Genomic DNA, 72089 nt, shown 5'->3' on the forward strand with positions numbered 1-72089 from the left:
AAGCAATCATCACAGGGTTCTGTCAGCAAACAGTATGCTGATTTTGAGAAATCAAATTTAAAGTGTTGAGCCAACTGGTCCTTATGCAGTTATTCCTTAAGTGCCCTTGCAGACTTGCAGACTTGCAGACTTGCAAGACGTTAACAATAGTACTCAGCTACTTGATACTGCCCCTACTCCTGACCCTGTTCAATCAAAGTCAAATGTGGCGTTTGAATTTGAAAGAATTTAAAATCTTACTCAATAACAGAAACGTCTTGCAACACTTATTAGTTTTAGTTACTGACTTTTGTGATAACAATGCTGGATGATATTCATTCATCCAGGATGCATATCTCTACTGGATCTAATGGCAATAGTTACATTTATACAGCATTTATACTTTTTAATTTTAAACTTTTTTTGCAGATTTTATCTTGTAAGTGATGGAATCCCTCTCTTAATTGTTGGAGTTACAGCAGCATTTGGTATGGACAACTATGGCAGCAGGGATGACGCTTTGTAGTAAGTACTCATTATTACTAACATAAGGTTTACTAACTCATTAGTACTCAACAATCATGTTTGGATTCATTCGTTAGTAAATAAAATAAATGTTTATGTCTCTGTCTCTTTTTCAGTTGCTGGATGGCATGGGAACCAAGCTTGGGAGGTTTCTATGCCCCCGTAAGTTTTCTGGTCTTAGTCATGTCCCTTTACTTCTTGTGCACGTACATCCAGCTTAAACGCCACCCAGAGAAGAAGTATGAGCTGCGAGTTCTGAGTGAGGAGCAGCAGCAGTTATCATCCAGTGAGTCAAACCATCACTGCCACACCGACACTGGGGGAGCTTCTGGGCCTGTTGGGGACTGTCCGCCATTTGCAACAGGCGTGTCGGTACTGGCCAATGAGCACTCATTTAAATCTCAGCTCCGGGCCACAGCCTTCACCCTCTTTCTGGTCCTGTCTACCTGGGTTTTAGGAGCGTTGGCGGTATCACTGGGACATTTTCTGGATATGATATTCAGCTGCCTGTATGGGGCTTTTTGTGTCACTCTGGGACTATTCCTTCTCATCCAGCACTGCGCTAAACGTGATGATGTATGGCACCGCTGGTGGGCATGTTGCTCGTCTAAGTCCAAATCAGAGGACGGGAATGGGGACGGACAGAGTCAGAGGCAGGAGCTCCATCAGCCACACTGCCACCTGAGCTCCCCATGCTTAGGCAAGCAGCCTCTACTCTCTCCTTACATTGTGCCAAATTCTTACCACAAAATGACACCACCTTCCCAGAGCCCCACAGCCAATCACACAGGTCCATGCTGCGTGGCCGTGATGAGTCCTGTTACCCCAACCCCCATCTCACCTCTCGCTGAGTCAGCGGCCTCACTTCATCCACAGTCGCTTTCTGACGAGCTCCCTCGCCCCGCTCTGCCTCTACAGAGCTGCCTTAATGACAGAACAAAGTCACGCTCCTTCAACCGCCCCCGTCCATGCCTTCAGGACTACCGTTCTTACTTGACTTCCACCAGTATGGATGGGAGTGTGCACAGCTCCCACCTGGATAGCCCTCACGCAGCGCACCACCTTGAAGGCTCACCACTGGTTTCTAACAGCCCACACCCAGACCTCCAGCTTCCCTGTCCCAGCCCTCACTTGGATAAGCAGCTGGCTTCCTGCCACAGCTTGCTACGCCAGAACTCCTGCCAAAGCGTACAAGACTCAATGACTTCCTGTCATAGCCACGCACACAACATGCATGACAGCATTACTTCCTGTCAAAGCCTCCTCCTGCCTTCTCACGGGGTGCACGCGTGCCAGTGGCACATGTACAGCTCAGCTGATCACTCTTCCACTACAAGTTGCTGTGAGAAACCCGATCCCTTCACCTTGCAATATCAGCAAGACCCTGACACATACAGCTGCATGTCAAAGACAAGAGATAAAGAAAATGATAATCTCTGTGTAGAGGTGGAGCAGAAAGGTTTCCCAAGAAACACTCTGCCTCGGCAGCACGGCACTGTGAGCCGACGAGGTACCATTGGCAGGAACAGGAGTTTACAAGAAGACAGCCTGTTTGGTTCAGACACCACAGGAAACATACGGACTGGCCCGTGGAAGAATGAAACCACTGTATAGTTTTCTTAAACTTGTACTTGTACTTGCCAGACCTTCTTCCAGCAGCCCTGTTACCAAATTACTCCGTAAGTGTTTGGTTCTCAATGCCTTCAGCTTTGCCCTTTTTTTCAGTTTTCAGTGAGGCCTCGTATCTTGATATTTCACAACGCTTTCTGTAAAAGTTATCTTTCATTTTATAAGGGATATTCAGACACATGAGCGGTTCAATTAATGTTAAGTTAATATTCTGCTCCATTTTAAAATTGCAATCAGTATTGTATGGCTCTTGGGTCATTGTTGCTCAGTAGTAAGCGAGTTCACAGCAAGAAGGCCCTTTTGAGCCCCATATATATTTGTGTGGAGTTTCAATGTTTACCCATTTTTGTGTCAGTTGCTCCACATTCCTCCTACCGTCCACAGACATGGAGCTTGGCTGCAAGTAATCCTCCAACATGTAGGTCTTCACAGACTTAGAGATGGACCTGACACTCCACTGGAAAATGCACCCAAACTCAAAGGGCATAACCGAATTGTCTGAAATAAGAGACCTGATCCAGAATGGTCCCGAGGACAGTCTGAGTAGACTCAAAGGTTGCGTCGACCCTTAAACTTAACGAGTAGGAAAGTTGATCGCGGTTCATAAAGACTATGTTGACCAGCAGTCATTATCAAGCAAGCTGTGACATCAACTATATTGAAATCTAAAATGAATGATGACAGAGAAAGTTAGGAGCAACAAGAGGTTGTCACATTCAAGTCCTGGCACAAAGCAGCCTCCATAAAAATGAGCTGCAAATGCGTATTTATGCTTTTAAAACAAGCAAAATGTTGGCAAAACATTAAAACGACTGAGAGAGAGACTGAACACCATTTGGCTTGAAGCTTGTTAGTTAACTTAACAACCACCAAGAATGGATTGCAGCTTCTGATAGTATAGTGAATTGCAAATCTTTTCTAACCGCTATCTGCCCTGTCTCCAAGTCTGATCACAAAGCACATGCATTAAGTTTTGCATCTGATTGCAATTATCCATGTGGCAAAGTATAAATGTTGCCTTTGTACCAAGAACACAGTAGACAGAACAATGGCAGAGAGAAAAAGAACATTTATATTTTCAGACTGCGAGCTGCAGGTCCTGACCGACGTGCAGAGGCATTCCTCAAAACTTTATGCCAGAGATTTAACCAAGACACCGATAAATCATATTTTGTATATCATTGCACAGAATGGGACCCATTTGATGTCAAATCTATGCATATTACTTCATTTAAATAGGTGCAAATAGCACAGGAGCACAGAGACGCTATTTGTTTGGCAGGGCAGTTCACCCTTTGCAAGTGCACTGTTTATTTTGTCTTATTTATGCAGGTTTTGTGAATTTGCCCCTCAGCCTTTACTTTAACATTATATTTGTCTTTGTTTATCGTTTATAAAAAAACAAAGACAAAATACATTAATATTCTTTACAGATCTCAAACACTCACAAGTTCATCAAGCAGAACCAGAAGAGAAGAGAGTTTTGGAGAAACTAGCCCACTCTGCTGAGTGCATTGTGCGTAGTTTCAGCAGACATTCAGGAGGATGACTAGCAATGAACATAAACATCTACGAACCCCCGGTAATATACAGTGTTATGCAAAAAGCATTGAATATCACTGATTGCACCTTTAAATACTTGGATTGGTCGTTTTAAAAATATCTTTTAAATGTGAGTGGTTACACATGTGAAAACACTTTTGAATCAGTGTGAGCATGTGTGTGTTTTTTATGTGTGCAACAGTGCATGAGTAGGTACTTACAAATGTGTTGTGATTTTGTGCTATATGTATTTATTATTATGGATTCACCCTTACATCATTTTAAATTAATGAATATCTTGATAAAGATTCATTTATGAAGCCTATAAAGATTTTCTATAGAGACACTTTACTTATGCTGCCAAATAGAGTCAAATAGACTTTTATCTGACAATATTGCACTAGTATTTACTATAGTAACTCACCTGGTGAGATAATAATTCCAAAAAATTGCAATTAGCTACAAAGCACAAACTTCGTATAGTGCCAAAATGATGTGCCAGCTTTCACTGTGATGAGAAACTACACACACCTCATTCACAATGAGTTTCGAGAGCTCGTATAGTTTGTAGCATTGTACAAACTTGAACTCAGGTTTTAAAAGATCATCAGCAGCCCTCTGAAGTCCTTAAAGAAACTTCCATGTTTTGTCCAGAGAGGTGTTTATGCATAAGCATTACCAGTTTAGCCAGGCTTAAGTAAAAATCTGCCTTTTTTTCTGTTTCATAAAACGGGTTTCAATAAGTCTGTCTGACCTAAGTTAGCATGGAAACCTAGCCCAGCAGACTAGCCTAGTTCAGGTAAGGCTAGTTTTCAAGCTCACCTCAGGTTGATCCAGTGTTACAGAAAAACACTTATTTGCTTTTTGTCATCTGAGTGATATGATGTCTGTGTATGGAGCTTGTGTTAGGGGGTGAGTAGCCTAGCCTAGCATAATGTTCTAGCATGTGACTTCCCCTATAACCACAAAAAAATTATATAAACAAGATATACTGTGTTAACTAGTGAGCTTTAAAAGTGTTGGGAGGTGGGTTTTTTGACTTTTTACAGAGCCAGGCTAGCTGTTTCCCCCTGCTTTCAGGCTTTATGCTAAGCTAAGCTAATCAACTCCCGGCTCCAGCTCCAAACTTAAGGTACAGACATGGGAGTGATATTAATCTTCTCATCTAACTCTCAAAAATAGAGTAAGCTTCATAAAAAAACACCTCAACCCTGACCCACAAAATAATCTTAATTGACAACCTTTCCATAGCTTTTAATCCCATTGTATGGCCTTCATTAATAAATTCAAGAAATATATTTTTAATGAGCACATAAATATATTTTGTAGAGGAATTATTAAATTGTATTGAAATATTTCATTTGAGCAAACAAAAATCTATTATCCACATATGCACAACATATTAACCTCTCTTGCTCACTTTTACTAATTTGTCAGGTTCCCTTCACTGTGCACTCTCACTGCTCACAGCATCAACATCTATTAAGCACAGTATGTATCTTTGTATGCTCAAATAGAATATTTTTTGCGTGATAATAATGTCTCTAATTTCACACATTTAGAAATGAGATACAAATGTAATGCCACAGTAAGAAAGAGTTCCAGAAATAGTTGCTGGGAGTGACGTTTATTTTGTTCAGCTTAATCATGGTTCAGTATACTAGGATCACTCAAACAAGGCTTTTCACAGAAAGCCCTGCTTCTCTGAGCCTTCTTTATAAAACACCTCTCTGGTTCATGGTATTTAGTGGCACATTAAGAGTGAAAGTGCAAGCCTCATAGTCAAGCTAGTGTTGATTTAAAGAGGGATGAGTTATTCCACCCTGTTATTTATTGTGGGTTAAACACAGATGTTCACTTATATGTCAGCATATCCCAGTTGGATGTAGGCGTAGGTGTGGTCACCAAACAACACTAACCCTCAGCCTGACGTTGATGACTGTGTACGTGTGATGTGCCGTTGAGTCCCAGTGTTGCGACAGCTTTAAGCATCTTCCCGAGGCAGGATCACTTGACACTGAAGGATGCTGTCCAAACATGAGAGCATCTTAATGTGGCATTTTTTATTTCACACTTCTATTGTGGATTTTCTCAACAGTGTAAAGAGACAAAGTCACACCTCGTAAGAAAAAGGGAGTAACACTCTGAGCACTGTGTGTTGTCTGCACTAGAAATAAACATTTACTGTGATACACAGCATGAGTCATTGTTCTCTTTGTGTACAGGGCCGTATCTCCCATCCCAACGTCATGTTCTTTGGCAGCTTTAGTAACTTTCAGAACTTCTTGGGTAATTGAACAGTTCATTGAATAAATAAAAGATTATGATTCCAAATCATTCAAAAATATTTAAGTACCTTTAATGTCAAAAAGCTATATCTCTGAGGGGGATGGAAGAGGGCCGATGAACCACCATGACCCCAGTACTTCTGAGATCCTGGCTTTGGCCCTGTTTCTGCAGGTGGATTAAAAGTTTGTATTATTATAGATACTTATATAATTCATCACATAATAAGTATACAATGAGTAACCACATCCACATTTAAATAGCAAACCTAATACAATATGTCAAAATTCAATCTGTCAATAATTGCATTCTAAAGGCCCTTTCACACATATCCGTATGGCAGAAACGTATGCTGGCGTATACTAAATATCGGCAATACGTTGATATAAATTAAGGATAAGTTGTGATCATTCGAAGGACGCAGACGATACGCCGAACACGCCAGACACACGGCCCTGTCACACAGTTCCGTATGGCAGAAACATCTGCCGGCGTATATGAAAAGTAGCTCAAAATTTGTCAGAGTCCAAATACGTCCAACCTTTCCACAGCGGTGGTGTAGCTGACATATGTATAATAACTTGTTATGTATTCGTTATGTATACGTCAAACCTATTGATAGCGTATCACTTACTTATACAAAACGTATCAGAGCATCTGGCCAACGGAGCTGGAAAAGTGCCATTTGGTTCACGTCATGCTGATGCTGAAGAACAAAATGTTCTCTTGTCTCAGCCTCTCAGCATCCTCCATGCTCTCTGATGATGGGTTGATGTGTTCATCAAGACGTGCTGTGAAGAAGTGAGGATGAGCAACTCACAGGGACCCTATATACTATATTCAAACCCCAATAAGCTCCCAAAACGCTAGCTGAACGCTAGCTGTACTGTAGAAACACGTTTAATAAATTATTCCGTCGTCAGGGATAATCTTAACATAGGGTAGGAATAGGGTATCCACTCGTTATCAATAAGTTGGCTGTAGGATTCACCGTCAGCCGACGTAGCCTATATCTAACGTACCTCTAACGTATTCACGTAGGTATTTACGTACTATATTTACGTTGGTAAGTATTTACGTACTATATTTACGTACGTATTCAGTATTCTCGTATGTCTAACGTAAAGTTACTTATTTGTAACGTCTGCATATTTTATGAAACACACGTTGGGTACATCCGGTAATTTTGAACATGCTCAAAACATCAGTGTTCAACAACGCACCCCAGCGTAACACCGCCTGCTCTTAACGAATACTACTCAGTGTTTCCCTGCGTGCGCGTGCGTAGCGGTTTCTATTTAGTTCTCCCCTCTCCTTTCTTCCGCTCTGTAGGTGTGTGCGCACGTGTGTGTGTCAGCTGCGAAGTCCCGCCCTTCGCAAAACTGAGCGAAGGAGAGAATGTGAATGCGAAATGTAGACAGCACACACTGAAACGTGCACATAAATTAGATCAATAGCATAAGCGTTTAGTTTATTTAATAAAAGAGCACCTGTCAATGTGAAAAGTGAGTTGTGAATAAAATAAAAAATAAAAAACCAGGGCTGGGCTCCGTTGGCAGCGCAGAGCCCTGCCAAGATAATGGTAGGGGAAACACTGTTACTTATACCTTACCTTATATCTACGTACACCAGCGTGTTGCCGATATTTTATATACGCCATATTTCTGTATACGTTATGCATTTGTTGGGTATTCGTCTGATACATTTTGTATAAGTAAGTGATGCGATATCAATAGGTTAGACATGCGTATCTGTATACGTTCACTTTTCAGATCCGATGAAAAGTTGGACGTATTTAGATAGCATGTCTAACCTATACGCCAGCATACGTTTCTGTCATACAGATATGTGTGACAGGGCCTTAAGATTCTGTCCTTAAAATATGAATATATTCCTGAATATATATATATATATATATATATATATTTGATTTATTTGTTAGTATTATTAGTTTATAAATGGTAATTCTTTGGAGAAAATAATATGTTCAGTTTGCTGGTATGACCTTTTATGCAAAAAAAACGAATTCATGTTTACATTGAATAAATATGAATTTGATATCTACAGTATATCTCAAAAGTGAGTACACCCTTTAGATTTTTGCAAATATTCTGTTATATCCTTTCAGGGGATAACATTATCCTACTGAAACTTTGATATAACTTAAAGTAGTCAGTGTGCTGCTTGAATAACAGTATAGATTTATTGTCCTTTGAAAATTACTCAGTACACAGCTGTTAATGTCTAAACAGCTGGCAACAAAAGTGAGTACACCCCATAGTGAACATGTCTAAATTGTGCCCAAAGTGTCAAGGGTGTACTCACTTTTGAGATATACTGTATAGATGGAGTTAATACTGAAAGGGTGTTCCAAATAATATTGTGGGTGTTAAAATGGAGCATAAAATCTCTTGGAAACCTCACATAGCTTATAAGACAAAGCTTGTAATTACCAAACAAAGCACCTCAGATGTTACACTTGTTTAAACTTATTTTAGTTAATATTATTTTAGAAAAAGTAGCAGAGGTTGTTCTAAAATCAGTGATTACAGAAGGACATTTAAAGCACTACATTAAAGCAGATGTGTATTTCAGTGTGAAGTCCAGCTGAAGAAGTATTTGGGGAATGATGATGTAATGTTCAAGATAATCAGATGAAGTAATTGTACATGAATGTAATGAGTAATTGTAATGATATGCTGTCAGTCACTGTGTATGTGTGTGCACGTATTCTCCATGTCTGCAAAAGGTTGATGAAAGTATTGGCACAACATCCATATTTATTAATTAATTAATTAATTAATTTTGAGAAGGGGACAGGTTATATAAAATAAAATGTTGATGAAAACTTTTAATAAAATAGTATTATTTTTCTAAATTAATGTATTTGTCTTAATATGCACTTCATTGGACAATCATATCTCCCTTAAATTATATTGATATTCTACTGCAACTGCAAGTAATCTGGGAGGAATAATATACAACCTTAATTATGTTTTTATTATTGTTTTAATCAACATTAAAGAGCGTTTTTAATGAACATGTCAGCATAATGTTCACTGACAACATGTTTTATTAGCTCTCCTACAATAACCACATAGAAAATAAAGCATGACTCATGTTTTATGGTTTTATGGCACAACAAATTAGTAGTATATTAACATAATGTGGCAGATGGGCAGATGAGGAAATTGAGTCATGCAGACCCTCAGCGCCTGCCACAAACGGCTTATACACGCAGACATGGCTGGGAAGAGCCACAGCTTTAAAGCATATTGTCACATGGTCATCACCGTCCTATGGATTGGTTGCCAAACGTCAAGAAGGCGGGTCTTATCTAATATGAGTCTGTCAAAGGATTATGATTATGTCTCTGATTAGACTTGAATAAATTGTTTTGGGAGGGCTTTGTTTAAACCCTTTGGCTTCTTCCTCCATTGCATATCCAGTGCTGCTTTGTGATTGTATGTTTTCCACCATGATGTTTTCATTGTGTGAACAAATGAAGCCTAAAAGCCTGAAGGCCTGAAGGCAGAAGGCGATTAAAGGAGCGGTAGTGAGAAAGTCCTTCTGTTGAGCCCCTGATGAGCAATGAATGATAACCTTCATCCCTGAAGTGTTCTGCTTTAGTTTCTGTTTGTGAACTTAAATGCACTGAAACCAGTGTGGAGCTGTGGCACCAGACAGTGCCGGCTGCTCCCGCCCAGCTCAAGTGATGTGACACTGCAGGAAACAAGTTAGACTCACGCAGGTTCGAGATAAGGCCAGCATCCTTCAAATGACTCTCACTGTATGTTCCTGCTACATATTCTCATACAACACTTTGTAAGATATCTTACTGAGAATCTTTCTCGTGCCTTCTCCTACCAGTGTCCAGCAACACGAGCTGTAGTGCTCAAGCCCTGCGCTCCAGAACCTGGTCGTGGTTTGGGTTAAAATAAGTATGTTTGTTGTGTAACTTACATATGTGGCATTAGTTAGGAACATAAGTTACAAAAGTAAGTTAAAATAAGTCGACGTTGACGTTATACTGTGTCACCTGACCTCCTTAGTGTATTACTGTAGGAGTCAGTATGAACAGTGAGAACAGTGTTGATTCATCCCCCTACACACAACAACAAATCTTTTCTCTGTTTCTCCACTACCTCTGCCACGGTAATAATGTCTACACGGCACATTTTAATTGTTCTTTTTGATAACATACAGGTGAATCCATTCACTCAGTGACACAACATCATGTGACTCACTTTTTATATTTAAAATGCACGGCCTGTTATCACTTTATTTCCATCAACGTGACTGCAATGAGCTGAGAGTCTTCAGTCAGCTCCTGTGTTTGTGTCTCAGCATCTCTGACGATGATAATGCTTCATGTCGAGGTCTTCTCCATCCATCCCATCCCCCACACAGTGCTCTTCTCCACAGCCACGGGCCACTGGCCTGAAACACTTCAGCAGCAGAGAAGTCAGAAAAATGATGCAGACGTCCCTGATGTGAACATGACCTATTTTAAAGCCCTACAGAAGCCTGCAGACCTGGCTGTCTCCCTGCTGCGCTGGCCTAGTGCCTGCACCTGCCTACATGACATGCTATACACACATAGTTAAACATTCAAGTTTTGCATCTAGTTTTACATAACAATATTCATATCTAATTATTGCAAATTTACTGCACAAATGTCCAATCTTTCTGCTGCACTGCCTTCCCTCTGGACACACGTCTCTACACATGAGACCTTATCTTTATACACATATTTATTTCCTTAGATATTTATAACACAGCTAAATATTTTAAATGTATGCATAGTTATATTTTATTATCTCGATTTATATTTATTCATTATATGTTTAGGGGAAGTTTATTTCAATCCACTTCTAGTCACCAGCATTTTCATTTATAAAGCACTATACATAATATAACTATATAAGATGATACATAAATCATATCATATCAAAGCCAGAGTATGATGCAGGATAATGTGAGGGTGAGTAATACTCACAATACATTGAGTATTCTGAGCTTGTGTTGCATATGTATACATTTTTTATGCATTACTGTCATTAAATGACAGTGAAATTATTAGTCAATTTAAATGTTAACTGATGAATAATTGTGTTATTATTTATTAATATTAAACACCAAGTCACATACCATTTTTGTGATATTTCGCCTTAATACATACAGTATTGCGTTAAAGTTACTTACTGATAATATGCAAATGTTCTTGCACTTTATTGCTGTAGGGACATAAGGATCAATAAAGATGTCTTAAACAACATGTGTGTTCCAGACAAGAAGCAGTTCAATTCTTCCTTCTGCATCACCTTAAAGACAAACAGAGCATACAGAAAAAAGTATACTACTAATTAGGACAGATACAATATAATAAACTCAATTATTATATTACAAACCTGTAAATCTATAGCAGCATCACAGTTTACCTTCTTCTACTGTTTAGTGTTTCTTTTGTATTCTATGGATCTAACAAACATTGTTTGTCTCAATTCAGATATTTTCACATTGTGACACATTTGATTGGTTATTGAAGCCTATTTATTATAAAGCTATTGTTCCTTCTGTTGCCTGATGGTCTGCCTGCATTGTCAATAAACTAACGCTGCATCCCAATCCCACACGACATACTAATTCAACGCAGGAATTTAGTAGTGTACTCACACTGGAAAAGTGACAACAAAAGTATACTGTCAGCATAAATACATGTAGTACATGTAAGTACGAGTGTGCTGTTGATGCTCTATGTAGTACATGTAAGTACGAGTGTGCTGTTGATGCATGCAGAGCTGGAAACAATAGAATACATTTTGGGTGAAACAGCTTTAAAAGAAAGTATTGAACCTCCCGGGAAACATGTAATGTGTCTTTGTGAAGTTTAACTACAGGTCGCTTTGCAAAGTCACAGGTGGATTGATGTGAAGGCTGCGAAATTCTGCCTTTGTTTTATTGAAGTGATGACATATAAAGTTAAGATTACCATTACCAATGGTTTTCTAATCAACAAGAGCCTGTATGAATGGCCTCTGTGTGCTCCCTGTGCACTCTCACCCCTCTATAAATAAGAATACTGCCAGCTTATCAGGTCCATCTAGCTCAAACTAATGTCCTGTGATAAACCCTCACCAACTTCATGAACATTAAAACATTCAACTTTTGTTGAAACACTTTCTGTTTGAGTTTGTGATTTAGGCCCACAGAAGATCATTCAGCTGAATCTAATTCAGGAGGAGATCCTGTAAGCGTTTGTCTTGTGCTGCCCTCATGTGGATATTTTCAGCATCATCTCCGTTAGACATCCAGCAGAGGGACAGTCGGCTTCATTACTTCCCCTCTGTGTCATATAAAACATATATACATATCAACAAATATATATACATACATAAACTAACCGGTGTCCCAATATTCCTGATAACAACAACAACCCACCACAATATTTCCATAAGGTATGTACATTTATTAGGAGAGTGAACCACTAAGTTGAACAAAAATATACAGTACACATTGTCAACCTGCTAAACAACATTTGAGGCACTTTGCATGAGGAAAGATTGGGTTAAGTTTGAACAGCCTGCTGGACAGGAACAGTTGTGTACATGAAGAGTTCAGCATGTAAGGGTTGAAACCTACAATGTGGTTTGTGTTAGAGTGGAGCATCATCATCCTGAAGGGGAGCAGTGGGAGGTCTTTATGTATGAACTCAATAGATTTCAATTATCGTTCACTTCTCATTTTAGGCTCATACAACTAATGCAAATAAGCTGATCTAGTAGTGTATCCCCATATGGTGGTTCGTCCTTATCACAGTGCAGAACTCATTTGTACAGTTAGAAATCTTAACAACACTTCTTTTTAAAACGTTATGATAGAACCAAATAGTTCTTTGGCCTGAGAGCAGTGAAGAAGACACAGAAGAGACAGAGGAAGCAACGAGGCTGCTTTCACACTGTACATTTCATCATTTATCTGAAACTAACGGAAGGAACCTGGAGTTCATTTGGTGTTAGCATCCATTTGGCTGTGATCATCTCAAACCGTCTGAACGAGGAGGGGAGCTACACAATCAAAGAGAAAGTTGGCTAAAAGAGTGGTAAAAACAATATGTTATTGTTCAAATATTGCATTAAATATTACTGAACACTCAACTGTGTCAAACTAAGCTTCAGCCTATTTTATTAACATGTCTAAAAAATAACTATTTAGTTACTTTATATCCTGTTTTACCTTTAAGTAGTGTATATGTCAGCAATATTTTAAATTGCAGTACAAACCAGTAACCAGGGAGAGAAATATCAAGCACATGAATATTGTAGGACAACCTCAATCCTTTAAACAAAGTTATAACACGATCCTTGTTACGTTAGACGGTTTGCAGGCTAAACCTCAAGTCATGTAGCTTCAGGGAGTCCTGTCTGACGGAGGTTGACAGGTTTGGTACCATCGTGCCTGAACACAGAGCAACACTAAAACCTGTGCTGAGTAAGCATAACTGACAACCCACGCTGTAGCCGAAGCACAGAAGTACTGGGTGGAGGGATAAACTGGTGTTCGTCAAGAAACAGTTCCAACTCCCTCTAAAACAGGCTCATGCTGGCGTTTACCCTGCTTCCAGTCTTTATGCTAAACTAAGCTAAGCTAGGCTAAACACAATCTGGGCTCCAGCTCTGTACTAAACACACAGACATGTCAATCTTCTCATTAAACTCCCTGGAAAAAAGGGATTAAGCGTATTTCCCAAAATGTCGAACAATTCATTTAAGAAGAGAACAGCCCATAATGCGAAGAAGAAAGTTAAATGTGTGTTTGGTTCCATTGGTAAGTCACAAAGATGAGTGGAAAGTAGCTACTACTCATGTTACATTTGTGGGAATTTTATAGGAAATGGTTTCAGGTAATTCACCTGATGTAGAATAAAATGCCCTGTTGTTGAATGGAGCGATTGTTTAAAATGAACATTTAGCAAATGCTGGTGAAAAGCAGGACCTGGTGAGGTCAGAACTTCAGTAATTGGAGGCTGGCTGTTAACAGCCAATTTGAAAATATAACACGTTAGCATGGCTTACATTGTTCAGTCACTTGCATATTGAACGGAATAAAACATTAATTCCACAGTTCCATTATCATCATGTAATACAATCATTAAAACCGTGATCAAAAACAAAGTCCATGTTGCCATGAAAAAAAGTGTAAAATGTTACATTAAAACAAATGTATGTACAAAACGCTGGACTGGATGATGCCAGTGAGCAGATTTATAATTACAACATTAATGCAATAACAGGTGAACGTTGTTGCAGAGTCCAAACACATAGGTTACGTTCAGGGCTTCAACTACAGGTAAAATGTCTACAGAGCATAAAAAACCAATGTGACATTAACTAGAAAATCAGTTCTGAAAGTATTTGATATCAACAAGAAACTCTTTTCAATGAGTGAAAATTTAAAAAGGTGTGAAAATGCATTTTTCTGTGTTCTTTCTGTTTTCTGGGTGCCCTGGGTGCTAGAGCAAATTGATGTCAAGACTTGCGGTTTCACGTTTTTATATACACCATCTATTCCTGTAAACCTTTATTCGCCAACCTCTCAGTCATAAAAAAAACACCTTAGTCCTTCTCATCAGCAGTAACACGCGGCACACTATCAAAGGGAATAATCCCTTTCTTTCCTAACAGGATGTTAATGTGAAACAGCTGCAAGAAGGATTGAGGTTGACTGATGGTATCTTAAATACAAACAAATGGGACTAAAGTTAAACAAAAAGCAAATGGATATTTGTTATATTATTGTTTGAGACTAGGACACTTGTTCAATGCCTGCTTGAGAATGTACGTAATATGTTTGACTTAGAGCTGAAGTGATTAGTTGATGGACAGAAAAATTATCTGAGACTATTTTGACACTCAGTTTTGTAATCCTAGATGCCAACATCGCATCATCCGCTTTGAGAGGAGTTGCTCGTTTCTTTGATTGGTGATAATAAACTTATTATCTCTGGACTGTTTGTCTGATGATGTCACCTTGGTCTTAATAGACATTTTTGACTCTATTCTTACATTAAATAGACCAAATGATTAATTGATTCATGAAGAAGATAATCAACAGATTAATCGATAGTGAAAATAGTTGTTAGTTGCAGTCAGAGTTAAACCATTGTTAATATGACATATGGGTATATATACTCAGAACCTTTACAATTCCAATTGTAATTCCATTTTGTCAACTTTTGCATCTTAAAGGTTTGAAAGTGAATGCCAAATCTTAATCTCCAGCCCTGTGACAACACTGGACTGTAACATTTCTGTTGTTAAGACTCTCTTGATGTTTCCATCCTGAACCACAATCATCTTAAATGAACAAACAATGCAAACCCGAAAAAGTAACAATCTGAAAGACAATTCATGAGACATTGAAGATTTATCGGTAAACTAAACAGGCGCACAAGTGAACAGTGTGAGCTGCTGACAACAAATATTGCTGCATGGAAACTGCATAGGGTGTACAAAGGGCTGACCTGTAAATACTGACAGAACCATGTTACAGACACAGGATTTATTTTCTGCAAAAGTATTTGATATAACCATTTGTCTGTTTGCAACACTGATTGCATTTTTAAGTGATACTGTGAAAAATCTTAGCTCTAGTTATTACAAGCACATGCTACAGATGGACAAAACCCTGACAAGGAAACTGTAAACTAATCCTGAAGAAAGAATAGAGACAAATGATATCCCCTTCAATACAACCTCATACCAAATCTAATCATTTGGACCAGAAACAAAAGGAATTTGTTGTTGAGTTAAGATATACAAATAGGTTTCCTGTCCTTATGTGCAGGATAATAAAAGAAGATACTAAAGTCCCTTAAACTAGGCCTCTGCTTATTTGACATTTATGAGCAAAAATGACAAACCAGATTAATATGAAATCACCTGAGTAATTTAATCCAGCTCTATACAACCTCTTGTGCTGTTGTCCCCTCTCCTTAAACTTGCGCTCTTACCACTCAACTCCTAATTACAGTGTACCATTTTCACAGTTCAATTTGACCATGATATAAATCATGCTTGCAGTACAGGATTCATCAGAAAATGCACCTATGAAAAGATAAACTATGATTTACTTCAGAATATGTATTTACAGGAACAGAAATTAAACAAACATATAGTGGAAGGTCATTCAAAAATATACAACTTCAACCATTTGTTTCACCTCAATACGCTAGAATATCATCCCATTTAGAGGCAACGGGAAACTTTCAGAACAGTTTATTCCAGTCTCTGGTGGCCTCCATGAGGTGCCGCTGGCCGTGGCCGATCCAATCTTCTTGGCTGTTGAAGAGCCGACCACAAAACCAACAGTCAAACACCACAGGCTCTTTTCCACAACCTGATAGAGTGTCAACTACCTCATACTTTTTTTTGCTTTTTTTCCTCAACTTCAGTTTCAGGAGGAATCGTTCTCTGACAGAACTCTGAACTGGCCGGGATCTAGGATCGTCGCTATGAGACGATGCACCTTTGGTCGATGAATTCTTCCATAGAGCACCAAGCTCAGAGAGCGCTTGGATTGTTTTCTGAGACAGAGAGACCTTAGTAACAGCACCTTTGTGCCTGTTTACTACCTTCATGATATTGGCCACTTCGGGAATGTCAGCATCTGGATGATTGAGCACCACGACAGGTTGGTATCTACGAGGGCATTTGATCTGCTGTAGAGAACTGAACGGGGCAAGCCTGAGTATCCTTTCAACTTCTTTGGCTACAGGCTTCCATAACACAGTAGTCTCTTTCTCAGTCAGTACTTTATTTGATAGTCTTCTAGCTTTATGCACCGTTGCTGGAAGCTCGTCAAATAATGGTTTCCTGCGCCTTTTCCTTTGGCTTGGAGGACGAATTGGCCTTGGGGCTAGGAAAGATTTCTCTGCTTCACACAGTTGTATCTTTACATTCAACTGAGAGGGTGAAATGCAAGAATCCGTGACATCTTTCTGTGCATTATTTTGTATGGGGATCAATTTCTTTACTCCATTGGAGGAATTTGCATTTGTTTTGTTTGATGACACCAGAAAACACTGAGTCTGAGGACTGGTGGCCAAAAACAAAGGTTGACTGCTTGAAGTTTGAGCGCCACTTGTGAGAAGGCTACCAGTAGGAGTGACAATCTTAAATATGACTTTGTTTCCAGTACTTTCACTGGTTTGGCTAGACTGAGTCCCAATCTTTGTCTCTTGGTTGTTCAATATTAAGCCTGATTTGGGTGGAGAAATGTATCGGAGCAAGAATGCCTGGTGACCGGTCTGCAAAGTGCTAGGTTTGTCTATAGAGGTCACGTTCAGTGGGAGTTGTGTACCTGCCAGTCTGGGGCCAGGAGAACTGGGGGTCTGAACAAATGGAACGGACCTCTGTACCAAGTAGCACGTTGGCTGTGTCTTTGCCGTTTTGTCTGTTGGTGTATTATGTGGTGTGCTTGAAAAGAGTACAGGACCCTTAAAACCTGGGCTGTTGATAAGGTAGTGATTTGAGGTGGTGCTAACACCTGGTTGAACAGCAGAGAGAATTGTTGTCCCTTTTTCAGCAGCTCCTGCCTTTGCTGCTGATACACCCATCCTCCTGCTGTTAGTAGTAAGGCTTACTCCAGTAGGATTACTTGATCGTTCTAACCCTGGCTTCATATAAGATACATTGATCTGAGGATTTGCAGAATTAGTTATCAGTTTGAAACCAGGAGTGGACTTAACCTGCACCGGCATGGCAAATCGATTCTCAGTAGTTCTCAGGAGTACTGACTGCTTACCCTCCGGCAATTGAAGAATTCGTAGAGTTGTTTTTGTTTGTTTTATAGAATCATTACTTGTACTTGTAGATCCAACTCTTTCCTTATTAAGTTGTTGGGTAATGATTGCATCTGAATGTTCCTCCACAAAACTGCCCAAGAAAGTTGAACTACTCCTTGTTTCTGACTGTTTGTTAGATATAGGAATGCTCTCTTCCTCAATTTTAATAATATTAAAGTCTTTGAGCACTGACTCAGGATTTTCATCCTCAGTGGCAGGATCGTCAACACAAGCTAAGCACTCATCAACCTCAATATCACCATCGGACACCTCTTCTTGAGTGGAGTCTTCTCCATCGACACTTTCTGTGAATGGTTCTGGAGACTCTGCCAAAGTCAAGCTAAAAATATTCTCTTTTTCTGCTGAATGTTCGGACATATTGTCAAAGTTTTGGGTAGTGTTAGGTGAAGTGCCAAATGTTTCCTTGGAATAATTGTGAAAAGTAAATACTTCTTGGTTTGGTGAATTGTGTGTGCAGTTTTCTGAGCCCATGGTACCTTCTCTGCGGCTACCTGAACTGGGTGGGTCTGACTCTGATGGAGGTGCTTGATACCTCAGATGCTTCTTAAAATGTTGCTTGCTGTTTACATGTATAATTTCAGTTCTAACCCAATCAGTTTTTTCTGGAGTACTGGTGGTACTGGATTGGTCATCATTTACTATAGCTTTAAAAGAAGAGTTTTCTTTGTCTGCTTCTGTGTCAGTCATTAATAACTCATCTGAAGCCCCACACTTTTCAATTGTTTCTTTGGAGACTTGCAATGTTTCCTGAGAAACCTTTGAAGATAAACTAGTGACCTTCCTAGCACACATTGCTGAATGATTACTGATTTGAAGACCACTATGGTAGGTTGCATCAGAGTTAAATGCGACAGAGACTGAGTTATTATCAAACTTACTTCTCTCTGAGCAGTTTGTTTGACTTGGGTGACTTTGGTTGCCCGCGTGATCCAACTCATTTGTCATGGGGTATAATGTATCTGCACAAGTCGAAGACCTACTTAGAAAAGGATTAGTTTGCTCCCCAACATCAGCTCTAGGTGGGGTTGAATCAAGGTTGCAAACAGAGGTTTCTTCCTCCTCAATCTTTACTTTAACTGCCATAATATCATCTGGATCCATCTGCATGCAAGATCCACTTCTTGGTGAAAGAGCAAAACAATGTGATGTTAAGTTCTTGCTATTAGAACATTGCCCATTCTCACTAAAAACTTTACTTTTATCCAACTCAGGGTTTGGTGCTGAGGAGCCCACGTCTTCAACCAGGGAATGGTTTTGATTGGATGAATCTTGCTTTGCTGTTGGTATTACTTTAAGAACTAAATGCTTTTTGCCATCAACCATCTTGAATCCCATCACTTTGGTTGTGCAGTTGGGGGGAAGAGAGATTTTGTTCTTAACCATCAGAACAGTCAATCCATTGGGACTGGTGTGACTTGCAGCATCAGAACTTGGAGAGTTGTCACATTCCTGTAACATTACTGGCATTAACTGCTCTGTATTATTTGAGCCTTTGCTCAAATTTCTGTTTTCCTTTTTTGCATCCACAAAGTGGTGGGTCTCCTCAAATGATATCTCTGGTTTCATTAGCCTGCCATTTTGGTTTTGTAAACTCCCAGAGAGACAGTTAAGTTTTGATATCCTCTGAGCCTCCTGTGATTCACCACTCTTTTTCAGCAAATGTTTTAAGCTTGCAGATGAATTTGCTGCAGTGGCACCGTCTTCTAAAGCCTTCCATACATTCTGTCTTTCAGCTTGCTCTTTGTGAACAGCTGTTGTGTGTTTTTTCAGGTACTCGCTTCTTGATGCACCATATCCACAGATCTGACAAGTGAAGGGGAATGTAACTGAGTGAGCTTTCATATGCTTCTGGTAACCCTCTTCGTTCAAGCTGATATGACTGCATTTTGAACACTTCCAAGGACTCTCGTTATGATGATGGATGTGCTGGACGAACGTACCTGCATCCACAGTTGTAAACTCACACCAGTCACAGTTAAACTGTCCATTTAGACTGTGACACATGATGTAGTGTCTGGTAAGCAACAGCAGAGAGTACTGGACATCATTGTTGCAGAGCTCACATGTAACCAGAGTATTCCTGTGCTCAATCCGATGGCGTTGAAGAGCAGGGAACTCGTGAGTGACAAAACCGCACAGGTCACAAGGGTATGTAGGAAGGATTCCTTTATGGGACGCACGGAAATGTTTAAGGAGATCATTGGGGCTATATGTGTAATCATCTTTACACACAGAGCATCCAAAACTCAGAATCTTTCCAGAGAAAACAGCCCCCTGCTGAATTTTACAATGGGACTTATTGAGAGTTTGTTTATCTTTCTTGGAACTCCCATGTTCCTTAATGGGAGATTCTTCGGCATTATTGAAGAGTGGCCCATCTGTCACTTCTCTGAAATGCTTGTATACAAAGTCTTTCACCTTTTCTTTTTCATCTCCTGTTACTGATATGTTGCAGTTTTTGGCAGAATCATTCAGTATTGTGAGGTCTTCTTCCATAGTTGTAAATCTACAGATGTCTGGAAAAGAAGTAAACAAATGGGTTTTTCATTAGTACAATCAGAAGGATCCCACTTACTCTAAATGCATTTAACAATGCTGCAGAGCACATAATTATAATATCTATAAGTATACAACCAAATGTATTGAAAGGAGGCAAAGTCTGTGTTCCAACAGGAGAGACACTTCTCAGGTGTTACCAGCGGCATAAATTAGAAACAACATTCATCAATTACACAACATAATCTGGCATTTAGTTACTAATTAATAAATGGCCAAAGAACAAGATGTTAAAATCAGTAGGCTCATTTGTTAAACTTTTACCATTACTGCTTACTGTTAACATTTTCACATGACACACCTATGTTAGTAGACAATGTACAGAATGTGACATTTCAATCCCTGACTGGCCAACCCAATTAACTAAACTAAATCTGAATTGTTCCAAAGAAACTGTGATTAGTGAAGTCTAACTTTTTCCCTGGCCATTATACAAAACATCATAGGACAATAACGCTCCAGAAGATGGACCCCCAGCACTGTGAGTGAAGGGAACCGCCACTTTCCACTGGATTAACAAATGTTCTGTTGCTGCCGTTACACAGGTCAGACCCAGACGCAGCCCCAGCTGGGAGTCACAGCGGCCTGAATTCAACTTGCTGCGGCCGATGACTGAGGGTCCATCTCACGGAGCTGCCAAATGCCGACCGCTCTCCTTCCAGCGGGGTGGTGTCTTGGCCACGGGGAGGATGGGACAAAGGTGCGGGTTGTTTTCTTGTTTCTTTGGACTTAGTCCAAAAAACAAACTATTAAATTGCACACGGACGGTATAGCCTCCGGTTTTCGGCACAAACACAATGATGGCTAACGTAAACTATAGGCCGAAGTTAATGTGAAACTATGGAACATTCTATCAAACACATTTGTTATTGCTATTGATAATGTTCATGGCGATACATATCGTTTCATTGCACAGATTTATTTTATTTTACAAAACTGAAAAAGAACCCACACTGCCAACTCTAATGACCCTCACACTTAGAGGAAACACTTATCTGCAGCTCACCAAAAAAGCCAAAATAAAGAAATTGAAAGGCTTGTAGTCAAAACAGAATCCCTCTAGTCTGCATACCAGTGTTGTCAGAGAAGGTGGAAGTTACCACATTGATTGGCAAGTATGCTGCCTGCTCACTGAAAGCTCCGTCAGAGAAACAAATCCTGCCAATCAGAAACTCTCTCCTTCCTGCTTGCATGCCAATTAACTTCTCACAGACTTGTTCCTTGCTGCCATGCTAAGATTTGCAATACAGTGTACAAATCTCAATGAAAGAAAAAAACATTTGGAGACTACATATACATTTGTCCTAATAAAGTCTCAAGCTTCCCATGATATTACATTGACATTCACACACCTGCTCTGATTGCTTTCCTCTCTTTTGAGCCAGTAGCTTCGCTGGAAACTTGCTTAGTTGCTGCCGAGAGTAAGAGATAATATTATTATATATTATTATTAATATATAACATATAAAAAGTAGAAATAAAAAAAACCTGACTGAAGAACCACCACTTTAAAAAAAACACGTGAAAGCTACTTCACCAGGTGAACCTCCTCTAAACAATGATCAAAAGATACACCAACAGAGCTGACAGCGTGCTACAGAGCCCAGTATGTGGTTCAGTTGGTCCATGACCTGACAACTGTTACAGTTTATATTGCACTGTAATAAACAACAGCACCATGCAGCCAAAGCTAACCAGCAAACAGTAAACAAATAAACAAGTGCTGAAACAATGTCCAACTCTATCAGATAAGAGCATCAAGGAGAAGAGCCCCATAGTTTGGATGTCTGCTCAGGACTGTGTGGACATGTACTGACTGGCCACTTTATTAGCAACAGCTACAATCGTATGCAATCCAGTAAAACAGCTCTGTAGAGCTAACTAACGGACGGCTACTTGACAGAGGAAGCCAGCTAGCTGCTCTATGACTGGTTATCCTATAAAACTGAGCCCCAAGAACAACAAGAAGGTGTTTAAAGACCTGGGCGGTGAACATGCCCACCATGCAGAAGTACGCTGAGAGGAAATTAACTTTCAAGTGTTAATGAACTTAAAACGGGGATCGCAACGTTCCTTTCAGAATCTAAGTCGGCACTTGCGGACCTATCTGGTGATGCAGTGCGGCTTACACAAGTGGTATATCTCGCTGATGTGTTTGAACAGTTGAACATTTTGAATCCGTCTCTGCAAGGGAGGAGACACAATATCTTCGAACAAACTACTTTCCGCTAAAAAGCATAGACGATGAGTAGATATGCAATCCCTTTGGAGTCGACATGGAAAGCGTCACATTGCCTAGCAACGAGGAAGCTCAGCTGGTCGAGCTTTCATGTGACAACGTGTTGAAAGGAAATTCAGCGAGGTGAGCGCCTCTCAGCCTTTGTGTATTGTGATGACAGAGTATCCCTCCCTTGCAATCAAATATATCCAACCATTCAGCACAACATATCTTTGTGAAAGTGGATTCTCAGCTCTGGTGCACCTAAAGACTAAGCATCGTAACAGAGTAACCATTGAACCACCCCTGACTTTGAGACTCTTATGAAGAGCAAAAGAACATCCCCAGCTTTCCTATCAACTTGCCTGCAGTTTGTTTTGAGGCCAGTACACATATGCTGTTTATTCATGTTTAGTATTCTTTAAAATAAACTAATTGAAAAGGCATATGGACTGGGGATATCACGATAACAGAAATGTAGCAGTTGATACTAATACCAGTGAAATTTCCTGATTCTCGATACCAATTCAATACCATGGTAATTTTTTTTAACAATAAATTCCATGTACTTCAACATATTCTCCTTTATATCCATTTGCATACTGGCTGTTGTTAGGAAGGTAAACAGGTCATAATTCCCTCTATAATATATATTGCTGTGAAAACATCTCCTTCAAACAACTGAATTTATTCAAGTTTCTCACTAAAAACTACAATTTACAAGACTTTGTTGAACACATCATAATCATGTTTTAATTTACCTTTGCCTAATTTTCATTTTTACTGAATATAGCATGAATGCACCACAATGCAACTCTATGGAACCTCCGTTCACCGGCAGCTAACTGCTAACAGCTAATGTTAACTAGCTTTCCTCCAGCTGATTTTAACACTGATTTGTTGTTCACAATGAAGCATCATCAGGGAAAGAATAGGGTGCGTCGATAGTGAGATAATAGGTAATACTGGGTCCCAAACTTGTTTTCTATTGTACCCTGGTCGATGTTAGTCAAGAGCCCTGACAGTACTACTGGGAAAGTTTTCCGAATTTTGGCATCGACTTGGTACTGATGTATCGCTTCTTGTGACATCCCTAATATAGACTTTGTTAATAAGTTCTTTATTTATCAAGCCAACCTGTGTGTTTTAAGACATGTTTAACATTTTGTGACATAAAACTGAATGTGAGGTATTTCATCTTGTGTGGACCGTTAACTAATTACTAAGGGGAAATCTGGACCCTGAGTAGGGAACCAGTGGGGACCAGTAGGGACCCACTCTCAAGCCACTTTTTCTATTACAGTTTAGCAATCAACTTTCATCTACCTTTGAATCTATTATGATATTTTATTATAATATTATTTTATTCTTTTTATTTTGATTATGAATTTCAATTGCTTATTTTACTTATTAATATTATTGTTTTGTTTATGTTTTATGAAAAGAAAAGTGCATCTTGAACAAAAATTGCCAAACCTCATCCTACAACCACAATGTCCATCTCTCCTTGTTATAGGGTCACTTCGCCCAAATTAGAGAAAAACACATTTTCACTTACATCTAGCGTTATCCAGCCAGGCTTTGAGATGTTCTACCGCAATATAATTTAGCTTGTGGTTATCACAGCTTTGAAAGAAATTCAACAGAAACATCCCTTTTCAGAGAAAACGTCCCTGTTACTCTGGATACGCTACAGAACACACTGTCAACAGTTTGACACAGAGATTCAATTGTATGTTTGTATTCAAGAAATCCAAATGTAAAGTATTGACACTAATGCTGTGAGCACCAGAAACATAATTCCGTTCACATCCACTGAGTTCAAGATGTTGGTAGAAATCTAAGAGAGATATGTCAAAACCATCAAATCTATCTACATGGCAAGATACCACCATTAGTGATAATTTGATAATTTAGTAGTAAGTGTCTAAAAAAGTAAATAAAGAAGTAAATAAACAAAACACTCCAAAAACAAAATTCAGATTCTAAGGTCCACACTGAAGATACAGCTTCATTGCTGAGGTAAGAATAAATGGTAAGAATGCATTTAATAAGCAGTTATTACCTGTACTCCTTTAGGACAAACTCAAACATGAATGTCGTGTCTGAAGAAGAGGAACTTGCAGTGTGGCCACGGTGCCTGTAAGACAGAAGCATAACATTACAACTTCCAGTTCTCAGATTGTACAATTTAACTTTCCATTTAAAAACTACTAACTGTGTTATTTAAATATGGAAACATTTGAACTTGACTTGGAAAATGTATTTGTGGAGATCATTTTGTCTAACAAATTAGATTCCAGTAGCGCTGTGTAGGATTGTTTCAGACTTGATCCAAACATTTCAATAACTTCAGAAGTCCAAAAGTCAAAATGTACTGGAAAAAAAAAAAAAAAAAATTCATCTAACCAAATATTACGCTTCAATCCATATTTGTCGGCGTTTAGCCTTTCAAAAACAACATGTTCAATGTGGTCAAAGAACTGTTTGTTTTCCCACTTTTTTTAGGGTTATGACCTCATAATTAATAATAAGACAACATTCGAAGCTGCTGAGTGTCCACATACATTACATAACTAACTGTATGAAATGATTAGGATTTTGGCAAATTGTTTCACCTTTATATATATATTGCCATCAAAGTAGTGTTTCAGATTTAACTGAAGATGACATGTGCACACAAAAAGCCCTTTTGAGTCTTAATTAACACACACAAAAAACCTAGCAATCGGGCTTTAAAGGTACCCTCATGAGTTTTTGACCTCTAGCTTTATAGAGCAGTTTTTTATGAGAGGGACAGGGACCCTTTTATATTTGTCTTGTGCACACATGTTGGTGACGCGATACACATTCCTTTCAATAGTGTTGCACTATTCCACTGATCTAAAGGTGGCGGTAACAGCCAAGAAACACAGCAATGTGCCAAAAAGTTAGGGAAGAGGAAGAACGCAAACTAGTAAAGTGCAACACATGTGTTATGGCTCCAAGAGACTTACAATGTGTTGTGCTGAGTAACACTGAACGTAAACACAACTTCTGTTGGTTCACAAAGAAACCCCACAGGGACCCTTCAAATGTGACCAAATTATCTGAGCACAAACTGCAGGTGGAAAAGTGATGACACTGCAAAAGTCTTAAACATATAATCATCCCAAAAAAACAACCTGCCATACTGTTAATAACAATGAATTCATTGATTATTTCACTTCCACTAAGAAATAACAAATAGCTGAATTCAGTATCAATGTGAGAATCAACTGTCTCTTTTTGTTTTGTTAATAAGTTTTGCTGTTATTTCTTATACTCTACAGGCTCATTTCTTTTTTTTAAGCATTTGATAAACGATAGTCAGCAACATTAATATGTGAGCCATCTTTACTTGCAGCCCTTGTTATTTTTAAGAGTTATGCATGTGTGTTGCGTACATAAAGATACATACAGAAGTTAATCTATAATGTAGAAGTTATTGACTTACAGGCTTTTACCTGATTGCAAGATCAGCTAAGCCTATTTTGCACCAATCATATTCAGAACCATAGTAGTATTAGAGCATAAACTCGAAAACACCCTGTACAAGATCACCTTTACAAGTGAGAGAAGCGCAACAGTTACAAAAACATAAATAATGACTATAATCCTTTTAATGACAGAACTAATGCTGTGTTAAATGTGGAGCTGAAATGATTAATCGATAAGTCAACTGATAATTAATCAGCAACAACTTTGATAAATCGATTACTGATTGAAGTCATTATTTTCCACAAAACATTCCATAGCTGAAGCTCCTCAATTGTGAGGATTGGCTTCTTTTTATGATCCAATGTGATAACGTAGTAAAGGAAAGTATTCAAAAGAGAACTCAGAGAACTGGACTTTTAAAAACACTGTCACACTCATAATGGAAGCAGAAGCAGAGAAAAGTCTTTTTTTATTCCAGACGTCACATTCTTGTCCAAATCTACATTACCCACAATGCAACGAACGGCCGACTATAAGAGATTCAGCATGTTATACAAGTAGCAGCTAATATGGCATGGAGCCTCAAGCCTGCAGCACAGATGAGGAGCTACGACGGCCTAATGAGCTCACATCTTTCTAACTCCAGATTTATTTTCATTTTCAAACTTGTAGTCTTCAACCACAACCAACGCAGACTCAAGTGACATCACTTGGACATCTCATCAGACTTGTCACACCTCCTTCTGGAGACATTTAAGGCTTTATACTACTTTACACATATACTAGTATATAAGGTACTCCCAACACCTGGAAATAGATTTAAGGTTGTGACACACCAAGCAGATTATCGGCCATCGGTTGATGTCACGGTGAGTGTCTGTCGGCCTAGTTTTTGCGGTGTGTCCCGCACCGTCTGTACTTTTCGGCCCTGCAGACAGTCTCAGTCAGACACAGGCAGCATGCTGAATTGCTCTGATTGGCTGCTCAGTTTAAGTGAATCAGTGCACGAGAAGAGAAACGGATGTGAGGAAAACAAACAAACAACTAAAGTGAAGAGGCACACAGGCTCTGTTCATTTTTCATCTTCATCTCGTCTGATCAACACTTACTTTAACAACGACATGGCTACCTGGAATGAAGTGTTCAGCGAGAGAGGTGTGAAAATGGTCAGCAAAAGCTGCTTTGTTTTAATGTGTCATAACAGCTTATATATTTACAAGTCAGGTCTTCCAGTTTACTTTTCTAATGATGAATACAGACTACCGCCGCCTGCTGAGTTATTTCCTCTCACGCAGGCGCAGAAAGTACGTGCTAGTTTGCTGTTGGCTGTAGTCTTTGTGGTGTGTCCAAATACGACTTTTGGGCCAAGACAGAGGCAACGAGAGGAGACACAACAGTCTTCTCTGTCGCCACTAGTTCTTTGACGTCTGTTTGGTGCGTCTGGGCTTTAAGATGTGGAAAACGTGTGGCACTCCCCTTCAATATGTATGGCTTGTAGACGAACATGCAAAGTAAAGACTCCAAGCGATTAATCAATTGATCAACAGATAAATTGAATGACCATTTAAAGAATATATTATTTGTCGAGCAGTCATTTAAGTTTGCAGTGTTGTTTTCATGTTTTGAACCCCACATAATAACTTTTATACCTTTCTTACGGAGTCAGCATTAATTCTATTGAACAGACAATTACACAGTAATAGAGGCAACATTAAGATGACTGAAAATCAACAGAGAAATGTACAACATGTAACAGGGTGTGCTCTTTAAAAACACAGATTACAGATACCACCACATTGCTTCGACAGTACACTTATAAAGTCATAATGTTAGTCAGCAGGATCTGCATTAGACCACAACTCAATATGTATCAGTCAGCTGTCAACACCGTGGATCTGAGGAAGCCATGTTGAAGGAAAAAATGGCTGTCATGATTGTATGACTTATCTGCCCCAGCCCCTTCAGCCAATTTAATTTTTGTTAACATTTTCTTCACCAACACTTAGGCTGGCTTAAATCCTTTATATCAATAACATAGCCTACTTGAAAACATGATGGAAATTATGATGTTCAAATCAAACTCAACTATAAAAGAGACAAGCCTATTAAGCTGTTATTATTTATGATATATGAAACTAATATAAGTGTCATAAAACTGAGCAGGACTTTAGTGAATACCTGGGGTGCAGACAGGTAGGCTTCTCCTGGCACACACCTTCTAGATGAATAGAAATAAATGAAGCTTGGAGATGAGAGGAAAAGTTGCATCGTCTCATAACTGCAATTCCACTCAGCCTCAGTCACATAACACAGGCACAAGTACAACGTGTTGCAAACGTGTGAATCTAAGCCTTGACCTTACAATTTGACATATTTCTTTACATTTAATTTAGGTTCACTTCTTCGAGTGACTTGCTCCATAGTCGCTTAAGTTTAGGAAACGCGAGGGAACGCTGCATCAGTGGGAGAATTAAAGGCTATAGACAGACAGCAACAAAGGACTCCACAATGTACACTGCGATATTGTATTACACTGTGGCAATGTATATCTCGATACATGGAAAATATGTGAGCCACTTTGCGATAATGTCCGTGTCTGTGGAGTTTAATAACGAGTTATTTTACACCAAAATAAAGCCCCCACCCACGCGAAGATATTTAAAGTTACATAAAATCTTTTATTTCTTACTATGAACTCGATGGAAGTTCAGGCGGCGTCCCGTCAACGTCCGACATTATGAAAAGGAGGTTAATGTGGAAAAAACACAGCAGAAACATTTGCCTTCCTTCTCTCCTCTCTATGGATCCACAGCGACGACGGCCATGACAGTTCATCCGGGTACTGATGTGCTCTTGACACTCATGTAGAAGCGGATGAATATGTATTGCTTGTCAAATACCAAACTAGTGCCGTGAAGGACATTTTTTCGTAGACAACACAGTTAAAACAACTTTCACTTAAGTGGATATATATTCTGTTTTACGAGAAGACCATAACAACCTGACGGTGTTTTCGCAGCATGAGCCCTACGTCATTCGTTGCCTGTGTGTGTGTGTGTGTGTGTGTGTCCTAGGAGGAAGAAGAAGCAATGAGCAGCAATGGCAGATATACGCCATTTCCTATTGACTGCGTTACATGTAGGCTGATATGGCTTTGTTCATTCCCGATAAGGAATTATTTATTTTTCAACTCTCATACTCTGAACTCAATACTTTTACTAAATCATGTTCCTCTCATACACACACGCACACACAAACGTACAATAATGGCGGATGTGAAGCTCACACTTCTCTTACCTCATCACCCTACATTGTAACATTGTAGCAGTGTGCACTGACAATGTTTCACACCAGCTATATGCGCAGTCTTCAGTGAGTAATTCGACTTAAAGATGTCAGTTTACTCTGTGTCTCTGTTTGCCCCCCTCTTTCTCTCTGCCCCTTTATGTGTTGGTTGAGCATTAGTCTGCCATTATAGCCATTTGGATTGTGACACTGCCATAGAGTTGACTATTGATTATGAATCTCTTTAACCATATGCATAGACAATGTTAGAAATACATAAAGAGACTATTATAACTATTTTCCAAGACAGTATAGACTATGAATTTGTTAGATAATATGTGTAATTTAGTTAATTGTTGTAACACCAACAATAACTTAACTCTATTGATTATGATTTTAAATATGGAAAGGACAGACTCTCAGCTTGTTTATTCAACCATTAATATTTGTAGAATCCCTATTTGATTTGGTATGATAATGATTTTTAAATTATTATTACAACATTTTCCAACATATTTGGACCATGTAAATCAGTGCCCTTTCTCCCTAGAAAGAGAAAGATGTTAATACTAAATTATTAAGTACTTTAGCATCAGATATTATACTATACTATATATTGTTCTATACACCATAGGTTTTTACATTTTCATATTTAGATTTTGTATGTGTGTAATTCCTATTTAATTTAATTTTGTGAAATTATGGATATGTTGCATGGATTTTGTTTCCCAAAAGGAAAGCTGCTAGGTCTAAAGATATTGGAATCAACCCGTAAATACACCCACACTATCTGCATAGCTCAATATTACTAGTTGTTAGCGTAAAAATATGCTTATTTTGGGATTTAGGTGAACTGACTAACTATGCATGAAATTATATGTTATATATAGTTATTATATATACATAATGTGATAGTTGTCACACACAAAAACCCAAGGAGACTTTTCACCCAACTTTAAAGTCCTTCTCAGCTTTTCAGAGCTGTTGAGCCTCCTTTAGCTCATTGTTTTGGTTCTATTGCCTGCACATTCTACTCCCTTTTTAGCAAAATGTGTTCTGAAAAGACACTGTACACTATCTGCTCAGCACAAAGAGCACACAGAAAACAACAGACAGACAAAGACACTCGCTGGTGAACATAATGGAGCGTTTAGCAGCTAAAGAAACAGATATTTTTTCTTAGAAGACAAATCTGCCAGTTTAGCAAATAGATGATGGCATTGTCCAGACCAAACCAAAGCTAATATTGGAGTTGTATCAACCAGGTGGCCATAAAAACAGCTTCAAATCAGTGGTACTGGTGCTGTGTCTGCTGGATAGCATATAGCATATCATAGATGTGTGTTCCTCTGCCCTGATGTGGCCGGAAAATAAATGAATGCAGCTTTAACATCTTACCTGCCTGGCTGAGGGGGAGGATGTCAAGGTGATTCACTTCTATACATACATTGAAGTGCACCTGGACAACAGGCTGGAGTGGGCTGGGAACAAAGACGCCCTGTACAAGAAGGGCCAGAGCCGGCTCTACTTTCTGCAGAGGCTTCAACGTCTGCAACAACATGCTACATATTCCCCTCCAATCTGTGGTGGCCAGCACAATCTTTTATGCTGCTGTGTGCTGGAGAGCTAAGGTGGTTACATTTAAACTATCAACCTGGCATATGAAATACACAATAATGTAAAACTTCCACTAACAAAAAGTTAAACTGTTTATACCCATAATAGTAAACCAGTATAATTTAAAACTAAAAGCATTCACTTGATACAGTGGGTAAGGGGAGGGAGGTATTTTTCACTGCAAGGTCCAGCAGATGGGGGCTACAAGACAACAACTACAACTTATTTTACAGTATTTTATTTTAAGATAGGATAAATTCTTATGGGGAAGTATACTGGCAGCTTTAATGTGGCTCCCACATCCATACTGTATACTTTGTTTGAAGAACGTTAAATCGGTATTAACAGATAAGAAGCAAAACAGGAAAGTAGAGCATCGGTCACACATTCATAATTGCTTTTCTAATACGTTTTTGTCTTCATGCAAAACCATTATATTATAAATCCAGCAATTCAACATGACATAAATCTTTATTGTGCATTCAAGTCTATTAAATGCTGTTGCTGTAGTCATCAACTACATTGAACTTTCTCTCAATGTGCACTGTTTGGCACAGGTCACAGTAAATATTCAGCATTGGATAAAGGCACACATGTGGTAAGATCCTTTATTTGTGTGGACCAAGAAGATACAACACATCTGTTGACAAGTTTTATCTGCATCTTGGACACCTTGCTTGACAAAGTTGTCCTTATCTGTTCCTTCAGCTTTTGTGTACTCTGAACATCATCTTATGCCAGTGGCAATGGATGTCTAGTTTTAAGGCCTTATGCAGTGTCTTTGCTGTTTTACTCAAATATTCAGATTCGGTAGAGCTTCAGACTGTACAAATTGGTAGGTTTTTCAGTAGCCTGAGAATCTGAAACTCAAGGACCTCTGTTACCATACCCAGACTCAGCTGTAGTGCTCAAGCCGATGTTTAGACCACAGCTGAAAGTAGTAGATGGTTGAACAGCTTCAGAAACCCCCCTCACACTGTCTGACATAACAATTCAACACTCTAACTCACTTCACACAGTGATTGGTCAGCTGTGTGGAGGTGAGATAGTAGACAGCAGTACACATGTGCAAGCTCAGGTGAGGTGGTACACAGTCCTGCCAATGATTTCTCACTATTCTATATTTTTGTCGGTGGTAACATTTACAATATTCAGCAAAGAAAGGGAAGAAGAACAGTGCTAGCTAGTTAACATGGATGTTAACCATGCTTGATTTAAAATACTCTTTTATGAACAAGGAAATGCACCTGACATGTTTGTGAAGTGCATCTCAAGGATACACACACAGGATATACATTGTGTGTGTGTGTGTGTGTGTGTGTGTGTGTGTGTGTGTGTGTGTGTGTGTGTGTGTGTGTGTGTGTGTGTGTGTGTGTGTGTGTGTGTGTGTACTGAATGTAAACATAACGCATCAAAACTCTACAGGGTCTATTTCAGTAAAAATACAGACAAAGAATAAGCTTCATGTAGTTTAAGTATCAGCAGTAAGTACTAGTCTATATAAACCTGTGCTCTTATCACATGTGGCCAATGTAACAGCATCTCACCTGCAAAGTTTATGCGTATGAAAAGTATAATAAATGTGTTTCCTATTGATGGCAAGAAACCGATACAATTTATCTTTAATCCACATAAATGTGCCTTGCTTAACATGACAGCTTGTTGATCTATCACTGTATGGATTCTTCTCCCCTTCGGTCTTTGATAGCATCCACACAATGGCCACCTTGTGTCCACAATAACATTAAAGAGCAGCGCCACCTTGTGGTAGCTGTTTCCTTATATTCTTCCGCCCGTTATCCAAGCAGACCTGAAAAAGACATACCTTATATTGAAGGATCAGTTCATCCCAATCACATCACCAGTAGTATGCAGGAATGGTTAGGAGATCAGAGACATCTGCAATACAATGAGGGTGAATGGTACTGGAAGTGGAAGTGGACATGTCCTCATGGTTTGCATTGTTGTACTTGATAAGTAACAAACCTCCGTCATAACTTTCCTCAAATGATTAAAAATCACTCAATCACTTTAGTTGAGGCAATAGACTGCTTTGTTGCCACGACGAGTTCTGCCTTGATTGTTACAGAAAACACAAATTCCCTTATCAACAAGTGGATTTCAAATGAACAGAAAGTGAGGCTTGGCATTGATGGCCTCCATTAGTTGCAGTCAACTTTGTTGTACTCCTTTAGTGGTAACACATTGAAGAAGCTGCGTGATGAGGGCTTCACTGATTTCCTGACAGATGTAGACAGATGTTGAAGTGAGTAATCTATTCACTATGATAGCTAGCATGCGCTGGGAAAGTTTCCTTTCAACATCGTTTACTAGTTATAATGTTTATTTAAGATATCTGTAAAAGAATTTCAACATGTTACAAATATATTTTGATATGTATTACATTACGACTGGTGAGAAATGATTTACAGATATCTTTAGTTAAACCTTATGAATATCTAGCATATGCTAATATTTGGCGAAATGTGATGTGAACAGAAATGAACATTTCCCTACAGTCATCCTAATTTACATAATCATTTTGGACGTGTTATTGAAGATAAATGAAATGATCTTCAATCAATTTAATTAAATTATGACTAGTTATAAAAAGAATTGTAGATATCTTAAATATAATTGTTACATGCTCAAATGTAATTTTCTCATGTAACAATTGTTTTTCAGATATCTCAAATGCAATTCTAGAAATCATAAATTACATTCTTACTATTCCAAGCTGTACCAATACCAATAATTGAATTATAACTAGTAAAAAAAATATTTTTACAATCTAGAGTTTACAATTTACAATGTATCTACAAGTAACACTACAATTAGTTATCAAATTGTGGATATCAACAATTGACATTTCTACATGTTACAATTTATTTATTAATATAAATGAAGAACAATTGAACTAATAATTTAATGGTTGATATCAATAAAAACAATTGCAACTAATCCAAAGGACTTTACGGATATGTCAGCTTAGATTTAAAACACTTGCCATACTACTGTAGGGACTCAAGTACCACTGAGATGTAAATGTACATCCTTACTCTGGGCCTTGGGATTTGTTCGTCCTGTGTCAGCTCCTCACCACAAACAATATGTATAACTCCACCTGCACTTTAGATAGAAGGCAAAGAGTGCCTGTGTCTGCTCCTCACCAGAATGCTGTATTGTTGCTCTCCGTGCATGAAAAGCTCATCCACAAAAATCTGTGCTGTATCTGAACCTAAACTAAGATTGTGTCTTCAAACTGGACCTGAGTGAAGTTTCTTCAACAAAAATAGTTCTTCCAAAATATCAGCATTCATGTTCTCTGGTGCTGAAGGCCAAAGTGAGCCACAGGTGTCCAAGACAGCCTGGCTACACAATTACCAAAAGTGCGCTTGGCACGCTCCTGACACACCTGGTAGGGTGCCGTGCAGATGAGTTCATGAGCCTGCAGTGTCCATCCATCCATCCAACGTCTACCGTTGATCCGGGATCGGGTCGCGGGGGAAGCAGCTCCAGTAAGGAACCCCAATATTCCCTTCTCCGGGCCACATCCTCCAGCTCCGACTGGGGGATCCTGAGGCATTCCCAGGCCAGTGAGGAGATATAATCTCTCCACCGAGTCCTGGGTCTTCCCCGGGGTCTCCTCCCAGCTGGACGTGCCTGGAACACCTCCCTAGGGAGGCGCCCAGGTGGCATCCTTACTAGATGCCCGAACCACCTCAACTGGCTCCTTTCAACGTAAAGGAGCAGCGGCTCTACCCCGAGTCTCTCACGGATGGCTGAGCTTCTCACCCTATCTCTAAGGGAGACGCCAGCCACCCGTCTGAGAAAACCCATTTCGGCCGCTTGTACCCGCGATCTCGTTCTTTCAGTCATGACCCAGCCTTCATGACCATAGGTGAGGGTAGGAACGAAGATCGACCGGTATATTGAGAGCTTTGCCTTCTGGCTCAGCTCTCTTTTCGTCACAACGGTGCGGTAAAGTGACTGTAATACCGCCCCCGCTGCTCCGATTCTCCGGCCAATCTCTCGCTCCATTGTCCCCTCACTCGCGAACAAGACCCCGAGGTACTTGAACTCCTTCACTTGGGGTAATGGCTCATTCCCTACCCGGAGTAGGCAATCCACCGGTTTCCTGCTGAGAGCCATGGCCTCAGATTTAGAGGTGCTGATCCTCATCCCAACCGCTGCACACTCGGCTGCGAACTGATCCAGTGACTGTTGAAGGTCACAGACCGATGATGCCATAAGGACCACATCATCTGCAAAGAGCAGCGATGAGATCCTCAGGTCACCGAACTGCAACCCCTCTCCTCCACGACTACGCCTCGATATCCTATCCATGAAAATCACGAACAGGATTGGTGATAAAGCGCAGCCCTGGCTGAGGCCAACATTCACTGGAAACAAGTCCGACTTACTGCCGAGTATCCGGACACAACTCTCGCTTTGGGCGTACAGGGATTGCATGGCCCTCAAAAGTGACCCCCTCACCCCATACTCCCGCAGCACCTCCCACAGTATCACCCGGGGGACCCGGTCATACGCCTTCTCCAGATCCACAAAACACATGTAGACCGGATGGGCGTACTCCCAGGCCCCCTTCCAGGATCCTTGCGAGAGTGAAGAGTTGGTCCGTTGTTCCACGACCAGGACGGAATCCGCATTGTTCCTCTTCAATCAGAGGTTCGACTACCGGCCGAACCCTCCTTTCCAGTACCTTGGAGTAGACTTTACCAGGGAGGCTGAGAAGTGTGATACCCCTGTAGTTGGCACACACTCTCTGGTCCCCCTTTTTAAATAGGGGAACCACAACCCCTAGGCACTGTCCCAGACTTTCACGCAATGTTGACGAGGCGTGTCAACCAAGACAGCCCCTCAACACCCAAAGCCTTCAGCATTTCTGGACGGATCTCATCAACCCCTGCGGCTTTGCCACTGTGGAGTTGTTTGACTACCTCAGTGACTTCCATCAGGGAAATTGACGATGATCCCCCATCAGCTTCCAGCTCTGCCTCTAACATAGAGGGCGTGTTAGTCGAATTCAGGAGTTCCTCAAAGTGCTTTTTATTTTATTTAACTGTTTACTTTATTGAGACTATTAAACAACAAGTTCACAGCACCCTGTGTATATAACTTGAGTCCTTCAAAAAAGTAAAAAAAACCTGATAAAATGTAGATTTTCTGATAAACACCAACTCCCTCACTAACTATGTGCTCAGCGGTTTGTTAAGAAAGATAGACATATTCTCTCTACAGTTTGCTTTATTCATTAATAGTTCCAACATCAATAAACAAAGGCAAAGAAACATTAGCATTAGAAGTTAACTTTATTTTATTATATTTTTTATTTCTTAAAAATCTGTTAAACAGACATGCGGTCAGAGTTTGATTTCTTTGTGGAAGCCATATTGTGTCGGTGCTTAAAGACGGAGCACTTCTTCTTCATTGAATTAGCTACTGTTTTTTTTAACTGTTTTTTTTTCATACTGTGCAGATATTCCAACAGTTTCTTCATTTTAGCCCAGTTATCCAGATTAAGTCATTTCCGCAGAGTAAAAACAGTTTTTCCAATTGCTCCCAGGTCTCTGAACAGCTTCCTCCTTTGTAGAGAGTAATTCTTTGACTGGATGAGGACATGTTTTACAACACACTCCTGAGCCCACAATGCCCAAGCCTCAACCTTGTAATGACGACTGTATCCTTAAGACCTCCCATTCTTCTCTGTTTCCCATGTGTTCTGCCACATTTCTTTTACTGACTTGTTTATGATAGAAGTGTATTCTGAGGGTCCATATTGTAGAACAATTTCTATTTTATCTTTAAGAGCGGCATCCTTTGCAAAGTAATCTGCTCTGCACCCATGTGTGCTGGTACTCACATACAACCCACCTCACATCCTACTTTGTGAATTATAATAATATGATAAATCTCTGTCAGTATATCAGGTCTGGATTTGATTTCTCTTATTGAGATGAATGCTGCTGCTGAGTCACTGCAGAGGACTGAATTGCCTGGTTTATTTTCTTCTACCCACCAAAGTTATCCCAATTAATTTGTAATTTATTCTGTTGTTTTTCTACTGTTTCCCCAATCCTTCTCCTCTTTCCTTCACTTTCATTATTTGTACTATGAAGTTTTTGGAATTCTTTAACCAACATACTTGCTTTTTCATTATTATTATTAACAGCCTCAACACCATTAAGGTGGAGAACAGGAATTGTCGACAGCCAAAGTACTCCTGTCATTGTATGAACTCAATTCCAGATCTTTTTTATGGATGTTTCAGGACCTAATTTACTACAAAAGTATTTTCAACAGTTTTTCTTTGATTCTCTTATTAGCTTTCTTTTAGATTTGGCTCTAAGTATTTTGTATTTAATAGCATAGGTCTCTAGTGGTGTCTTTTTAACTTGTTATATGCAGACAGAGCAAGCCTCAACAGAAGTCCATATATGTGACGTATGAGTAGGCGGGATCTGAGAATCGATTGGATAAACTATGTGTGATGAAATGACAGCTAATTAAGAATAAATACTGAATGATAATATTACAAATAATTTGTTTATTTTGAATGTACAATTTTTATGTTAACACAAATGAAGAATGAATTGATTGTTGGTATAAACACGTTAAGGAAAACAATGTATATTAGTTATTAACCTTGTCAACTCTCCATTCTAGAGTACTGACCTGATTTGCCAGTTTGAACTGGGAAGACTATATATGTGAGTGGTATGAAGAGAATAGACTAGTCGAGGATTTGAAATCTCTAAAACGACATAGAAAAAATCTCTAAAACGACATAGAAAAGTTGTAAAGTAAAGCAGAGGTTAAAACTATCATAAAGGACTTTATACCTGAAAACCTGGAAAGAATACTGGGACCTAAGTGACACAGGAAGACATCTTTACAGCATTCAGAAACATGTAGGTGGAAGACGGAGCAGGAGCTCAGGGGAAGAGATGGTCATTACCCGTCTGAGAATAAGACACACAGGACCAAATCAAGCACCCCACTGGACTATACATACGGCGGAAACGGATTAACATGTACTAATATGCCATGTTTCCACAGTCCAGGAGATGGTGGTAATGCACCAAATAAAGAAAAGAAAAAAAAAGAAAGAGAATGGACAGGTTTTAAAGAGCAGTCTGAAGAATGTTTCTTGTTTCTATTGAAGGCTGAAAATAAGTCTGCCTATTTTTCCAACAAACCTCCCCTCCAGTGTGATGTTTACACACCGGCCACCCCAAAAGCGCCTTTGCGCCCACCCCCATTAAGTGAGGTGCCGTTTGAAAGGATTGGCATGGACATCATCGGGCCATTAGACCGGAGTACATGGGGATATTGTTTTGTGTTAGTCATCGTGGATTATGCAACGCGATATGAGACAGTTACGCTGTGTAACATCTCATAAATTAGAGTGGCGCAGGTACTGTTTCATATTATCTCCCGAGTCAGGATCCCGAAAGAGATCTTGACTGACCAAGGCACATCCTTTATGTTATGCACGTTATGCGAGCTGTACAAACTACTGGCCGTCCGCTCCATTTAGACGAGTTTCTACCATTTGCAGAAAAAAGGGCTGATGAAGCGGATTAACAAGACGCTAAAGAACATGGTTTGAAAGTTTGTTCACAATGAGAGCCGTAATTAGGATAAATGGTTAGGCCCTCTGTTGTTTGCAGTGTGGGAGGTTCCCCAGGCCTCCACGAGGGGAACACTGGGGTCTCGAGAGGCGAGGGGAGCACTGGGGTCTCGATAGGCGAAGGGAGCACTGGGGTCTCGAGAGGCGTGGGTAGCACCGGGACTGGAGTCTTCAGAGGCAAGGGGAGCACCGGGACTGGAGTCTCGAGAGGCGAGGGGAGCACTGGGGTCTCGAGAGGCGAGGGGAGCACTGGGGTCTTGAGAGGCAAGGGGAGCACCGTGACTGGGGTCTCGAGAGGCGAGACCACAGTGCTCCTCTCGCCACTCGAGATCCCAGTGCCTCCAGCCCGGCCCCCAGAGCGACTCCACTGGCCTCCAGCCCGGTCCCCAGAGTAGCTCGTCCGGCCTCCAGGCCGTCTTCCAACCCGTCCTCCAGAGCGGCTCCAGCCTTGATTTTCTGTTTCATATTTTGAAATGCTCACTTCTCCTTCTACCAGTTCTTGTTTTACTTCCTGTCCTTGTGTTTTTCCCTCCTTCTGTGATTGTTGATTTGATCCTCCTGTGTCCATTCACCCTGCCCCCGGCTGTGTCTCGTTCCCTCATTTAGTGTCTGTGTGTATATATCCCTGTCTGTCCCATTGTTCCTAGTCTGTTCGTCATTCATATTACTTTGATGTTACCTGGCGTGCTTCCTCGTGCTTCCTTGTGTTCCCTCGTGTCATCCCGGTTTGTGTTTTCACTTTACGTTTTGCCTTCTTTTGTATTTTTAAGCTTTTGTAAATAAAGCTCTCTTTTTGTCAACCCTTTTTGCCTGACGCTCTGTATTTGGGTCCTCGCCTTTTCTCCACCGTAACATTGGCTTGTAGAGGTAAAGAGATAAAAACAAACTCTATGTGCAGAGAATGTACTGACAGCTGCTGACTCTGAGGGACAGACAGGATGGACATCTTAACGTGCACCACCTGCTCCAAAGATATAGGGGGCAGTATTTCACCTCTACTACTGGGTTCATACACTCTCCATTTACAGTCATCAGTTATTAAAAAAAAAGCCTACTATAGTTTATATATAGTACATTATATAGTTTACCTATGTTAATTGTAGTAGTTTGGGATATTTATTGTATTCTATTTTAGAGTATTGCATTCTACAGCTATGTATCTCTCTCTTCTAGTGTTGATATATTTACTGTGTATTTTTTACTCCTGTGTATGCCCAAACTCTGAGAGCCTGTAAAATTAACACTGCTATCATCATCTGTGTGTTGACTGTGCCGCTCCAAGCTGTACCGTCGGTTACGTTAGTTTGTTTATTGGACTAAATCCAAAGTGACAGAAAAGAGAAGATGACCCGCAATTCGTTTCATCTTCCCGGAGTTGTAGTCACTCAAGCAGCATGCCACAGCAGGAGACTTGAGTTCAGCGACAGGAGTCACGGTAGGCTGGAGGACCTGTGTAACGGCAGCAAAACAAACAAAGTTTGCAGTTCCCCGGGATTTGACCATCAGTGCTCGGGCTGAACTTGAGCTTACTGCTAACTGAAGCTATGCCGAAACAGCCTCCCGGCAGCTGTGAGGTTGAGATGAGAATGCCAGTCGTTTTCTCATTTCTGCCATTTGAATATTATCCAATAAACAAACTGTACAACAGACACGGACCAAACACAAACCATGTCTCTATAGCCAGTCAGAGCAACTATAATTCTTCTTCCTCTGTACTGAGGGCAAACTGGAACTACACTGACTCATTATCACGAGCGAGTCAGAGTAGGAGTGAATGTGTATAATTGTTTATTGCAAAAATAAACAGGTTCCAATTAACTCTCAAAAGCAAGGGTGATGAAGGGACCAAATGGTTGAGCCAAACAAAATAAATAAATATAACAAAACAAGGCCTGGCTACTATTGTCACACAAACAAAAGCCTTCACTAACTGATCTAATAACAAGTGGTGTAAAACACATACAGAGTTGGCAACAACCTGCTAAACTAGTGTTTCTAACAAAGAAGTCTCTATGTCAGTGGTCTTCACTATTTTTTAGGTGAGAGCCACATTGATAGGACAAAGTCAATAGGAGAGCCACTTTTACCGCAAAGTATGATAAGCTACATCCAGTCATAAAAAGCCTGTCTGCTTATTAATCTGTCATCTCGCCCAGAACATACAATATGCAATGCAGCCAAACAATACAAGCAGGATTACCTTAATACTGGAATGATGTTGTCAAGCTCTGCAAACAATATTTCTGCTGAAGCCAAAAAGTCTTTCACAATTTTTGAGTCTGAGAAGTTTTTTTTGCCCAAGCCAAAATCCATGCGATCTCAAAAGATGCCTCAGTTAATTGTTCAGCTGTATTAGTTGTCCTGTGTATGAGCCTTTGTTTTCCAGAAAGAGAAGAAGAATTTTGGATGCGTCGTTTAGAAATGCCACTCCAAATGACTTTTCTTGAAACCAGAGCGGGTTTGTTTGCACATTAAGCACAAAGGGTTCGACTCATAGAGGACAAATATAAAGTCCTCTGTCCATTTTTCTTGAAATTTCCTTTGCTCGTCTTGTATGGCTTGTACCTTTCTTTTTTTAACGGGAGCAGCTGTTATCTGTCCACAAACCACATCTCCAGCATCTTCCTCTCGATTTGCGGTTGTTGGATGTGCCAAAGCCAAATCTTCATTTTGCTCGTTTGTCATGCTTTGTTTCTGTCCAACTGGTGTGCAACTTTGTTTTATAAGAAATCGATCCATATTATGTCTGTAGAAACACACGCGAACTAGCATGAAATGGTGAAACGACCGGAGCCAAGCTAACGCGAGTATGAAGTGCCAGGTTGGTCGTAGTATCCTTCAATTCAAATGTTCCAATTTAGAGATATAAATTATTTTTTAGCAAATATCCATATTCATAAGCATGGTTATGATAACATATTTTTTAATGACCTTAAGTTTTATTTATACCCGTCGAAGAGCACATTCACCATTGTAGTGCTGGATAGACCGCCAAAACTGACAACTCCTCCAGTCAGTGTAGGGCCGAGCAAGTTTAAATATCTAGTTTCTAGTCTATATTTACATATTTCGTCAATTATTATTACATATTATTGTATTATTATTTGTAGGCTAATAGAGCAGACACTTTCAGTGTTTTAATGGGTTATATGTAATAGCCCTGCTTGTTTTTATGAAATATCTGTATTGACTGCATAATCATATCTATCACCCCTTTATTTAGCCTACTGTCACGCGAGCCACCAATTAAAGCTTGGCGAGCTGCAAGAGGCTCACGAGCCGCGCAATGAGTAACACTGCTCTACGTGGATGAAAAATGTACAGGGTACCCCAATTTACCTAAATCCACAACCTCACACCACACACATGTTACCACAAACATAGAATTGTATAACATTTGCTTGGTCAAGGACGTCAGCAGTAGACCACGACTCAGGCTGAAGAGAGAGCAGGCCAGCTCTTCCTGGTCCTCCTTTATTGAAGGCCCTTCCTCCTGATAGACCAGCCAATCAGGTAATCACCGCCTAATTAGCTGACAGGTGAGAGAAGAGGGGGAGGAGAGAGAAAAACACTGCAAGACCAAAACACAACCTGCCTGGCACGTAAAACCCCCACCCATATAAATCCAAAACCTCTTTGGAAATGCCAATCAACACCTACCAAGCACGTGACAGCGCATCAGCGAGAATGTTGTCAGACCCCTTGTTATGATTTATCTCGAGATTAAAGTTCTGTACAATCAGTGCCCAACGCATGAGGCGTTGGTTGCTGTTGTACATTTTGGATGAAAACACGAGGGGATTGTGGTCAGTGAAAACTTTAATAGGATTCACACTTGAACCGAGATAAACTTCGAAATGCTGTAATGCCAACAACAGGGCCAAGGCTTCCTTTTCAATTGTGGAGTACTTCAGTTGATGAGTGTTAAACTTGCGGGAAAAGTAACTCACTGGGTGATCAATGCCCTTGCAGAAGGACAGCACCTCCCCCAACTCCACTGACATCTTAGAAATAGAAGCCATAGGAGAGACAGAAGTCTCCACCTGACGAGATGAGGAAGATCTCATTTGGTCTTCTCGGGAGCAATACATTTTCAACATGTTGACACTCTGGTAAGATGACACACTCTGGTAAGACACCTGACGCGGTCAGGTGTCTGAAGGACGTAGTTTGTGTCACTGAGCCTCTTACCTACAACATAAGGACCAGAACATTTAGTAGACCAGGACCAGAACATTTAGTAGACAAAGCAGAACCAGGTACAGGCAAGAGAATCAAAACTTTTTCACCGGGCTGAAACAAGCGAGCTTCTGTCTTCTGGTCGTAGTGTTTCTTCATCTTCTCTTGGGAAGATTTCAGAGCATCTTTAGCCAATGAGAAGGCCCAATGTAGGTGATCTTTGAGCTTGGCAACATAATCTGGGATACTGCTAACTGTTTTCTTTGGCACAATCAACTGCTCTTTAAGAACTTTTAACGGACCTCTGACCTCATTTCCCTCTTCCTCTTCTCCTTTTGCTTGAAGGTCTCCACTCGACGTTTCTTGGAAGACAGGTCTTGCTTCTCTGATTCCTCATCTGATTCAGAGGGTTCCTCGTCTCCTGGTAAGAACTGGGCGTTGCCAGTGAAGGGCAGCGGTGCATCTTCTCCATTATCCTCATACACATTGGACCACTTTATAGCCATGTCCATGCCTGGGGGAGGTCCCTCACAATCCACAATCACTCTTTCAAATGGCTCACCCATGACTGGAATGGGTTTGAGAGGAGCAGCGTGAATTACTTGGTTCGGTTTGCCAACAACTTGACACACATGACAAGTTCGGCAACAACGGACAACATCAGACTTGAGGCCTGGTCAAAATAAATGTTTTAAAACTCTGTCATAAGTTTTTGTTACTCCCATGTGTCCTGACCAGGGATGATCATGAGCCAAGGACATTACTTTAGAACGATAAGCTGTAGGCACAACAACCTGATAAGTTGCGTCCAAGTTCATATCCTCACAGCCATCACAAATCCAGCGACGCATCAATAGGCCATCCTCAAGAATGTAGGCCATCTTTTTCGACTTGGCCTCGGCCTGGCTGAGAACAGAGGAAACACATTTCATAAGAGTTCCCGAGTGGCCGGCAGTTTTACAAGTTCCGAACAGCGATCCAGCACCAGCAGATTGGACCACCTCCGGCTGTCTGTCAGACTCAGACGAGACATCAGGAAACTGCTCTGTAGCCAGAAAAGAATCAGACAAGTCATGACCATACTTCTTTGACTGGGCCCTTGTGACCACACAAGCAGGAAAGATCTCTGGAAGTACTAGTTGGTTTTTCTGTCATGATCGTGATTTTTGTATATCCTGTTTTATTTTGAAGTGTTCACTCCCCATTATGTCAAGTCTAGTTGTACTTCCTGTCTGTGTGTTTTCCCCCTGTGATTGTTGATTTGTGCCTCCTGTGTCCGTTCACCTTGCCCTTGTGTTTTAGCTTCTCTCCCGAGCTGTGTCTCGTTCCCCTCGTTTAGTGTCTGTGTGTATATATCCCTGTCTTTCCCAGTGTTCCTTGTCAAATCGTTATCCTTGTTTGTTGATGGTTCCTCGTGCCTCCTCGTGCTCCCGTGTCATCCTGGTTTGTCTTTTCAGATTACTTTTTACCTTTTGTATTTTTGTTATTTTGTAAGCTTTTTGACTAAAGCCCTCTTTTTGTTAACTTCCTCGTCTGCCGTCTTGCATTTGAGTCCTCACCTTTTCCCCACCGTGACATTTTCAGCATCAGAACTCAAATCAGGAGTGTCTAGTACTTCCGGGTCTGGCACAACCTTGCCCCCAGCTAAATCATTACCTAAAATGAAATCCACTCCTTTGATGGCCAAGTTAGGGAGGACAGCAACTTTAAAGAACCCTTTTACTAAAGGTGAGTGAATATAAACATTGTGCAACGGCACAGCTACCAGAGTCATACCAACACCTTGAACAACTGCACTTGAGTGACATGATGACTCAGAGTTTAAATGCAAGATACCCTCTCTAATAACTGGGAGCCTCCCGTGTCTCTCAATACCTGTACTGGCAGCTGAACTTTTATCTCACCTGTAAGTGAAACAAAGCCCTGAGAAATGAAGGGTTTGAAACAGGGATCAGGTTCATTTGCTTCTTGTGAGAGTTCAATGTTTGGGAGTGACACCCCTTTAATGAGACCCATGCCTTTTGGAGGTGGAAGGCCTTGGGAAAACTGCTGTTTCCGCTTTAAGAAATAACAATCTGAAGAGGAAGCAAAAACATGTTTATGAGTGAGAACAAACTCATCAGCCAGGACAGCTGCTTTAGCCAGTACATTGACTTTCTGCTCGTTTAAGAATATCACCATCCTTTCAGGTAAAGCATTCTTAAAATCTTCCCAGAGCATTAACTGATGAAGAGATTCAAAACTGCCCTTCACTTCACTAGCTGCACACCATTTATTCAAAGAGAATGCCCTTTTCTTGTGCAAATTCAACAAAGGTCTGCCCAGCAGACTTTTATGGTTCCTGAATTTTTGGCCAGTAGGCCTCTGGCACAAGTTCATAAGCACGGAAAATTGATTCTTTGAGCACCTCATACTGCAAGCTTTCTTCCAAGGAAAGAGACAAAACAACTTCCTGTGCTTTACCCACTAGCTTGCACTGAAGTAGAATAGGCCACATGTCCTTAGGCCAGACGAGTGCAGTAGCAATTCTTTCAAATGCACTGAAATACGAGTCAACTTCTGAGTCTCGAAAAGTTGGAACCAAAGCAATATTTTTGCTAACATCAAACCTGTGTGCGTGAGGGACTGGGAGAGAAGGTGAGGACTAGTGATGGCGAGATGAAGCTTCATGAAGCATTGACGCTTTCCATCCAATTGGTTTGCACATGTGCCGAAGCTTCATTGTGCTTCAGTTGCTCTACTGCGCCATCAAGTGGACAATAAATGTAAAACCGGCGAAGTGCAAGGCTGCAGTGGATGTAAAGTATCTTTGCCCTGAAAATGCTTTGACCCACACATATAAGACTGAATATAATGTTCTATTCAAAAATAAAGATTGATGTTATTACGTGTTATTGAGAAGAGAGTGCCTGGAATGATAGTGCAGTTTAAGATTGGACAAAGAGAAGGGGAATGACATTCAGCAAATAGCAGCAGGTCTGTTTTGAACCCCGGGCCGCTGTGGCAAGCATTTGAATGTGGGTCGCCTGCTCTACAAGCTGCGCCACTAGGGATGTGTAATGTACACATTGGATGTACATTATCTTTTTAACAGATTTAGATTTGGTATCTTTACTTGCTCACAAGGAAGATGATGCTGGCGTGCATAACAATTGTTTCGCTAGTTGGCTGGCTCCATAATGATCCAATACAAACGCAATACCAATAACTCAACAGCAACAATGCATACTACGACAACAACAACCCACAAATTTGCGGTTATATAAAGTGTTGATTATAAGGGGGCTCAATTGCGGTTCGTTCCCCCTTATATTTCGAATCGCAAGCCAAACCCGCGAAGCTGTTCCTGAATCAATCACGTGGTACGGCAGGTTCGCGAGGCTTTGAACGTCATCACATACGTCATCGACACAAGCCTCGATATGCCCTTCACAAAAATCTTCCGCGATTACTCGACACACGCTTCGAAGCCTTGACACGAAAGGACACATCACTAGTGAGGACTCGCTAAATGTCTGCGACAATGACTGATCTGCAGAGATTCTCAAGGCCTCTACCTTTACCTCTAGCTACTTTTCCTGCATCTCCAGCTGAAGGTGAGCTAGACGCACCTTCAACCTGGCATCAACACTGGAACCCTGGCTTCCTGGTGAGAAAGGCTCAAACCTAGGCAAAGTGGCAGGAGGAGCCTCATGAACACCCTTGCCACCCAGAGGTGTAGCCAATACAGCCTGTTCCTTTTTTTCCAGCAAAAAGGAAGCACCAACAACATGTTCATCATCATAATCCTCAAGAGACACCTCAGTCCTAGGCTGAGAAGCGCTTACTGGGGCTACGAGTACATTTTTGTTCATGTTTTATATAACAATTCTGGCACATTGTACCTTTTAAAGCTAGGGTGGGTAATATATTTTATAATTAGTTTTTGTAAAATTTGTTGAAATGCTCTTAACATTTCGACACCAAAAATGAATATATATGATAATCTGGTATATAATCCTGTTGAAGAACTGTAATAAATCAATCTATCATTTAATTCGCCTATCTGCCTATCCACGCAGTCTGCCCATACACTCCTTGCGTTTCACCTAAGTCTTCCACAAGCTACTAGCTTGACAGCTGTGAGTAGGCTGCTAATAATAGCCATGCTCATTGTTTACTTTCATTATGATATGTTTATGTTCATAATTATAAGTGGCAAACCCTTGTTTGCTTCTTGATTGGGTCTTATCAACCACGACGTGTCTTTCCCTGATTCATCACACCACATCATATGACACTTTTCCGGAAGAAAACAAACATCAGCCCTGACTACCAGTGATTAATTTAACATGGACAACTCAATACAGGCGTTGCTGATCTGCATCTGTTGTGCAGTTCAATTCTACATTTTATAATGCTACTACTGCTAATACTGCCTACATGCGCAAGAGAGCGATAATTCCTGTGTCCAGCGCCGATATCAGCTCTGTGTTTGTAGGCACAGTTGGCAGCTGGAGGGCGATGGACATAAACACGGAGGATACAAAGCATAAATGTTGCTCTCAGTAAAGTACAGGGGACAGGGACAACTAAGCTACGAGGGTGAAACCAGACAACTAAATCGAGGGGAAACAAGTCGGATGTGTGTTCATCCAATTTCTTCACCCATAATGTAGTAAAACTTTGATTTGTAACTGCTCATTTTTTAAAGTAAATTTGAAGTGTGAGAGTGAGAGAGAGCAATTAACCGAGTAATCTTAAGTATCAAACACAATCTTTTATTATAGTAAGTATAATAATACCCTTTATTTTCTGTAACTAAGCAACTAACCACAGAGTAGACCATTGCTTTCCTGTATGTGAATGGTATAAATAGCGCCTCCCTAGGGAGGTGTTCCAGGCACGTCCAGCTGGGAGGAGACCCCGGGGAAGACCCAGGACTCGGTGGAGAGATTATATCTCCTCACTGGCCTGGGAATGCCTCGGGATCCCCCAGTCGGAGCTGGCGGATGTGGCCCGGGGAAGGGAAGATTGGGGTTCCTTACTGGAGCTGCTGCCCTCGCGATCCGACCCTGGATAAGCGGTAGACGATGGATGGATGGAAGGAGAGATGCAATGATACAGGAGTCTTGCGCCCTTTCAGACACATCCCTGACCTTATCACAATGAAATGATGCATGAAACAAATATAATGCAGAATTCATTCTCTTTATTTTACATAAATTACACCTCTCCCAGACTCCATGCATCCTCTTCATATACATGTATAAACATTTATTGCACATGAAACTGTTCAAACTTAGTCAAGTTCGTATTGAGACTATCATGCTGGCCAGCAGGAAATGATATCATTGAAAGAAACAAAACATGTGTCTCACAATACTTATTTTAAACAATGTATTACCTTAAAGTCATTAATTCTGCAACAAAACACACTAGCTGCAATTTAATGCACCATACATATACTCCATCGCATAGTTTTCAACCACAAATACGTGATCAACCAGCTGATGAGAAAATTCACTCGCACACGCGCACGTGCACGCGCACACACACACACCTTCGTATATCTGGTATGATATGCCATATCCTTGACCATACAGTACATTAAAATGACAAATGTAAGTTTACAGTGACATTCTTCTCCTGCTCATCACCACTGCTGCACCAAAGATCACCTGATATCCAGGTGAGGCGATTTACTGCAGCATTTAAAAGGACTGTGTCTGTGGCTGTTGTCCGGGTTATTCCAGATTCCCGTTACTTTTTAACTTAAATTTTTTTTATTTTAAAGTTGTCAGTAATATTTGCACAGTATAACCAGAATATGTCCCCAAGTGCTCCCAATGCCAATCACTCTCGTCCTCTCATACTTTAGTGGCTGCTAAGATTTAAGATTTCTATAGCGCTAAGCATGCCGGCTTTGTGTGTTAGCTGCCGATGCTTCACACTCCCCGGTCAAGTTCCATAAAAAGAAAATCTGCCACCTTTCACCAAAGCTGCACAATCCTTTAAAATAGATTCAAAAAACAAAACGTGTCAAAGTGTTTAATGTTTTTAAATGTTTCAGTCAGAAAGCACATGGTAATAGACAATCATGCTGATATCTGATGTGGACCAAATACTTTGGAGAGCACCTACATATTAAGGCTTTAGAATAAGACGAATTTGGCAACATAACATTCAGTTGCAATTGTCCAATGCATTCAAGGGGGTATGACCATTTATGGTGAATAATCTTTGCCAACAGCAAGTTTTAGAATAACATTATAGCATAAAAACAAAAGCATTTATATAAAGGGAGATTCCAGATTGGATGAAAATAGTAAGAGCGGATGAAAAATCTTGGAAATCTTAGCAAAATGGTGGAAAAAGAGTTGTAAATTTGGACCAACAAATCAAGAAAAATTATTTTGCTTGTATTTAAGGAATTATGAGCCAAAACCTAAAGTGCTTTAGAAATGGCCACACTTCTCTCTGACTTTCTACCATGTTGAGATTGTTTGGTCAACTGCTGTTTCCAATGTCTGGAATAAACCATAAAGTTCTTCATTAGTCATGTTGCATGCTGTATATGTGCACAGATGTTGAGTGTATTTTGTGTAGAAGAGTAAATTAAATGTTTGTTGCTTCAACTAAACATACAAGTGATGAAATGACACATCCGAGTGCATATGTGTGCTTGGCAAGATCCATCAGTGTTCCTGTAGATGCACTGTTCCTGCCCCAGTAGTCATGCTCCTGACTCTTGTGCTGTTATTATTCCCAAACTATGTGCCCTAGCTTTCACACCTGGTGGATCTGAATGCTTAACAGTTGGAAGTTATAATCCTTAAGATCTTAATTATATAAGCGCCATGTTGTTGGTACTATTTATGGCATGTGTTGTCTGGAACTGTGTTTACCATTCTTAATTAGTGAGACATTTGTTATTTTATAAATGTAGGCATATAGTCTGCACAGTTATTTTGTATACTGTATATAGTGTTTAAGAGCTGTGGTGATCTCAGGGACCCATGATTCCTGGTGCCTGGTGGCCCTGCGGCATCATCCATCCATGATTGTGTTGGATTGAGTGACAGCTGGACAGGAGAGCAACGTAAGGCATCAAGCAAAACTGCTTCAACTGGAAGAAATAAATCAATGAAACAAGATGTCCAGAGCAGGCTCTGCTGCACATACATCCTTTCCCTTGTCGCTTCTGTCCTCTTCATACTTTATTGTCTGTGACTTACTGCTGGTGCCCATAGTTGGGAAAACAAGCGTTCCATGTTCACTGAGTCAAATCTTCATGCCAAGCTTGGCTTTCTGTGGAAAGGTCACAGGATCAAAGAGGTTTAGTAAATTACACCTGTCTATCATCTTACTATAAGCAGTGCAAAGCTACATACACAAGAGCATGGAACTTAAAATGGAGTGAGAGTGGATAAACATTTAGGTCAACTATGTTTGGTAATTTCTCAAATTCACGATGGAATTGCTGCCTTCATGCCAGCAGCACAATTTCACATCATGTCTCTTAATAGTGGCACTGATCGACATCTTCCCCGAACATTAAGTGTTCAAGAGAATCTGCAACTGACAGCGGACTTCATTATGTAATCTTCATTCGCTCTCTTTTCCCTCACACAATTTTTTTTTTTTTAAATCAAAATAGATTTATTAAAATAGATTTTAGATTACTTTTGCAATACTTGTATTTTCTCCTACTTTAAATAATTTGAATGTTGTCAAACAAGCCTATCAATTACATTTAAACACTGATAGAGCGTTATAAACCATGTATTACACGTACATTGCTATTGCTAGAAGACTTCATAATAATAATAATAATAATAATAATAAAAAGCGTTATTGTCAGTGGAAATACATATAATTTATTTGAGCTTTTCTTCTTGAGTTTTAAGTTGAGCAGAGTAACACACAGGGGTGAGGGGTGAACTTACGATGCCGGAGGCGTGTTTGGGTTTGACGCTGTAGGAACCCTTCTCCTTGGCCTGTCGGAAACACTCTTCTGCTGCTTTTAACCTGCACAACACACAATATGCAACTAATATGAATACACCAATTTCCTTAACCCCTTTTAATAATTTAGCAGCCAAGATTAATGTCATTGATGTATTTCCTCTGGCCTGTCTTTTTTTAAGTAGAACTTTGAATATGCCTAAAATATATAACATCTTTATATTTTGGTTTTAAAGCAAGAAAGAAAGAACAGAGCAGGTCGTGGAGCCGCATGTGTTACTGTACCTCTCTTTGAGAATAACTTTGTTCTCCTTCTTCCACTGGTCCTTGAAGTCCGAGGAGAACTCGTGCCAGACGCAGAACAACGTGTTTGGTGAAACCTCCTTCTCTCCTGACTTGGCCTTCACTGAGAAGAACACTGTGAGCTCTAAGAACCTGAGAGGACACAATCACACGTTTACTTATTGACATTCCTTTTTGTAGGGTAATCATTATGCCTCTTGATGTTTAATCTAATGTTTCCATGAAAATAAATAGAAACTGATTCATGGTTATTACACAGAAACACAGAAAGTGTTTCCAGGTAACAAGACACAGCATGAAACATCATTTGTACAGTATTACCTTGAAACAAAAGGGAATGTTTGGAACATAAAGGATGATTACTTCCAGCATTATAATATGGTCATTTCAAGAACTTTCATGTGATTTTGAAGGTGGTCTATAATATAGTGAAAACATCCTCCCATTTTACCTCATTATTATCAGGTTATTACCCCACTAATGTCACCATATTAAACATTTTAATCCAAATAGTGTACTGATTGTATTGAACATTTTAATGTTAGCAGGTTACCGTATTACCAAAATAATATTATACTACACTAAATAGCTGACCGGTGGTCAGGGAAGCCGTCCGACTGAAGAAGGAGTCCTTCCGGGTTATGTTATCCGGGAGGACTCCGGAAACAGTTGCAGGGTATCGAAGGACTAGAAGGGCGGCAGCTTCTGCCGTGTCAGAGGCAAAGCAGCGGGTGTGGGAGAAGTTCGGAGAAGCTATGGAGAAGGACTTTTGGTCGGCACCAAGGTGCTTCTGGAAAACCATCCGGCACCTCAGGAGGGGGAAGCGAGGAACCATCCAAGCTGTGTACAGCAAGGGTGGGACCCTGCTGACTTCAACTGAGAAGGTTATCGGCCGGTGGAAGGAGCACTTTGAGGAACTCCTGAATCCGACTAACATGCCCTCTATGGTTGAGGCAGAGCTGGAAGCTGATGGGGGATCATCGTCAATTTCCCTGATGGAAGTCACTGAGGTAGTCAAACAACTCCACAGTGGCAAAGCCGCAGGGGTTGATGAGATCCGTCCAGAAATGCTGAAGGCTTTGGGTGTTGAGGGGCTGTCTTGGTTGACACGCCTCGTCAACATTGAGTGGAAGTCTGGGACAGTGCCTAGGGGTTGGCAGACCGGGGTGGTGGTTCCCCTATTTAAAAAGGGGGACCAGAGAGTGTGTGCCAACTACAGGGGTATCACACTTCTCAGCCTCCCTGGTAAAGTCTACTCCAAGGTACTGGAAAGGAGGGTTCGGCCGGTAGTCGAACCTCTGATTGAAGAGGAACAATGCGGATTCCGTCCTGGTCGTGGAACAACGGACCAACTCTTCACTCTCGCAAGGATCCTGGAAGGGGGCCTGGGAGTACGCCCATCCGGTCTACATGTGTTTTGTGGATCTGGAGAAGGCGTATGACCGGGTCCCCCGGGTGATACTGTGGGAGGTGCTGCGGGAGTATGGGGTGAGGGGGTCACTTTTGAGGGCCATCCAATCCCTGTACGCCCAAAGCGAGAGTTGTGTCCGGATACTCGGCAGTAAGTCGGACTCGTTTCCCGTGAATGTTGGCCTCCGCCAGGGCTGCGCTTTATCACCAATCCTGTTCGTGATTTTCATGGATAGGATATCGAGGCGTAGTCGTGGAGGAGAGGGGTTGCAGTTCGGTGACCTGAGGATCTCATCGCTGCTCTTTGCAGATGATGTGGTCCTTATGGTATCATCGGTCTGTGACCTTCAACAGTCACTGGATCGGTTCGCAGCCGAGTGTGAAGCGGTTGGGATGAGGATCAGCACCTCCAAATCTGAGGCCATGGCTCTCAGCAGGAAACCGGTGGATTGCCTACTCCGGGTAGGGAATGAGCCATTACCCCAAGTGAAGGAGTTCAAGTACCTCGGGGTCTTGTTCGCGAGTGAGGGGACAATGGAGCAAGAGATTGGCCGGAGAATCGGAGCAGCGGGGGCGGTATTACAGTCACTTTACCGCACCGTTGTGACGAAAAGAGAGCTGAGCCAGAAGGCAAAGCTCTCAATCTACCGGTCGATCTTCGTTCCTACCCTCACCTATGGTCATGAAGGCTGGGTCGTGACCGAAAGAACGAGATCACGGGTACAAGCGGCCGAAATGGGTTTTCTCAGACGGGTGGCTGGCGTCTCCCTTAGAGATAGGGTGAGAAGCTCAGCCATCCGTGAGAGACTCGGAGTAGAGCCGCTGCTCCTTTACGTTGAAAGGAGCCAGTTGAGGTGGTTCGGGCATCTAGTAAGGATGCCACCTGGGCGCCTCCCTAGGGAGGTGTTCCAGGCACGTCCAGCTGGGAGGAGACCCCGGGGAAGACCCAGGACTCGGTGGAGAGATTATATCTCCTCACTGGCTTGGGAACGCCTCAGGATCCCCCAGTCGGAGCTGGAGGATGTGGCCCGGAGAAGGGAAGATTGGGGTTCCTTACTGGAGCTGCTTCCCCCGCGACCCGATCCCGGATAAGCGGTAGACGATGGATGGATGGATGGATAAATAGCTTTGCCTCGTTGCTATCTTTAAATGTGTTTCCCCATTATTACTCTTAATTTTTGGTCCCTTAGCACATAAATGTCAGTCTCATATAAACGGTAACCCCAAGCTATTACCTGGTTATTACTTTAGTCATTACATGGTATTACTTCATTATTACCTCTATTATCAAAAGATTAACCCTATCACTATGTTATTAACAAGCTAATAAGGCAAATAACGTCTCTTATGAACATGCACTATTTTTCATAACATGGAGGGAATTCTTATGCTCATATCATGGATGCTTGAAATCCCACCAATCAAAGTTATGAGTGCAGCTGATATATATTTCGAGAGCAATGCACTCTTTAAATGGACATTTTGTGTTGTCACTATCTTTGTGAACTTGGAATAAATCTGACTAGAACAAGTAGGGGAAGCTGTTGCCTAGTAACAGCTGAAAGCCGTTACGAGGACGGCTGTGAACAGGAAACAATGGACACTTAGAGCGGAGTTTTCTTCTGTGGCCAGGGTCCAGATGTTTTACATCAAGATCACTGATTAAGCACTGCTCACAATACTTTTCAGATCAAATTACAAAGATACAGTCACATGGTAGGCCTCGTCATATATCGCTATAATTTATTCACTCAGATTCCATTTGTATGTTACTGTAGATGTGTGATATTTGCCCCTCTGACCACCACAGAAAATCTGTGTGCCACTGACTTGCATGAGCTAGAAGAGTAAACTGTACTTTGAGTATGTACTGTAATCCCAGCCTAGTCCTATTCTCACCACGGGGTCACACACACTTTTAATTGTAATTCAGCCATCTGTACTGAAGTATGATCAACGCTCTACTCACTGTTAATGCTGTAATGTTGTAACTGCTCAACATAAGGGTTACGCTGATGGATGAAGTGAAGTGAGCACAGGGATGTAGAGATCGCAGCTCTCCTCAGTATCACTGGTACAAACACAGTGCTCTCAGTGATGGGGGCAGGTGAAATAAAACAGATAAAGTGTGTCTGGTATAAAGTGAAATGTGTTTTTCTTACAGTTTGTGAGTGCTGCTGAGTTGAGCTTCTAGGATCTCCAGTTCACTTTTAGCTAAGAGAGGAGGGGAAATACAAGAGGTCAATACAAAGGTGAGCCATGAGAAGTACTTGGGTTTGTTGTTAGCTGTCTGTCTCATAGACTTTACATTGATTTGATAAACATAAAAATAAAAACATAAACAAAAATGGTTTTCCTAGACTCTAGGAAAAGTTTACAAATATTATACTTTTTGTGATACATTTGTCCAAACGTATCATCAGACGAGAACATTGATGCTGAACAAAACCCTTGATTATGTTTAATGCCAGCATTTAAATGCTGTTCAATGTTATTAGAATATGTGCATGGCCACTACAGTATGGCTACAACCAGGGAGAGATGGTGGCCATGGCAGATGAACTGGTTAAGGTACACTCTGCAGTGTTTAGCAACAATGTTTTCACAAATGGGTTCCTGTTTTGTTTGTATGGTGCATGCACACGAGGATACATGCACGATACACACTGCTGCCACTAGTTTCAAGCTTTTCCATTGATCAACTGTTGACACCAAACAACACAGCAATGGGCCCACAAAGGAAAGAAAGAATAAGACTCCTAACAAGTAAACAATGTATCATTTTAAATATTTAAAATGTTTGCAAATGTTTAATGAAGATGAATTCAACAAAAAAAGCAAACATTAATTGCAAGTCTGTGACGAGAGGTCAACATCCTCCCCCTCACTTTCTGTATTGATACCAAACTCTCATGTACACACCACATCTACGTATTGCTCCTCTGTCCGTCCTGGGACAGGGATCTGTCTCCCTGGGGTTTCTTTGGTTAGTTGGAGGTTAATTGTGGGTTTATGCTGTGCGAGGGTCTAAGGCAGTGGTTCCCAAACGGTGTGCCGCGGCACACTGGTGTTCCGTGAGACAAATCCCGGTGTGCCGTTGGATTTTGAAACAATCCTCCGTTGGGAGAGGGGGGGCGCAGCGCAGGGAAGCACTGTACTTTATCGGTACTTTGTCCTACACACTTATTTCACAATATAGAAACAATAGGTCTTATATGCTTTGGCCTAAATATAAATAAAAAAGAAAACTGTTAAATCAAACCTGTTTTAGCCATTTGCGCATGGTGGGAAATATTATAGTGTGACACATCAAAGGCTCTCTGCTAGTGTGAAGGAGAATAGCTTCTTACAAGGACTAGGCTAAATAAATGTTCACAGAGTGATAACAGTGATACGATGTGTTAGAGAGGGGATTTTGCCCGGATATGAACTCAGGTGTGCCTTGAGATTGTAGCTTGGTGTTTGGTGTGCCTTGGCCACAGACAGTTTGGGAACCACTGGTCTAAGAACAGAGGGTGTCGTATCCTGTACAGTCTGTAAAGCACACTGAGACAAATGTGTCATTTGAGATATTGGGCTATATAAATAAAATGTAATTGATTGATCGATTCCTGTATCTGCACTGAATGTTAGCACATAAATCGCTAGTTGCAGATTTGTTCAATATGAAAATAATTCCTCTTGATAATGGGATGTTTTGTCAGTCACCTTGTGCAAGGAAGTCCTCCATGTTGTCTTTAAAAGGCTGCAGGTTGTCCTCGTCTGAAACCTTGCACACCTTTTCCACTTCTGATGTACACGCTGATTAAATAATGCAATAAAAATCAAGCCAAGAGCACATTTCAAGTAGACATACATATACATATATTACAGAATGCTTAATATATAGGTACCAAGGCTGAATGGATGTGTAGGTTCAAACCCTTTTTTGTTAGCACCAAAATATATTTTCGCAATATTTTGAATATATTATAGTTTAAATCCATTTAAACTATAAGTAGAAGTTTTAAATCAGCACTCTTGTCAATCAGTAAGTTATAATATGTGATTTACCTTTAACAGCAGAAGCCACAAAGGCTAAGGCTAATTACAACTTAAACACTATGTGTGTGTGTGTGTGTGTGTGTGTGTGTGTGTGTGTGTGTGTGTGTGTGTGTGTGTGTGTGTGTGTGTGTGTGTGTGTCAGTTACCTCTCAGGTCCTTCCTGAGTCGAGTCAGGTCTTTCTGAAAGTCTTCAAACTTCATCTGTGAAGACTGAAACAGGTCGTGAGGCTCAGGGAGAGGATACACACACGTCTCTCTACCAGCATCCTGGTGATGGACAGACACGCAGACAATTAGAACACAATTAGTCACAAATATCGGATATTGTTTTAGGACCATCACATAGATATTTTCAATATACCACTGTTGGTAAATCTGAACTTTGAATGCATTACAGTGATGTGATGCCACACCAGAGGGATGTGTAAATGTGCTGTGAACATGTTGCATACAGAATGTCTGTAATATGTGTTTCTTATGTTGGGTTTGCTTTGTTGTACCTCGTAGCTCTGAATATGAGAGTCTACAGAGTTACAGTATGGGAGGAAGTATAATAACTAAAAGCTTACCTCATCGAAGTGTCTGAGGTAGTATGCAACAATGTAAGACAGAAGACTTTTCATGCCGTCCTGCATGTGGAGAAAAGAAACAAATTGCAGATTTATTATAACTGCATCTTGGATTATTTAGGTCCTATCTATTATGATAAGGTATGCCTTTATTTGAGAGGGAGACAGAAAACATCAGGGGGTGGGGGGTCACATCCAGAGACCTACAGAAGATGAAAACATAAGTCTGCACACTGTCGCTCCCCTGGCTGGAATTGAAATGCGGACGCTGTGATTATATAGAAGTGTCTTGTTACCGGTGCACCTCGGATAACCATATTTCCTTTATAATCCAACCTAATCTAATTTCTTTTAAGAGGCACCTTGCAACTTTGTATGTACTACAAACAAAGAATACTGTGTTTCATTATTGTATCTATAAACTACTGCCTCAGGACTATAAGGGGTGAATAAGACAAAAAGCACCTCACAGGGTGCTGCTGCCTAGCCATTAGCTGCTGTGCTATTTGTATATATTATTAGGTGATATGCAGACATTTGGTGCAAAATTAGCCGCATACAGTTACAGTGAAGTTGTTAGCGTCTTCAGAGTGTTGGTGCTAACTGAAGCCTACTGAAGTGTTTAGTTTATCTGTAGCCTTAACAAAGCCTGGGAGGTTCTAACACAGTCTAGATCTCAGCTGATTGAGTTGGGTGGGCTAAAAACAATAATCTCTTTCACACACAACACCTTTAGTTTTAGTTAAATATATATAAACTCTTCTGTCTTGTTAATAATACTTTCATTCAAGTACAGCCTGTAACAGTCAGGACGAAGCGTGGACTGTAGCTGTAGGAGCTCACCTGGGCGTGTGTGTGTGTAAAATATGAATTGGACTGAACATTTGAATTCTCTCAATTTATTTTCCTTCTTCTATAATCAGCACAAATGTGCAAGGCTGTGGGCCCCATGGTCCAGGGTATTAGATATTTTAATGTGTTTCAGCATCTTTCCTTTTTTACTCACGCTGCTCTTGACATCTTTGAGCTTGGGCAGGATGTCGAGGGAGAAGCCATCAGCTTGGCCTCTGGTCCGATTACCACCATTCATGAAGTTACCAAAAGCCAGAACCAGACTGAGAACCTGCTTCACTGTCTCACTGTCCTGCAACGCCTGCAGAGACATAGAGGTGTCAAAGATACAAACACAATGGACCAATAAGACAAAGTATTGACTAAATGCTCAAAAGTGTGTTTAATCCTCCACAATGGACAGATGTTTTCCAGAGGGAGCAGGCATTTACACCAAATCTCATGAAATCACTGTTCATTTTAACATGAAATAAAAACATGTATAGTGAAGCCAGAGAAGCTCAGTGACAGGGCTGAGAGCTCAGCTCAGTGCTCATACTTAATATTTGAACCTTTGGGAGAATACTGGAAGAGAGATAATAATGCTTTTGGGAAATTACTTATTTATTTTTTATTACTTATATTGTTTGTTTAATATGTGCACTTGCAGAAATGTAAAAAAATAAATAATATTTTTGGTCTTAAAGGTAGTTGCTTGCTGGAACAATTTCTTGGCACAGTGAATTTAATAAAAGTTGTATTTATTATATGTTTGTTACTTAACTTCATTTACGTGTGTCTATCTATGCTCCCGATGACAACTGATAATGGCCATTTAATCAGCTGATAACTTTTGAAGCGTGTGGTTTCCCCCTGCTTCCAGGCTTTATGCCAAGCTAGGCTAACCATGTACTGACTCCAGTTTTCTTCGTGTTTAAGCTTCTCAGTCAGCTGTAATCTGATTGGAGAAACATTTCCAGAAAATTAAGCTAAAGTTCAAATCAACTCTGGGCACAGTGGAGAGGCCACAAGGTTATGGTCAAAAGTCATCCTACAGTATGGCAGGCATCGAGATGTAAAGGCAGTTTGTTTCCCCTCCGTTTCGAGAGATTGACTCACCTTGCATACCCTCTGCAGTGTGTCCAGTTTCTTCATTATGGACGACATGCACTCAGAGAAGCTGGACTGGAAGATGATGCAGAAGACTCTGGCGGAGAAGTTTGGGATCAGGGAGAGCTGGTGGAGAAATCTGCAACACAGGAGGAAACACCAGTTGCTTTGGATCCAACTAATTTCTTATGCAATCTTTCTACTCCTTTATTCTCTCCTGTTTGCTTGACAGTCTTTACAGAATGACACACAGCATTCACCACTGTGTCTGCTCATTGTGTAGAAGTAGTAATGGAACAGCAACTCACTGCTCAGGTTTGTCCAGAGGTTTGGCATTGTCTTTGTCTTTTGAGGACTTGATATGCTTTTCTATCTTGTCCAACTCCTCCTGTTGTGCCCTCTGAGGGAGAGACACACGATTCTGATTTCAACTGTGTCCACATTCATACACTTTAACATAACAGTAGAAAGTGTACACCAGTACAACCTACGCAGGACAAAATACAGACATACTTGCAATGGACGTGAAAGATATGTGTAAATCACACTGAATAAAAAAGATGTGCGTGTTCAGATTTGACTGATTTATGCCTCAGAGAATAAGTGTGATTTTTTTATGCAAACTGCATCAATTCAGTGCTAAGAGTTTCTAGAATCAATCAAACAATCTGCAGTTAGTGAACAAGAAATGGATCAACTATAACTGTACACAGTTGTAAAGCAGTTGTAAAGCCTGGTGTTTATTTTATTATATACTATTTCATTGTATTTATTGATGTTTAACATTATTGTAATTTAAAGTCTTACATAGTTGTATATATTGTTTTTTATGTGAATCACTGGGCTGCATGTTTATATGTAAGGTTCTACATTAATGAATACAGCTGAGTTGAGTTGATTATACTAACAGGAAGAGATACAGAGTAAGCATAGACAATGGAAGCAGCCGGTTAGCTCGCACTGATCTAAAGGAATGTGTGAGTACAAACTACATCTGAAAAATGCAAAACAAGGACTCAAATGCCCAGACTTCCATTGCAGAATAATGTACACAAACACAGACCTGGAGTCGAAGCTGGATAACCAACAGGGTGAAACAAAGCAAAGCCCTCTGATTGATTCTATTATAGTCTGACAAGCAAGATAAACTGTGGACAGTGTGTGTTGCTCACATTTTCATATAGAGCCTGCAGGGTCTCCAGGTCAACTACTGTGTTGTCCAAGTTCAGGATGGCTGGAAGACAGAGAGAAGGACACGTCACAAGTCTGCTCAGTAATACTCAAGGATCATCCTCAGTGTTTAAGTTGTAGGTCCATTCCAGTCTCACTTTAAACAAAGGAAAAAAATAAAAGAAGATAGAGCTGTCAAATTGTATTTATTTATTTATATATATATATACAGTATATCTCAAAAGTGAGTACACCCTTTAGATTTTTGCAAATATTCTGTTATATCCTTTCAGGGGATAACATTATCCTACTGAAACTTTGATATAACTTAAAGTAGTCAGTGTGCTGCTTGAATAACAGTATAGATTTATTGTCCTTTGAAAATTACTCAGTACACAGCTGTTAATGTCTAAACAGCTGGCAACAAAAGTGAGTACACCCCATAGTGAACATGTCCTAATTGTGCCCAATGATGTTGTTTTCCCGCCCTGGTGTCATGTGACTCGTTAGTGTTACAAGGATTCAGGTGTAAATGATAAGCAGGGCTGTTAAATTTGGTGTTTTGGGCACAATTCTCTCTGAATGCTGGACAACATGGCACCTCATGGCAAGGAACTCTCTGAGCGGCTGAAAAAAAGGATTATTGCGCTTCACAAAGATGGCCTTGGCTATAAGAAGATTGCCAACACCATGAAAATGAGTTGCAGCACAGTGGCTAAGATCATACAGCGGTTTTCCAGGACAGGTTCCACTCGGAACAGACCTCGCCAGGGTCGACCAAAGAAGTTGAGTCCACGTGCTCAGCGTCATATCCAGAGGTTGGTTTCCAAAAATAGACGTGCGAGTGCTTCCAGCATTGCTGCAGAGGTTGCAGAAGTGGGATGTCAGCCTGTCAGTGCCCAGACCATACGCCGCACACTGCATCAAATCGGTTTGTATGGCCGTCGCCCCAGACAGAAGCCCCTTCTGAAACCGATGCATAAGAAAGCCCGCAAACAGTTTGCTGAAGACAATGAATCCAAGAACATGAGTTACTGGAACCATGTCCTGTGGTCTGATGAGACCAAAATAAACCTGTTTGGGTCAGATGGTGTCCGGCGTGTGTGGCGGCACCCTGGTGAGGAGTACCAAGACAAATGTGTTTTGCCTACAGTCAAGCATGGTGGTGGCAGCATCATGGTCTGGGGCTGCATGAGTGCTGCCGGCACTGGGGAGCTGCATTTCATTGAGGGACACATGAATTCCAATATATACTGTGACATCCTGCAGCAGAGCATGATCCCCTCTCTTCGGAAACTGGGCCGTAGGGCAGTTTTCCAACATGATAATGACCCTAAACACACCTCCAAGATGACAACGGCCTTGCTGAAGAAGCTGAAGGTTAAGGTGATGGACTGGCCAAGTATGTCTCCAGACCTAAACCCAATTGAGCACATGTGGGGCATCCTCAAGAGGAAGGTGGAGGAGTGCAAGGTGTCCAACATCCGTGCGCTCCGTGATGTCGTCGTGGAGGAGTGGAAGAAGATTCCAGAAGCAACCTGTGCAGCTCTGGTGAATTCCATGCCCAGGAGGGTTAAAGCAGTGCTAGATAACAATGGTGGTCACACAAAATATTGACACTTTGGGCACAATTTAGACATGTTCACTATGGGGTGTACTCACTTTTGTTGCCAGCTGTTTAGACATTAACAGCTGTGTACTGAGTAATTTTCAAAGGACAATAAATCTATACTGTTATTCAAGCAGCACACTGACTACTTTAAGTTATATCAAAGTTTCAGTAGGATAATGTTATCCCCTGAAAGGATATAACAGAATATTTGCAAAAATCTAAAGGGTGTACTCACTTTTGAGATATACTGTATATATATATATATATATATATATATATATATATATTCCATTTGAATATTTTGAAATGCTTCTCACAGCAAATATTTATATATGTAATTAATTTAGATGAATTAATTACAAAGCATGTAATTAATTAGATTAATTGTTTTAATCGCTTGACAGCCCTAATTTTATACTGACTGTATGCTAAAAACGTTGTGACTACATACAAAACAAAATATCAGAAAAGGCACAAAATTATAAAGTGGCTTCAAGCACAGAGCACCACACAGCAACATGTGTAGTGTTTCATCACATACATGGCAACTTATAGTCATGATGTCATTGTGTATAGAGTGTCAACTATTAACACAGTCAGTAGAAGTCGTGCACGAGATGCGAGTGTTATACCACAACGACTGTTCTGCACAAATGTACCAAATAGCAGAAAATAAATATATTTGCCTTTGAGACTTTTATTGGCAGAGATGTTTGTCATGATTAGATGAATAACCATCCACTAAATATTCCTACAGATATATAGGATGGTAGGTAAATTACAGTGAACAATCATTCTCTCCTTTGGTAAAACTAGGCTCTGACGGCTGTATATGAGACTAAATGACTTGGCGAGATGCATCTTCTCCTCAGTGTATATGTGGCATACACGTGTCTACATTAGGATATTTCATGAAGAATTAGAATCCTGTATTACTGATATCAAGAAGAAGAAGAACTCACCGTGCTGGATATCTTTCATGTCAAGATGCAGGGAGGACATAAGGATCCCGACTGCCTGAGAGCGCTTATTGTTTAGGAGCTTCACAACCTAGAAAACACAGATTGGAGGTCAGATTTAAAAACTGTAAAAAAGTGTACAAATAAGTTAAGCTTCTGCAAGAGGAAAGGTCAGGGGTCAACAAAATGGTTCCCTCCCGGGACCATGAATATGCACAGCAAGTTTCTACAAGCCAAGACATTTGCCACAATCGTGTAGCCAATAGCTTCTCATCATATGTTTTCAAATGTATAATTATATACTTAGCACATGAAAATAGTGCACAGTAAAATGTCTTTGCATTGTCATACACAGTAATGGGCATTCTTTATACAAAATGATACAGTTTGTATGGGTTTTATAAACTCTTTATTTACAGAATAGACTTTAGTCATTAAGACTTTACATTCGTAAAACAAATAACAAGCCAGAGTTTTGCCAAAGACAAAATAAATATGTTAAAAACTACTTGTACATGTCCAGTATGTAAAACACGTAAACACACAGACCTGTTTGGCCTTGGACTTGGTGATGGTGTCAGAGAGTGGCTGCTTCTTCTCCTTCACCGCTGTTTTGGAGAACAACTCTACAAACTCCTCAAAGTCCATATCAGGCTCCTCAATAGTGTCCCACACCAATGAAGAAGAAACCTCCCTGAGAAACACAAAACAGTTGAGTGTGAATGTTATCTGTTCAACACATTGCAGAACATCTGATAACAGACCAAAGAGAAAGCATCTGATGTGAAGGTTTCACACAGCTGTGAAATGAGCTTTGTATGTAGAACGTATAACAACTCTAACCCTAACCCTAACCCTAACCCTAACCCACATTTAGAAACCGGGGCCTGTACAGCAAGGAAACTATAACATGTATGTTTTTGACTGGACTGTGATGTTTGGACACACTGTCCATCATTTTGATCATGTAAATTACTGCCTCAAATCACATCAAATGTTTACATCACGTGTCAAGCACTCTGTTGTACATTATTAGGTTTATTTTTTCCATGCACCTTATTGTTGGGCAGTTTAAATGCAGTCGAGAATGAACATAATATCATTATCAGAAAGGTGGTGTGTTCATGTGTAGGCAAGAGGCCCTGAAATATATCAGAGCTGAAGCTGCTGAACAGCTGGAACTGTCAAAAATGCTAATCTCGGGATGCATCAAAAAATAAATGCAAATCATTATTCTGTCTAAGAAAATATAGATACAAGTGCAAATACTGACATCTGTAAACACCACTGCTGTGCATTCACTTTACAGTCGTATGAGAACACTAAACTAGACTTCGAACACAACTTCCAGAACAGGACAAAGTTTTAACTCTTGAGATATTCACTAGGACAGCAATTGTGGATTTAAAACATGCGAATGCACCCACATGTTCATACATCCATCACAATTAACCTTATAAACACTTGACCTGCACGCCAAATTTCTGCCTGTGGGTGGTTTAGGGTTTTTTGTGGACTGACCGACAGAGCGAGCTATAGAGCTGTCGTCGAATGAAGCTATGTAAACTTTATATTTGTGAGATGTTTTTCAGGATTTATATCTTCAGTAGGAACCAACAGACTTGGAGCTGAGAGTCACAGACAGGTCAGGGAAGACCTAAACAGTGTTGCTTTGGGTTTGGGATTTGTTGAAAATAAGGAAAAACGTATATTAGGTTATTATGTTTAAGGGGGTCTTCAGTAGGACACAAACAAAGACCACTAATCTGAAAGTATATCAGATCCTGTCTTTGAACTGTGACTTCTTTCTGCATGCCATTTTTCTTTTACAATTTCCTCCACTATATAAAGTATATCATATTTGGGCTCAAAATGCAAGTCAATTGCAATGAGGCTATTGGACTACACCACCCTTACTTTTTGGTGTTCAGCTGGATTCTGGTCCAGTAGAGGGGCTTCATGGGTCTGGGAGGCTCCACCAGAGCCTTCCTGGGTGGCTTCTCCTGGGTCAGACCCAGACTGTACAGCCCCAACGGCAGAGGAGGAGGCAGGGAACCCAGACCCCCAGGAAGAGCTGGAACACAGAATGCTCCTGGTGGAGGAGGGGGTGGAGGAGGCCCGCAGCCTGGAGGTGGTGGAGGAGGTGGGGCTCCTATTCCTGGTAATGGAGGAGGAGGTGGGGCAATGCCACCAGGGAGAGGAGGAGGAGGGGGGGGTGGGGGTGGAGCAATACCACCAGGAAGTGGAGGGGGAGGTGGGGGTGGAGGAACTGCTGAACCAAAAGGTAATGGAGGTGGAGGTGGAGGAGGTGGAGGAGCTGGCATCGAGCCTCCAGGTAAGGGTGGAGGAGGAGGTGGTGGAGGCGGAGGTGCCACGATCTGTCCTGGTAAAGGATGAGGAGGTACTCCTCCTCCTGGAAGGGGAGGTGGAGGTGGAGGTGGAGGTGGAGGTGGAGGAGGAGACTGCAGCTGACATGAACACTGGACGCCATCCTGCTTCGGTGGAGGCTGCAAGAAACCGTTCTCTCCACCCGACTCACTACAAGGCACTTTGAACTTAAAGCTGTCGTCCATGGGAGACGTCTGCACTGACTTGGCCTCCAGGCAGCCCAGAGCAAGAGTTGCTTCAGTCTGCAGGTGAGCGTCACACACAGCCCTCAGCAGGCCCTCCTCTCCTCCACACTCCCTGTCTGTGGTGGAGGTGGGGGCTTTCATACAGGCCCTGTCCAGCAGAGGAGGCTGTTGCTCCAGCTCAGCAATCTTAGTCCTGAGATCCTCAATTGTTTGTTCCAGCTGTAGGATGACATTTACGTGTTTTGCTTTCAGTTTTGCTGAAGGAAGGACACATTCCTCCTGCAAGTAAGAGAGAACACAATGAAGGCAAATTAAGAATCACTCCTTCAAGAAATCTGAAGAAAAGAAATCTGAAATTAAGTTTATTGTCACTGATACAATCACCTCTCAGAAATAAACATTGACCCCATGGGACTAATCAAAGCCACTGTGGATACATACGTATGCTATAGAAACATATAGGATGAATATTTAGCTAACACAAACCTACAACATAGTGCTACGAGCTACTTTTGTGGGGGAAAAATATTGAGATCTTGAGAATAAACTCATGTTTTTGAGAAAAGAGTTGGAAGTTAAAGTAGAAAACAAAGTTATTATTATTATTATTATTATTATTATTATTATTATTATTATTATTTAGCACGTCACAGCATTACTAGAATTAACAGATAATATTTCCTTGTAAATTAATTGTGTTTTGACAACAATGCAATTTTCCTATGACAGTATACAGCTCTGGTCTGTATGTCTGTAGCTGTTTAAATAGACTGGATTTTTGACTTTTGCCAAAAGAGTAGAGGTCAGTGCAGCTATGTTTCCCCCCTCCCAAAATCTGATGAGTCCATTACGACTTCTCTTACTTCAGTGCAACAGAAAATAATGTATATATCTCAGAGAAAAAAATACATTTAATACATTTTGAAGAAATTTCAGCCTCAGCTTTATGTAGAGAAAATGAAAGTGACTGACCTCATGGCTCTCCTTCTGTTGCGTCAAACCTAAGATAGCTGCATGGTGTTCTGAACAGACAGACACATCCGCAGGTCAGCACAATGCAGAACAACAGAAACACTTTTCAGAAAGCATATACAGTATATCGATTAGTTGACAACTCATGTGCAGCAAATGTTATACTGCAATATTTGTTGCCGGATATTTTTGTTTAGTTGACAAACTTTAAAAGTAAAAGAGACAAACTCAGCATGCATGAAGGGGCTTTATATGATCTTCGTCTGGGGCCTGATAACTATGTTAATCCGCTCGCATTCAGAAATGCTCTGGTTTTGAGTAAATACAGCACACAACACACAACACACAGAAATGACTACTCACCTTGATTGTCTTCTAATATGCCAAAACATGAAAACCCCATTCAAATGAAGATAGAAGATGAAGAAAGGGAAAAGAAACAAAGGCCAGGTGAGTGGTCCTTGCATAAAACTGTATTAAATGAACTGATCTTTAAACACTTATATCTAGCCTCTTTATGTTCCTCTTTTAGAGGGCACAACACAAAAGTAAGCAAGCCAAAAAAAAGGTCATTGTCAATGGATACAGATTCTGATCCAAAGTGTCAAAGGGTGACGACTCCCACAAATCTCAGTGTCTTGCCAATTATTTACTGACTACAAAAATAAGAGCGTCAATTGAGAAATACTTAGTGTATTATGAGCCCTTTCCAGTAGGCAGCTTGTGATGTATATATATATAGACCATGTGTACATGTTGATCTTACCTGCCTCTGTGGATTTGAGTCCAATCCTGTTGTCTCCGCCTAGCTTGGCTGGAGGCCAGGGGCCCTTCAGCTGCCCTGGTAGTTTCCCTTCCAGAGGATCCAGGGAGTGAGGCGGCTGGTTAACTGCTGCCCATGTGTACAGCTGGTCATGCTGGGAGGGGGGAAACTCTTTTAAATGCTTAATTTTTCATGTAGAGTAGATTTCGTTTTTGGTACTTTTACGCCACAAACGTTACATCTTACAGCAAATATCTATACTTTCTACTCCACTACATGACATGTTAAGTGACACGTTCCAGTGAGGTTGCCATTTGTTTTTTTCAAATTAAAACAAAAACATCAAAGATGCTCTATGAGATGATGCATTACAAGCCGCGCCAGCTGTGTTGTAATAGAGCAGGTGGTGTGTTTACTGTCCCAAAAGTTTGACTTGTATGTGTTTACCGCAGTCACTATAGTTAATATGGTCAATGCTTTCAATGGTTTTGCATTAAATGACTGTTTTTACAGTTAAATAAAAACGTTTTCAGTCTGCAGGTCACAACTAAAAGAAACTATTTTTGATTGTTAATTTTGATTGTCATGAGTCCAAACGAGAACTATGTAACCATCATGTCTCTCTTTGTTGTGGCAGTAGCTCAGTCTGTAGGGACTTGGCTTGGAAATTGGAGGTTCGCCTATTCAAGTCCCCGATAGGACCAAGTACGGAGTGTGGTACTGGTACCTGGAGAAGTGTGAGTTTGCCTCCTGGGCGCCCCTGACCAAGACACCGTACCCGGTTGCTGGATATATAACAGCTGCCCATTGCTCCTAATACTAGGACTAGTCTACATTTGTATGTGTACACGTGTGACAATAATAAAGAGGATTCAAAAATATCCTTGGATTTGTGAGAGAATCCACATATTTGCTTGTGGCCTTGCGAGGCCAAAACCGCTACTGGCCGAGACAAAGACAGCACATTATTAACATTGCATTATGATGCTACTATATGTTAAAAGGTTCTGACATTCACAGCATTCATATAGCAACAAACAACTATTTGCTATCTAAAGAGAAAGAGGAGCGATGTCGTTCTGAGCAGAGAATGAAGTTACTCTCTCTCCCTGTGTGTAATCCGAGTTTCTCTGTTCTTTGTTTTGGTAGCCGGGCACTAGCTGTGCATGTTAGTGAATGTGAGTCCCTCTCTGTGTGTGTGCTACTGGCTAGCTAATTGGCAGTTACCGCTGATAACTCATAGAGGCGCAACACCCACCCTCCGGCTCCCCCCAGGTTAAAACCATTAGCTCTGTCAGCACTGTTGCCATTGTTTGCACTGCTAGCACTGCTAGCCGCGCCATGTCTGTTCTGCCACCTCCATTTTACTAGTGACGTCAGAGGTGAGAGCCATGTTCAGGCAATCCTGTCCCAGACTCTGAATGTCATATAGCACCTATAAAATGCTAATACATTTTAAACCCATGTCCCATATCATTGTGAAGAGGCGTCCATTTAGAACAATACATATAATATTATATAAATATAAATATAAAAACAACTCACAACAAACATAACCTAACTACAGCATGTAGAAAGGTGTCCAAAGTGTGATTACATACATCAAACTTGGCTGATGCTGTGGAGGTGATGTGGCCGGTGCTACCTCCCAGCTGCTCTCTGAAGCAGTCAGCGAAAGGCAGCAGGAGACCCATGGCAAGGATCCTGGAGCAGAGCCTCTCCGCCTCCTCCGGCTGCTCCTGCTGCTGCTGCTGCAGGAACAGCTTTTCCAGAAGAGTTCGACCTGGACAGACAGCGATGAAACAAAGGCTTATGTGACATGTAGTACACATGAGAACTTGAGAACCACAAAATCTATTGCATTTTATAAAGCAATTTCTTGAAAACCTTGATGAATAAAAACCGCTTGAACAAATAATGGGACATGTTTCCATACACTGTAGTACGTGTTACTGACAGCACAGCACAAGACTGAATTTGAATGTGTCTGTATCTTAAAAATAGTCAACGCTGGACTTCTGGAGGTTACTTTGTTACTTACCAAGAAAGCAACTTTATTCTGCAGAAATCAAGCTGGGCAAATAGTTTTTCTATAATCACCTTGACAAGTGATGAGCCACAGCTTCTTATACACATGGCATTCAAAAGAGGACACCAGTGATTTAGCATTGCACTCCTATAACATTGTAATACTACTGAAAGCTGCCTGTAATCCCACACACGTAGTATGAATGTGGCAGCAGTATGGTAGAGCGAAAGTGAAATGTGACAACTGACCAACTTCATGTAAACTGGGGTTTCAGAGTAATCGGACTATATGTGTTCTCAGAATTCTTATCTGATTATTCACAGTAGTCTGTAATAAGTTTCTTACGCGAGTATAAATGTCTGTAGCTGATGATATAGATTGGCCCTCCCTTTGACTCCTTCAACCTTGCAGTCCTGATAAAAAGCCTGAATTGTAATCTGTTACTATTCATACATTCATGTGGTGTATTAAGGTTCTCAAATTGTGAATTATGTAAATCTTGGTTCTGAGAAGAATAAAAAAAAAAAAACGAATATTACCGTGACTTTAAGGAACAGCACAGAAGCAGACGTAGATCGATGAAAAAAAGGTTGATCTTGTCTCCAACTAAAAATACCTTTTAGTGTGGGCAGAGAGCCCGACATGCATTGATTTGTTATTGAATAATGTTTTCACTGACCTGTAGGTGTAGAAACAGTGTTACTGTAAGAATAAACTACAAGAGATTTTTCGGCTGTTCCAAAACTAGTAAAGGTGTCATTCTGTGTATGCTGAATTCGTGAATATATGTGTGTGTGTGTGTGTGTGTGTGTGTGTGTGTGTGTGTGTGTGTGTGTGTGTGTGTGTGTGTGTGTGTGTGTGTGTGTGTGTGTGTGTGCGTGTGTGTCCTCACAGCCATTAATGCACACTTGTTACATTTAGCTCAATGCTTTCTTCTTGCCCCCAGGAAAAAAGAATCATCAACTGAGTTGAAAGTGAGAGCACTCTGTGCTCACCTGTGAAGATGTCCTGAAAGCTGCAGGTAGAAACCTGTCCACAGGAGGATCTTCTGGTAGCACAGAGGGGCTGGCTGCCTCCTCCTCTGTAGCCCACCAGATATTCTCCTGAGCCTCCTCCATCCTCCTCTCTGCTCCTCATCCTTCTCTCAAGATCCTCCGTCCAGTCAGCCGAGCGACTCAGAGACCCAGCGAGGCTTCGAGAGCGCTGCCGACGGACTTGATGACCTTCAGCCATTGTCCTGTCAACATTTACATTTCAGGTTAGCTTTGCTTTGAAAACAGATCATTCATACAATAAAATAGAGCACATTACAACTTAAAATAGGGTTTAGAAGACCAGACCAGTGTTCTTGCACTCAGTATTTTCAGTATTTGTAAAGCAGACAAGTATGCTGTGGTGTTTCAGGTTTTATTTTGTAACTGTCAGGCAGCCAATGGTTTCCATTTATTTACATAATGAAAATCTACTTTTATGAACCTAGAACCTGCTTCAGTTAGGTGACCCATCCAACATTAATGCAACTGAAAGGGGCAGTGATCCGCACTACATTTTCACACAATAGTGTCCCTTCAACAACAACAATAGCAGGCATTATGCTGATGAAGTTAGGAAAAGTTAGGACTGCAACATCAACTGTGGAGCCCAGTACTGAAGTGCTCTTCATCTAATCTAATGCTCATTCACACACACTGAGGCTATGCCTTTGATTGGGGTCAAATGTATCATCAGGACAAAGATAGATTAACTAATGGTATGCTAACTGAATGCTAATGAAACGTCGGCCAATCATGCATAATTAATCAAGCAGCTTCTGACGTCTACCTTTATGTCTGACTGTATACTATACTACATTTTGTGTTTGAATCGTATTCACTGTGTAGTGTTTTGTGTTAGTTGAGCAGTTATTTTTGACACACAGAAAACAGCCACCGGATGGCTCTCTTGACCTTACCCTCCAAAAATGGCGACCTTGCTGTCGACTACCTCACATGCCCATTCCCTATTGGCTTCGGGGAGATTTGAGATACATGTGCAAAAGTGATAACCTGCTTTTGTTTATATTGATGGTAAATCTGTATCTGTAATGTTGGAGGTGAAGCAACAGTAACTAAATGGCTGCTGGGCTTAGTGAGGGATTGATTCTAGTGTATCCAATGAGGTTTACAGAAAGACCACTGGTCTGATTTTCATGAAACATGGTGGAAGAGTGTAGCAAGGGCCAAGGACGAACACAATAAATGTTGGAGTGGATCCAAATCTCTGGGATGATACACTTTTGGAAACGGCAATGGCGGAGATCTGTGCTCTCTGAGTGCCCTTCTAGTTACATTTTGGTTTTATTTTGAAAGCTTTGGGCATTATTCTAATCAGTTATGATGACATTCTACTATCGACGGTAATGAGAAACTCAGAACATGGTGACATTACTGCACAAGCAGTCAGTCAGTCAGACAGGTTGTAAACAAGACAGTGGTGTAGCCAGAGTATCTAGACCACTTTATTTGGAGGTAAAACTGAAACCATATAGCAGAGAGGCGGTCCGTCAACTGTGATGGAGGTTTGGGTTATCATTTGATCATTTTAACATATTGTCTCCCAAGTTTGACCAACCTGGAGGTTTGTTTACGACCTGTCTGATCAGGGATCATTACACTGTCTGACTTCTTTTTAGCAACACCAGACCCCAGCAACTATGTTGCCGAGTATGTACCATTTGAGTTGATGCTCAAAACTATTAAAAAAAAACTTCAATTATCCTCCTTATCTAACAAAGGGAATATACTTTATATGCAACCCTGATTAACATCACCTGACGACTGTTAAAGCCAAATCCAAGTTTATGTTAAAATGCATACTGTATCATATGTGCTGTCATATTCTCATGTCAAAGGTAAAACTAAACTAAAGTATAAAATACTAATAGCATAATTATTATAATTAACATCACCACAGGTACCTGTGGGGGTGATGGTGGGCTCTGCGCGGGGACAGGGGGCTGTGGG

The 72089-nt window shown here is 40.7% G+C and overlaps 3 protein-coding genes across 5 annotated transcripts in view; 1 reads left to right on the top strand and 2 right to left on the bottom strand.

The window, feature by feature from the left end:
- Positions 1–408: 408 nt before the first annotated feature.
- Positions 409–5948, top strand: adgra1a (adhesion G protein-coupled receptor A1a; the record flags this gene model as incomplete). The annotated part of the gene is made up of 2 exons (XM_029455943.1): positions 409–504; positions 621–5948. Coding segments are annotated over 2 exons (1594 nt in total), but the record flags the coding sequence as incomplete, so codon positions are not given.
- A 6461-nt stretch (positions 5949–12409) lies between these two features.
- LOC115024661 (zinc finger protein 518A) lies at positions 12410–29474 on the bottom strand. 3 transcript variants are annotated; one of them, XM_029456437.1, is made up of 4 exons: positions 28750–29096; positions 24667–24741; positions 21736–21795; positions 12410–20343 (listed from the first exon to the last, which is right to left on the bottom strand). In XM_029456437.1, exon 4 carries the CDS (start codon positions 20321–20323, stop codon positions 16229–16231), a length of 4095 nt encoding a protein of 1364 aa, XP_029312297.1. In that variant the 5' UTR covers positions 20324–20343; positions 21736–21795; positions 24667–24741; positions 28750–29096; the 3' UTR covers positions 12410–16228. The 3 variants fall into 3 exon arrangements, with proteins under 3 accessions (XP_029312297.1, XP_029312298.1, XP_029312296.1); XM_029456438.1 differs by lacking the exons at positions 21736–21795; positions 28750–29096 and adding an exon at positions 29358–29474; XM_029456436.1 differs by lacking the exon at positions 21736–21795.
- An 18492-nt stretch (positions 29475–47966) lies between these two features.
- Positions 47967–72089, bottom strand: part of fmn2b (formin 2b) — a 25889-nt gene continuing 1766 nt past the window's right edge. Inside the window, exons 1-20 of the mRNA XM_029457101.1 lie at positions 72044–72089; positions 70083–70324; positions 68660–68841; positions 67062–67212; positions 66659–66670; positions 66296–66345; positions 64668–65602; positions 63300–63444; positions 62754–62841; positions 60182–60243; positions 59318–59409; positions 59019–59148; positions 58075–58221; positions 57069–57128; positions 56646–56766; positions 56164–56256; positions 54618–54669; positions 51028–51177; positions 50724–50805; positions 47967–50085 (exon numbers count right to left, since the gene is read on the bottom strand). The exon at positions 72044–72089 is cut by the window's right edge and continues 1766 nt beyond it. Coding sequence (XP_029312961.1) covers positions 50059–50085; positions 50724–50805; positions 51028–51177; positions 54618–54669; positions 56164–56256; positions 56646–56766; positions 57069–57128; positions 58075–58221; positions 59019–59148; positions 59318–59409; positions 60182–60243; positions 62754–62841; positions 63300–63444; positions 64668–65602; positions 66296–66345; positions 66659–66670; positions 67062–67212; positions 68660–68841; positions 70083–70324; positions 72044–72089 — 2867 coding nt within the window. The 3' untranslated portion in view covers positions 47967–50058. The remainder of the gene's footprint in view (positions 50086–50723; positions 50806–51027; positions 51178–54617; positions 54670–56163; positions 56257–56645; positions 56767–57068; positions 57129–58074; positions 58222–59018; positions 59149–59317; positions 59410–60181; positions 60244–62753; positions 62842–63299; positions 63445–64667; positions 65603–66295; positions 66346–66658; positions 66671–67061; positions 67213–68659; positions 68842–70082; positions 70325–72043) is intronic.

The sequence above is a fragment of the Cottoperca gobio genome, chromosome 19, assembly GCF_900634415.1.
Source record: "Cottoperca gobio chromosome 19, fCotGob3.1, whole genome shotgun sequence".
NCBI classification, from domain to species: Eukaryota; Metazoa; Chordata; class Actinopteri; order Perciformes; family Bovichtidae; genus Cottoperca; species Cottoperca gobio.

Bases quoted from the DNA above. Each gene is read 5' to 3' on its own strand.
- LOC115024661 (XM_029456438.1), bottom strand. From the start codon at position 20,323: ATGGAAGAAGACCTCACAATACTGAATGATTCTGCCAAAAACTGCAAC.